Source organism: Nomascus leucogenys, chromosome 6 (assembly GCF_006542625.1).
Source record: "Nomascus leucogenys isolate Asia chromosome 6, Asia_NLE_v1, whole genome shotgun sequence".
NCBI lineage: Eukaryota > Metazoa > Chordata > Mammalia > Primates > Hylobatidae > Nomascus > Nomascus leucogenys.
In genome coordinates, this window is record NC_044386.1 from 94,161,948 (window position 1) to 94,218,886 (window position 56,939).

The following is a 56,939-nucleotide window of genomic DNA, read 5'->3' on the forward strand; positions in this document are numbered from 1 at the left end:
TTCCCACCTTGCCTGTTCCTCCTAACCCCAAAAAAGTCGGGCTCGTGATCTGTGGGGAGAAGAACAGCCCCCGCCCCACACCCATCTGCTGCCCAATTCTTCCCGATCCATCGGCCCCCAGCCCTGTCCTCAGGCCAGGATCCACCCCCTTCCTCAGGCCAGGATCTGCCCCCGTCTCTCTCCCCAGCCAAGAACTGGAGCCGAAAATGCAGTGTAGGCTGCCCCCTCGTGGGCAGTTAGAGAAACACATGTTTCTCACAGCTGCTAGCCTTTACCCACTGTCTTGGGGACCCGACCCCAAATAAAAAGGCAACCTAAGGAATAAGCGACTTTGTTTTGCAAATACAACTTCAAGACAAGTCTCAAGTCTGTCCTATGCAGAAATTCTAGAGAAGCCACGAAGAGTGGCCAGAGGACAGCCCCCCACTTCCTCTCCCTCATTCCCCAGCCTGGTCCTCATAGACCCACCTGGAGTAGAAATTCCTCATGCAGGCCAGGCGTGGTGGCTCACACTTGTAATCCCAGCACTTTGGGAGGCTGAGGCGAGCTGATCACCTGAGGTCAGGAGTTCGAGACCAGCCTGGTCAACAGAGTAAAACCCCGTCTCTACTAAAAATACAAAAAAAAAAGCCAGGCATGGTGGCAGGCACCTGTAATCCCAGCTACTCGGTAGGCTGAGGCAGGAGAATCGCTTGAACCCAGGAGGCAGAGGTTGCAGTGAGCCAAGATCACGCCACTACACTCCAGGCAGGGCGACAGAGCAAGACTCCATCTCAAAAGAAAAAAAACACCAATTCCTCATCTAACTCCCTGCCAGGAGTTCAATTTCTGTTCTCATACTTTCAAGAACAGAGAGCTCACTACCCTCAAGGCTGATTCATTATATTTTCTGTGCTGGGGCACTGGGAACACTGATGGTGCCGAGCCATTTGTAACCTCCTGGGACTCTCACATTGCTCACTTAGCTGGAGCAACAGGTAAGAAAACTAGGGTTGCAGGTGTGCCAAAGGCACAGGGATGAGAGCGGCCAGTTTTTCACGGACCTACACCTCCACCTGCCTCTTCTCAGGGATCTTATATTCAAAGGGATTCAATTCCAGGATCTTGGAGATGGCTGCAGTCCAGCTGTCCCCTTCCTTCTGCTTTCACTTGAGAATCAGCCAAAGTTCCCCGAGCACCTGCTCCATGCCAGGTCCCTCCTGGCACTTTGCCCCACTTAGTCGTTACAGCTCACCATGATAGCGACATGCTAATGCACACTGGGCAGATGGGGACAGAGGCGCGGGAGGTCACTTGCCCAGGATGACACCTCTAGTCATTTGCAGAGTTGGATCTGGCCTCAAGCTTGCTGGTGGCTCTTGGAGCCCATGCAGAAGCGACTGGGGCAACACATGACACTCCAACTTGGCATCAATACCTGTGCTTCCCCTCAAAGGGCCTGGGCCAAGCCGAAAGCTGCGGAGAAGGCTCAGGGCAGACTGTGAAGTCAGGAGTTTGACCCCAGCCTGCTATGTCATGCTCCTCCTTCCTGGCCCTGCCTCCACCTGTGCCCTATCTCTGCCTCCCACCTCGAGATCTAGGACTGTTGCAACCAGATCCTCCTACCCCAACCATGTCCAGCAGGAGATGGTCCCTGCACCAGAAGCTTCTGAAGGTCTAGATGGAGGGCTGGCAGGCAGAAGGCAAACATCTCCCCCAGCTTGCAGCCCTTCACTGCCAAGCAAACCTAGGACCTGGGGCCTGGGGTCTCTGTGGCTGCCATCTGGTGACCTCCTCATGGGGCAGGAAAAAGAGTTCAGGCTCTGGGGTGGTTCTGTAAATCACCCTCTGTGGGTCTCCCTTGCCCTACAGTTAAGATCTAGATGCTACTGTTTTCCTTGAAGGAAGATGATCAAATGAGAGCAAATGTGCAAACACCCAGCACACAGTAGGTGTTCAACAGTGTGCCTTCTTACCTGTCCTCACTTTGTTCTTATTACTCAGGAAAATATGAGGATGTCAGCAACACTGAGGCCAATCCAGGATCCCCAGGTGCCAGCGTGGTGGTGGCGGCCTTCAAATCAGGGAGCAGCCCACGGTAGGGGGCCCGGTGGAGTCCCAGCAGCCATGTGCTGATCTGGCTCACCCGCCCCCCAGCACCTCATCTAGAAAATAGCCAAATGGGGCCTCTTCCAGCTCCCTGCCCTCATCCACCCAGGACCTGCCCTGTGATGCTCCCAATCGGGAACAGTCAGCTCTGGCTCCAGCCCTAGGTAAGCCTGGGACATGGTCCTCCCAGGAGCCAAACGGCTCATCTTTCCCAGAGCAGACATGCACCTGCTCTCCAGGCGTGCCTCTGAGCCTGCCCAACAGGGCGGTGTGACCTTGCCTGCCTCTCTGTCACTCTCTCATCCCTTCCCCTTGGGCTCTGTGCTGTGGCCACCAGGAGGTGCTGTTCCCCCTCAGACCCGAGTAGACCAACAGGCCAGTGCCACCAGAGACCAGACTGGATTCTAGATTTTCTCTTTTTTTTTTTTGAGATAGAGTCTCGCTCTGTCGCCCAGGCTGAAGTGCAGTGGCATAATCTCCACTCACTGCAACCTCCACCTCCTGGGTTCAAGCGATTCTCCTGCCTCAGACTCTGAGTAGCTGGGACTACAGACATGGGCCATCACGCCTGGCTAATTTTTTGTATTTTTAGTAGAGATGGGGTTTCACCACGTTGGCCAGGCTGGTCTTGAACTCCTGAGCTCAAGTGATCCGCCTACCTTGGCCTCCCAAAGTGCTGGGATTACAGGCGTGAGCCACCAAGCCAGGCCTGGATTCTAGATTCTGAAAGAGGCAGGAGGCGACTAATCACCCAGAGTGCAAGGGAAAACAATGGCCTTTGTCTAATCACTGTGAATCTGGCACTTCCCACGCAAGACCTGACCTCATCCTCCCACCCGCCATGATGGGGGTGGGGTCGGGGGCACCAGTCAGGCTTCTAAGTCACAAACAACAGAGACTGACCTCCAGCTAACATTAGCAGAAAATAAATGCCCTGCTCACAAAGACAGAGAACCAAGCTGGGGATAGGGCAGTCACCCAGGGAAAGTGAGGGCTCCAGTGCGGCTGGAACAGGGCACTGCCACCAAACATCATCTCCCTGGGCCCCAGTCACACACCCTGGCCCTAGCCAGCCTGACTCATCCCAAGCTTTGGTCCTGTCACCCCAACATCTATCCTCACTCATTCAGCAAAGTGGGGGTGGAGGTGGATGTCAGCACCCACACCAGGCCCCACACAAGGGGCTGGCTCCCAGCAGCCCACCTGGTGGGCCTCCTCAGTGAGCTGCCAAGCACACTGCTGGCTGGTCACTTGGTGGAGACAGGAGAGCTGGCTACACCACCAGCTGCAGAGGACTTGGAGTCGCTGAGGGCTGCAGGCTGCAGGAGCCAAGCCTGGTTGCAGGGTGAGGGTGGGAATCTTTAGGGGATAAGAACTGGCCCCAGGCCGGGCGCAGTGGCTCACTCCTGTAATCCCAACACTTTGGGAGGCCGACACAGACAGATCATGAGGTCAAGAGATCGAGACCATCCTGGCCAACAGGATGAAACTCCGTCTCTACTAAAAATACAAAAATTAGCTGGGTGTGGTGGCATGCACCTGTAGTGCCAGCTACTCAGGAGGATGAGGTAGGAGGACTGCTTGAGCCCAGGAGGCAGAGGTTGCAGTGAGCTGATATTGCACCACTGTACTCCAGCCTGGGTGACAGAGAAGATCCTGTCTCAGAAAGAAACAAAAAAAGGATTGGCCCTGGGTTCAGTGGTTCACACCATAATCCCAGCACTTTGGGAGGGCGAGGCAGGTGGATCACCTGAGGTCAGGATTTCTCGAGACCAGCCAGGCCAACATGGTGAAACCCCATCTCTACTGAATATACAAAAATTAGCCAGGCGTAGTGGCACACGCCTGTAGTCCCAGCTACTCAGGAGGCTAAGGCAGGAGAATCACTTGAACCTGGGAAATGAAGCTTGCAGGGAGCCAAGATCGCTCTACTACACTTCAGCCTAGGCAACAAAGTAAGACTCCGTCTCAAAAAAAAGAAAAAAAAAGAAAAGAAAAGAAAAGAAGGAACTGGCCCTGGCTGGAGGGAGAGGTGACTGGGACCTCCCGGGGCTACCTCAATGTCAGGAGAGCACTCCTGGAGACCCAAAGCTTCCAGTTAGGGATTCGAGAAGATAGACTGGGGCACGGGCAATAGGGACGCAGGCAAGGAGCTTCTCCTTGGCAGGGGAGCCCTGAGACCCCCAGGAAAAATTCGGTCACTCACGTATTCATTCAGCACACATTTATGGCTACAGGCTGTGTGCCTTCCCTTGGAGAGACAGAGGAAAGGGAGCCTGTTCCTGTCCTCACGGAGCTCACCTCACCCAAACACACACTCTCTAGAAGGAAATTCTGGGGGTCTTACGGGCCAAAAAGAAGGGGCATTTCCTTCCAGGTCCTCTGGAGTCCCCTGAAGAAGGGCCCTCCAGGCCTCATCCCTGACTCACAGGGGCTTCCAAAGTCTCCTCCGGCTCAGGGAGGATCTACCCCTGGCCCCAGCCCCCAGCCCAGTTCTACCCCACCCCCAATCAGGCAAGGAGGTCTTTCAAAAGCTCCCCTGATCTCTGACAGGGACAATGTTGGCACACAGGTTTCTTCACAGGTGTAACACCTGGGCGGGGGCATTTGCATGGGTTTTGCAAAAGCTGGGCCTGAGGCTCACCAGTGCCCAGTTGCCCTCTCTTCCCAGCCCTCGCAGAGCAGACCTCCTGCTCCTTCTCCTCACCTGCCCCACCCTGGGCCAGGTCTCTAATCTTTGCACTGCAGAGGACCCCAGGGCCTCTTTTCTTGCTTTCACCCAAAGAGTTCCCAGGAGGAAGCCAGAACAGTGCCAACTGCAGCTTCCAGTCAGCAAGACAGAGCCTGGGGACTATTGGGTCCAGCACAAAAATGACCCCCGACAGCACTGAGGGAGATGTGTCAGCCTGCTGTGAGCCCAGGACTCCAGGTGGGTCTGGCTGTGCCCAATTCCAGCTGCTCCAGTGCCTGGAAGGTAGTAAACATGCCCTCAATATTTAGTGAATGGATGAATGAGGGTTTTCAGTTCATCAGCCATTGTGAAACTGTAGGCCTAGGAACAGACAAAAGGCCTGGCCCTACCCTTGGAAAGCCCAGCTGAACCCAGCAGGGGAGAGCCAGAACTACAAAGCCTGTTTCAGGAGTGAGAGAAAAAATATTCATCTAACTGCCGTGGTGTGAAAGTCTACCTTGTGTCAAAGAACCCTGCTAAGCAAGCAACTTTACATCATCTTAGTTTAGCGTAAGTCCTCTGTGACATGCGTCCTGTCAGTCCCACTTTAGAGATGAGGAAACTGAGGCCCAGAAAGGTTCAGTGACTTTTGCTTAAGGTCACAAGGCTACAGGCTGGGAAGGGGTGCAGCCAGGACTCTAACCTGGAAGCCTTTGTAATAAATTGAGCAAGAATGATGTGGCGGCATCCCAGTCCCTTTTCCCCCAGCTGGGATCTGGTGACTGTTTCCTCCTTAAATCCCTCTTTAGTTTTCTCATCTGCAAATGGAGGTAATATTAATATCTACATTGTAAAGAGATTGGGAGGATCAAATGACACTCAAGACATGTAGAATAGCCAGGCAGGCCCCTGTAGTCCCAGCTACTCTGAGAGGCTGAGGTGGAAGGATTGCTTGAGCCTAGAAAGTAAACAGCAGGGTGCGGTGGCTCACACCTGTAATCCCAGCACTTTGGGAGGCCAAGGCAGGTGGATCACTTGAGCTCAGACTAGCCTGGCCAAGATGGTGAAACCCCGTCTCTACTAAAAATACAAAAATTAGCTGGGTGTGATGGCACGTACGTGCCTGTGGTCCCAGCTACTTGCTGGGAGGCTAAGGTGGGAGAATCACTTGAACCCAGGGCGGGGGGAGAGGGGTGGCAGTGGAGGTTGCAAGAGATGAGATCGCACCACTGCACTACAGCCTGGGCAACGGAGCAAGACTCCGTCTCAAAAACAAACAAAAAGACATGTAAAATGCTTAGAATGATGCTAGCACATGTAACACCTACATTAGCATTGCCTATTATTATTATTATTTATTGAAATTCATATCACTCATTCATTCAACAAACGTGGGCCAGTGAAGGACAATAGCAGAGGGGAGGCTTCCAGCCTTGGGATATGGGAAGAGGTCATCAAAGCTTCCCGAGGACAGCCAGTCAATTCTCCAACCAGAAGCAGAAGTAATATTTTTAACATGCAAATCTGATCAGCTGAGCCTGTGGTGAACCCTCAAATAGCATGGGGGCGGGGCCCCAATGCCCTAAGGATGAAGTCCAAAGACTGCCCTATTCCACAGGGGACCCTATAGGCTCTGGCCATTTGCGCCTCTGCTTCCAAGACTCTGACCCCATCCCATCCTGGCCTGTTTTCTTTTTGCCTAAAGCTCAATCCCTTCCAGCTCCAGGGCCTCTGCTCCTGTTGCCCCCTCTGCCAGGACCCCAGGCACCCCCTCTCCTCCTGCAGGGTCTGAGTGCTCAGGCAAGGAGAGGTCTCTGCTCTGCACTTGCACAACCCTCTGAGAACTTGCCTCGCCTTGTTGAACTCCTCTGCCCCCACAAGACAGAACATTCCAAGAAGATAGGGACCCAGGAGGAGAGAATCATGTGCGTCGGGGAGGCGCTGGGACAGCCTGCAGGGATCCCAGGCACCTCGGCCAACTCTTATCGTAGACTTGGCTCTGGATCTGCCCTCTCCAGGGAGAGATCAAATCAGGAAGCCCAGGACTCATGACCTTTGCGATCAGGGGTCTGCCAGTTAACCCCTGAGTGCTGGCTGCCTCAGGCCCCGAGGGTGGGGTCCTCCAGCTCCCAATGGCCTCTCAGTTGGGTCACCACCACACCACTCAAGCCACCAAGCCACCAAATCAAGACTTCTACCATCATCATGACCGGAAACAAAAACTAACTTCCCAGGAAATCCCCTTGGAGCAAACTGGTGCAGTGGAGAGAGCTGACCTTGGTCTGACATGAAAAGTGGTTGTGCATAGTAAATGCTCAATAAATATTAGCTGGTATTATCAATGATAATAATAAAGTACCTGGCACATAGTAGGTGTTCAGTAAATGATACTTCTCTGGTCCCAGGGGGACAGAAATTAGAGGCAGTCAGCAGCCCCTCACCCACCTTACTCCCAAGGCCCTCCACTTGTACACAGGGATTCAGACCTATGGATCACCAAATCCAAACCCTTCAGTTCCTAGCTAGGGAAACAGGCCTAGAGGAGAAGGACTGGCCCAAAGTAAGAAGCAGTGTCGGCCAGACGTGGTGGCTCACACCTGAATCCCAATACTTTGGGAGGCCAAGGTGGGCGGATCACAAGTTCAGGAGTTCAAGACCAGCCTGGCCAATATGGTAAAACCCCATCTCTGCTAAAATTACAAAAATTAGCTGGGCGTGGTGGTGGCACCTGTAATCCCAGCTACTCGGGAGGCTGAGGCAGGAGAATTGCTTGAACCTGGGAGGCGGAGGTTGCAGTGAGCCGAGATCACGCCATGGACTCAAGACTGGGGGACAGAGCGAGACTCCGTCTCAAAAAAAAAAAAAAAAAAAAGAAAAAAAGAAGCAGTGTCTGTCCCTAGAACCTGGGTCTCCTGGGCCAATACCTCATCCTCATAATAAACTTGTCCAGCCTTGGGAGGGAGGTTTTCAGTGCCTAGATGCAGGCAGACATGTTTCCTCCAAAGGACAACTTTGGAAGGATGGGAGCTCAGGCCTTCTAAGGAGGGCGAGAGGGGTTATTGGGAAGGCCAAGGTTTATCTCCGCATGAGGAAGTCTCAGCTGCTTGACTTCCCCAAGAGCCTGCTCTCCCGCGGGTCAGGCAGGAAGGGGCAGAGGTCACAGGGGAGGCCTGTCCTGGCCCCTGGTTCCCTGAGTCTTTGATATCTGTGGGCCTCAGCTTGGCACTCAGCCTGGCACTCAGCCAACAGGACCCTGGCATTAAGATGACAAGGGCTACTGTGGCCTCTTGGCTTCTCCCTGTTTCTCCCTAGAGACTCTCAGCCCCAGCACTGGACCGATCTCCCTGGCCACCTTCCCTGAAGGCCACTTTTCCCCTACTTTCACCTCTCAACCCACCCCCACAGCTCAGTGAGACCCTGCACCCTGCACCCTGGATTCATGCCAGGCCTGAGTGACCACAGCCTGTGCCCTTTCTGTTTGGTCCCATTGCCTCCCGGGTGCCCCCAAGTTCTGCTTCCTGTCTGTGCCACCGTTAAGCCTCTTTCCTAGTGATGACTGCCGCCACAGCCTCTTTCCGGAGGAGGCGCATTCCTTAAGGGCCTGGTGGGGATGGTGATGACAGGGCCAAAGGACAGCTCCCAAAGCTGGAAAGCCGGCCACTGTGGGGGGCCTGGAGGTGCTGTCAGCAAGGGAAGCTGCCCGGCCCCTCTTGCTAGCAGCCAACTCAGCCTGAGCACCTGCTCTGCAGGAAATAGAAGGGGACTTTGCTGGAAATCTGCCTTTAATCTTGGCTTCCTGTTTTCTGCCCTGGGGGACTGCCCAGACCGTCTGAGTTTCAAGCTATTTCACACCAGCTTCTCTAAACTGTCATCTCCGTGCAAAGAGGCTGGGGGAGGGGAGGAGGCTGGGTGGAGGGAGGAGTGGCCCTTCCCTTCCCAGGGGACCCCATAAGGGTATAAATGCACATACATGTGCATAAGCTCTGGACTGCTGGAGGCCAACCCAACTTTGCATGGAGCTAGCCCATTTGGCGCTTGTATCATCAAAACGCAGCCAGAAGCTTCCCTCTGGTTCCCCACATCCAGGGGTGGGTCTCCAACCTCTCCTCTCTTCTCCATTCCCCTGGGGGAGGCCCCACAGCCAGGCAAGAGTGGCCCAGCCTCAGAGCTAGTGCTCAGTTCCCAACACTGCCTTGACTCCACGTTTCACAGGCATCCAAAGCTCAGTTTGTCCAAAACCGAACTCCTGAGTGTTCCCCCAGCCTGGCACTCTCCCCAGGTTCTCCCATCTCACACCATCTCCTCAGCTGCTCCAGCCACACCTGAGGACTGCGGAGTCATGCCTGATTTCTCCTGTGGCCTCACTCCCCACAAACAACCCCTCACGGAGAGCTGTCCTGCGACTTGCCTTTGTCCATTCACTTCTCTATCCCGCTGCTTCCACCAGGGCTAGACCCATCAGCCCTGGTCCAGGCCATGCAACAGCCTCCTCGCTAGGGCTTTGACCTTTAACCTTAACTCTTTTTTTTTTTGCAGTCAGGGTCTTGCTCTGTTGCACAGGCTGAAGTTCATGGCTCACTGCAGCCTCCATCTCCCTACCCTAAGTGATCCTCCCACCTCAGCCTCCTGGAGGGAGGATTGCTAGCTACCAGCATGCACCACCATGCCTGGCTAATTAGAAATTTTTTTTTTTGTAGAGACAGGGTCTTGCTCTGTTGCCCAGGCTGGTCTCAAACTCCTGGCCTCAAGTGATCCTCTTGCCTCAGCTTCCCAAAGTGCTGGGATCACAGGTGAGAGCCACAGGGCCCAGCCGACCTTCACTCTTTATCATATCACTACCCTGCTTATAAACATCTTTCAATGGCTCCCCATTGCTCATATGATAAAACCCAAACTCCTCCCGTAATAAAAATCTCTGGCCCACAACACCCTATAGAATCTGTCTCTTCCTTGAACACTACTCTCCCCTGCTTGCCGGTCTCATCACCTTGGCCTTCTGGCTGTCCCTTGAGCCACTGAGGCTTTCTGTGCCTCAGGGTCTTTCACTATCTTCCTCTCCACCTGGAATACCCTCCCCCACTCCTCCAACACTGGCCTGGGGCGTGGTGGCTACCGCCTGTAATCCCAGCACTTTGGGAGGCCAAGGTGGGTGGATTATTTGAGGTCAGGAGTTTGAGACCAGCCTAGCCAACATGGTGAAAACCATCTCTACTAAAAATACAAAAATTAGCTGAACATGGTGGCACACACCTATAGTACCAGCTACGTGGTAGGCTGAGACAGAAGAATGGTTGAATGCCAGAGGAGGAGGTTGTGGTGAGCCGAGATCATGCCACTGCACTCCAGCCTGGGCAACAGAACAAGACTCCGTCTCAAAACAAATAAACAAAAAACAAAACAAAACAAAAAACTTTCTAAGACAGTTGTAGATAAAGGCAGATTTATTAGAAAAAGTAGGAAAATACATTGCAAGAAGGCAGAAGAGAAGCTGACTGCCAGGAAACAAAAGGTTGTTGGAGATTGTATAGAATAGTGTTATGCTATCTGTTGAGGAGGTTTTTGTGCAGTATCAAATGCCAAGGGTACAGTGAGCTAACTTGCAGGAGTCTGGTGCTAGTTGGGCACAGGAAGATTGTGAATTATTTGCACAGGAGAGCTATGTGTCCTGGACATGAAGAAAGGCAGACTCATAGCTTATCTAAATTCTCTTTTTGCTTTCCCTTGCTCCCACTGACCTGACTCCCTTTCCCTAATTAGCACTTCACACCTAGCACTAAGTAGGTGCTCAATAAGCATTTGTTGAGTGAATGAATGAGTGAATGAATGAATGATGATGTTAGAAGTTAATAGGCTCTTCCACCAGAGGACAGGTCTGTGGGAGTGGGGCCCTTTATCGATTTGTTTATGGTTTTATCCCCAGTGCCTGGAGTACAGGAAGATTAAAAAATTTATTTCACTTTGCTGAGAAGAGGTGGAGCCGGGATTCAAATGCTGGTCTATTTGACTCCAAAGTTCACAGCTGGGCCACAGCACACCCAGGGGAAAAAGTCAAGTGTATTTGGGGATAAAGAAAGGTTGGTGACAAAACTGGAACAGGGATTAGAGTATTTTCCCCAAATCCCCAGTCCTTTCTTTCCCATTCTGCTAGCTGATTCAGCCAGGGGAGGGGAGATGTCAATTTCTCCCTCCCAGAAGCCTTTGCAGAGCTGCTGAAGTGCTTTCTTTTAGGCTGAGAGGCGGCCCCCATCCGGTCCCATATTATCATTCCATCTTGACCTCAGAGGAAAGAAAGGGAAACCAGCTCTGCTGAGCACCCTTTCCACTCCCTCACCCCTAGGCCGTTATCTTGCTGAATCTGCATTATCTATCATAAGAGAAGTGTATTTTGAGCCTAATCTTACAAAAGAGGAAACAGCTCAGAGACCTTAGGTAACTAGCCCTAAGTCACACAGCTAGTAAGTGGACGGGTTGAAATTTAACTTGGAGACTTGAACCCCAAATTCATTTTTTTTCTATCACACCACACCTATCTTTTTTTTTTTTTTTTTTTTTTTTTTTTTTTTTTTTTTTTTTTGAGACGGAGTCTCGCTCTGCCGCCCAGGCTGGAGTGCAGTGGCGCAATCTCGGCTCACTGCAAGCTCCGCCTCCCGGGTTCACGCCATTCTCCTGCCTCAGCCTCTCCGAGTAGCTGGGACTACAGGCGCCCGCCACCACGCCCGGCTAATTTTTTTGTATTTTTAGTAGAGACGGGGTTTCACCATGGTCTCGATCTCCTGACCTCGTGATCCGCCCGCCTCAGCCTCCCAAAGTGCTGGGATTACAAGCGTGAGCCACCGCGCCCGGCTTACACCACACCTATCTCTGAAGCTTACTGGCTGTCTCCTCAGAGAACATCCCTCTCCAAAGGGCTGGCTCCAGCTGGGAAACCGGCCTAAGGGTGCCCTGGGTCAGAGGGCCAACCTGTGGTTTTGGGGGCAACTCCTTCTCCTGGCATCTGAGGCTCTTTAAAACAATCTGCAGCCACACTGTCTCCCAGCTCCGTCTCCCACAGAGCTCTTTGCCTTCTTCTCGCTCCCTCGGGCCTCTTTATGCTTATTTTGTGTTCCAAGACTTTGTCAGCATGCCTCACTTCCTCCCCCCCAACCCCAAGAGTGCCTCTTCCCTCTGTCCACCTAAGCCTGACCCTTGCTTCAGGGTCTAGTCCCTAGAAAGTCCCCCACCTTTACCTCCTCCCTACGCTGGAGTCTCTGGTCTCGCCCTCATCACTGTATCCCCATTTTGTTCCCCGGTCTCACCCTCATCATTGTACCCCCATTCTGTTCCTCCACCACCCTGCACTCTCTCCCACCCCCGTCATGCCTGAGCACGCTGTCCTCTCCTGTAGCTCAGAGCAGGTCATCTTCCTGCTTCTTGTTAACAATGATATAACAGCCCTTGCTTAACAGAGGGCTCCTCACGTGCCAGCTACTGCACACTAAGCACTTTAAACCTATTAACTCATTTCCTCCCCTCCCCACAAAAACGTAAGAAGTCGGTGCCATTATATATCAACTATTTTACCAAATGGGGAAACTAAAGCACAGAGAGGTTAAGTAACTTGCCCAAGGTCACAGAGCTGCTGACAACTTCTTTATTGCCTCTAGGCTGAACATAAACTCCAAGAAAGTCCCATGAGGCTCTTTGGATCTCTTTTGCCCCTGTTGTTTGCAGGAACCCATCTCCCACCACTCTCCCCCACCCACACTGCAAGCGGCAGCCGCCTGAGCTATATTTAGATCCCAGAAGCCACCAAGCTCCCTCCGCACTCCCCGCCCTTGTGCATGCTGTTCCCTCTGCCTGGTCCCGGCTCTGTGAGGTGTGAGGTCTCCCCGTTAGCCCTCGCTTTCTTTCTGCCTCCTGGGAACCGTGTCCGCCACCTCTCCACTTTGATCAATTATTTCCTTGCCATTGTCTGTTGGCCTGTCAGCCTACCCCCACCCGACCGAGAATGCCTTGACGGTAGTGAAATGGTCTTGCCAATAGACTCCACAGCAGGCTCCGCCACGATGTCAGCGCCAGGAAATGTTGGTGAATGAATGAAGGCTTTCTGCTGCGAGTCAGGCCCACTCTCCACAAACAGACCTGAGGAGAGGGGCCCAGGCCCGGCCCCCAGCGCTTCTGCAGCGGGAGAGCTGCATCCAGAGAAGGCTGGGAGGTTGCTCCCAGGCCGGCTGGTGCGCGCTCTGGGGGAGACCCTCGGAGCCTTCAACGCAGCCAGGCAGGCAAGTGGGGGCAGGGCGTGGGCGCGGACACACCCCCAGCAGTGCCCCCGGCGCCCGGCAGGGGGCGCCGCCCCGCCGGCCCACGCCCCGCCGCGCGCCAGGCAGGCCCCCTCGCGCAGGCGCGCTGCCGCGGGCGGAGGATCCGGGCCGCGCTTCCTCTCGCCAGGCCTGCGAGCTTCCTCCCAGCGGAGCCCCGGGCGAGCCGAGGTTGGCCGCCGCCGCCGAGCCCGCTGCCGCCCTCCCGCTCCTGCCCCACCCGCGCCTTGCCCGGGGGTTTCTGCCCGGGTGGGGTCCGAGCCGGGCGGCCGCCCGGCTGCGCCGCCGTCGGGGCCGTCCCCCGGCCCGCCGTCCCTCCCGCCTCAGCCAGCCTCTGGCCGCCGGAGCCTGCGGGGCGTGGAGTGCGAGGAGCTCCGCGGCCCCGATCGAGCGTCCGGGGCGGCCCCCGGCAGCCAGCGCGACGTTCCAAAATCGAACCTCAGTGGCGGCGCTCGGAAGCGGAACTCTGCCGGGGCCGCGCCGGCTACATTGTTTCCTCCCCCCTACTCCCTCCCGCCCCCTTCCCCCGCCTTTCTTCCCTCCGCGACCCGGGCCGTGCGGCCGTCCCCCTGCCTCTGCCTGGCGGTCCCTCCTCCCCTCTCCTCGCACCCGTACCTGTTTGTACCGCACCCCCTGGGGACCCCTGCGCCCCTCCCCTCTCCCCTGACCGCATGGACCGTCCCGCAGGCCGCTGATGCCGCCCGTGGCGAGGTGGCCCGGACCGCAGTGCCCCAAGAGAGGTGAGTGCCTGGCCGTCCCGGAGTGTCCCCTGGAGGGAAGAGGGTGGAGGTCGCGCGTCTAGTCTCTGTTGCTGCCACTGTCGCGTCCACTCCCATTTCCCCCTTCTCCCCCTTCTCCCTTCTCTCCTTTACTCCCTTGCACGGGTTCGAATTCTCCCAGGAGCCACTGTCAGAACCCAAATTAGAAGGGAATGCACGAGGGAGGTACTGCCCTGCAGCTCCACGGACTCGTCTTCTCGGGTCGTCCCGAGTCCCCCCCTTTGTGGAGCTCAGAGTAGGAGGTGGCTAGAGTCTGGAGGAAGAGGATCCGTATGAGCCAGGTCCCTAGAGAGAGTGCTGGACTCCCCTGCCCTTCCCTGTCCAGGGCCTCCCCGCAGGTGCCCTGGCTTGCTTGGTTCTGACCCCTCCCTCATTACCCCACCGTGACCCTGCGGGCTGCAAGCAAGCCCAGGGCCCAGCCACCTCGGGTGAGCAGTTAGAAGCCCAGGTCCTGGGACTGAGCCTGTCACCCTTGGCCTCTCAGAAGACCAGGCCTAAGCCAAGGGACCTCTGACCTTTAGGTGGGAAACCGGGCAGGCCTTCCGCCCGGGTAGAGGTGACTGAGCATTAGCACCATGCCCCCACCTTCTGGCACCCTGGGCAGCCCATTCTCCTAGGCTCTTTGTGGCCCAGACCAGGTGTCAGGAAGGGGTGTGTCCAGCCAGCAGATTTTTGGAGCTTAACTACTAGTTCACTTCCCCGCCCATTTTGTACACCCAGGAACCGAGGCTCAAAGGGAGAAGTTGCTACCCCAGGCCTCTAGTGGAGTTAGGCTGGCTATCCTTTCATCCCCAGCTCTGCAGGGCTGGATGGCTGTGGGTGGAAGGAAACCAGGCAGGCACCTTCACCCACTGAGGACACAGGCCCCCAGCCCGGCCCCAGAGGGACCTTGCTGGTTGAGCACGTGCTTCCCTGCGGAGGGCTGGAGGGAGTGAAAGGGCTTCCGGCTTCAGCTGTGGCTGGGTCGGCTAGCAGGAGATGTGGGGAATGTGTGGTGTGAGGCCATCTGTGTGGTGTGGCAGGAAGGCCCAGTCCTGGCTCCGGCTCTGAGTTGAAACAACCTGGTGGTCAGTCCTGACCCAGCACTCCCCACACCTATGGCCCAGCTGGCAAAGGAGCAGCCAAGTTCAGAATATAAATGGGGTCAGATGGGAACCGTGGAAGCCCTGTCTCCACTGGCAGCAGGCTACAGAGTGGGGACATGGGAGCATTGTGAGAGTGGGGACACCCAGGGGGCCTATTTCAAGCTCCTAGTACCCTGGCGGTTCCAGTGTCTTTCTTGGTTGTGGCCACAGCAGGAACAGGGCAAGGACAGCAGGGGTGAGGTTGGGGCCTGGCAGGATCCTCTGGCCCAGGAGAGCAGGCAGTGCCCTGGAGGGTGCTGAGCAGTGTCTGGGCTCCCTTGGAGCTGCTGGCAGTTTTGTCTTGCTGGGTCCCTGCTCACGATTTAGGATTTTTTGTTTTTTCAGTTTTTTTTCTGGCCGTCCTGACATGCACAGTGGAGGGGACCCAGATGTCCTGGGCTTGTGAGACTCCCCTCACATGGCCCCACACCCAGCCCTAACTTCCTTTCCAGCCTGAGGGACTGGGGCTGGAGCCTGACATGGTTAGCTCCCTCCCACCCCAGCCAGCCTTTTTAATTTTAATTTTTTTTTTTTTTTTTTACCAACTGTGAGCTGTGAGGGTGCGACCCAGGGTCCCAGGGCCTTTGAAGAAAGGAGTCTGGCTTCTGGCTGGCACATGTGCAGGGATGTGCTTTTCATTGGTGAGCTTGGTGCCCTCCTCCCTCTCAGAAGCAGCTGCTCTTCTCTCTGCATTGGGTCAGGGGCAAGGAAAAAGCAGAAAATGTTCCCATTCACCACCGCGGGGGGGCCAGACCCCAAAAGGCTGAGCCACACAGAGTGGCCCACGGCAAGGGCTGGAAATTTCGGGGACAGAATGCAGCTTCCTCCAAACAAGTATAGGTAGGGGTTGAGGCCCAGTATCCACAGTGTGACATGGCTGCCCCCCAAAGGGGGCAGACCCGCCCAGGTGCAGTTCTGGGCTCCATCTTTTGAAGGATTTTAAAACCTTGACAGGTCATCTTCAAAGAACCAGGGATGTTGATTGAGTCTGGGAAAGAGAAAGTAGGGACAGATTCTCATGTCTGAGGGACTGTCCCAAATGAGAAAGGCATCCCATGGCAGAAATTGTCCCAGACACGTGGGCCAGAGCTAGGGAGCAGGTGGGTCCCAGGGAAGTGAATCTGAGCTCATTATAGGGAAACTATGAATGTACTCATTTTCTTGATTTAGAAAATAACAAAACAGTGCTACAGGAAATTTAGAAAATGAAACAAAAATCACCCACTATTTCTTCAGCAGGCAGTGACTCTGTTAGCATTTTGGAGTTCCTTGCCGGTCTTTTCCCCATCTTTTTCCTTCATCGCCGTTGTCACTGGAGTGTGTGTGCCATGACACCTTTTTTCATTTAATACTGCGTCTGTGGGCATTTTCTCATGGTGATACGCGGTCTAAGTAACGTTGCTTCTAAAAAGCTACAGAATATTCTAGGCTGGCCTGCTGCAGCGCCATCACCCATACACTGGAGCGTGTGCATTTTTCCCCTCTGTTGCTGTTGTGGTTGTCGTTACTATGAGTCCCAAAAGCAGCCGGGGTGTTGGAGGGCACAAGCAACTTGGCACCCAACTGAATATGGGTTCCAGGCCCAGACGTGGCACTTAGGCCCAGGGTGGAGGGACCTTAGAGAAGTCACTGACCTGCTGAGCCTCCTTTATATAAATAACAGGATGGTGACACCTACTTCAGAGGAAGGTGTAAGGACAGTGTCAACTAACTAACCAAGGGACTCTAAAGTGCCTGGCGCAGCCGTTTCTCCACTCCCTCTGTGAATAGGATTGGCATTGTTGAAGGAGTGCCCACTGCTGGCTGCCTCAACCTGTGGGGAAGGTGCCTGAGCCACGGGCCAACATTGACTGACCACTCACCTGGCAAAGAGGTGGTCTCTGCCTGAGGAGCCCCTCTGAAACCCCCTGGCCCTGAGGTTCTAGAATACTATGGCCAGTGCCCTTCCCTGCCTTCCCTTCTCCCCATTACCATATGATTGGCTGGCCTAGGACATGGGGCTGGCCCTGGGAAGATGGGCTGCTGGTTAGGGTCCGGGGCCTGACTCCACCCATTCCCCTTCCGGTCTCCCAGCATCAGAGCTAAATAGACAAGGCCTCTTCTCTCTCTCTCTTTTGTGTGTGTGTGTGTGTGTGTGTGTGTGTGTGTGTGTGTGTGTGTGTGTGTGATGGAGTTTTGCTCTTGTTGCCCAGTCTGGAGTGCAATGGTGCGATCTTGGCTCACCACAACCTCTGGCTCCAGGTTTAAGCGATTCTCCTGCCTCAGCCTTCCAAGTTGGGATTACAGGCATGTGCCATCATGCCTGGCTAATTTTGTATCTTTAGTAGAGATGAGCTTTCTCCGTGTTGGTCAGGCTGGTCTCGAACTCCCGACCTCAGGCGATCCGCCCACCTCGGCCTCCCAAAGTGCTGGGATTATAGGCGTGAGCCACCGCGCCTCTTCTCTAAGAGCCTGTCTGCCTCCTGCCTCCCAACTCTGGCTAGGTCAGCCCAGCTCGGCATTTTCCCAGAGGAAATAGAGGCCTGCTTAGCCTGAGACTTAGACAAGGAACCCAGGCATCCTGAGCCCCAGCCCAAGAACAGCCATGCCAGCCTCATCTTCCCACCCTGTTCCAGTAGCCAAGGAAGGGAAGGAAGCTGGGAGATTGAAGGTAGGGGGATTCTGGAGCCTCCCAGAGCTTCCCTGGAGGGAGTTGGACACACCAGGAAACTCGTGTTAGCCTCCCCCTCCTCAGCAGGTGTTCCCCAGGTCTAACCTGAGTGTGTATCACTGTGACACACCTGCTTCCTCTTGTTCTACTTTTATGGAGACCACAGTAACTGGGAGTGCCCTCCTACAGCCACCCCGTGGGCAGTAGCAGGACACCAGTCTCTGCCTGGCAACTCTAGGCCTAAGAGACCGTAGCCCCAGATGACCCTAGGGTGGCCCAGGACTAACCTAAGGAAGGGGTCCTCCCCCAGGTGGCCCATTCAGTGCAGAGGTCCCTTGGGCACACGACCTCAGACTCCAGCTGCCAAACTTTGGCCTGTGGAGTATCTCCTCCTCCCTGGTCTTAGTGTAAGGAAAGTAGGCATGACAACTGCCCTCCTGTCCCACAGCTTGGGATGGGATGAGGTCACAGGGTGGGGTCCGCCCCAAGATGCTGGCCTGGCCTGGCTCGGATGAGAGCCCTTTGGGTGTTTCTCAGTTTCCCCCACCCTTGGTTGGGGACAGGATGGGTGGAGGAGCAGGCCACCCCCAACGCCCGGCAGGGAGCACTGCTTCCCTTCCCCCTCCCCTCTGGGTCCCTTCATCCAAGGGCTGGAAATAGAATCCGCTAAGTAATGATTAAAGTCAAATTCAGACCTAAAAATAAAGAGCTGGTGAAGGAAGAGCTGGTGCTCCCTGCATGGCTGAGGGGAGAAGTGAGCAGGGAGAGGCTGGCTTTGGGTGGCTGAGCCCCTGCTCCTCGGGATCAGGAGTACTCCACCAGTTGGGGGGGGGGTGCTATTTTATCTGCCATGATGTGGCCCATTAAGTGTAGATGGCACCAATCAGGGCAGACTGACAGGACCCATTAGAAAAAAAAAAAATCCCATTTTTCCCATGGGGAAACTGAGGCCCAGAAAGGAGAAGTGGTTTGTCCAGCGACTATTTGAGAGCTCCCCTCAGCAGGCCCCAAGGGACTAGAGGGCCCTGTGCAGCCCAGCCTGCCCTTTCTGCCTGCTCAGTTTCTCTTCCTGGTTTTGAGGTGCTAAGATGAAGGCAGCTTCTCATCACACACTAGCTGTGCACACACCCTCCAACCGCAGCTTCCCTCCACCCCTCCTTCTGTGGTCTGGGCCCAGAGTCTAAGAACAAGTAGAAAAGAGGCTGCTTGGTGCCCCCCTGGCTGTCCTGATCATGGCATGGTTTAAGCCTCGTGGGCAGGCGAAAACCTGGGCATCATCTGCCCCCCTGGGACCCTGGCTGCTGCTTCTCAGCCCAGCCTGACACCTGGTCCTCATGCAGACTGGCGCATCTATCTATCTGCAGCTTATGCTGTCCGTGCTGCAGGGAGACAGGAGGGAAGGAAGAAGAACAAACCCTGAGAGCACCTCTGCTGGCGGGTAGAGGAGACGAGGAGTCAGTGAGGGGAGGCCTGTGGTTCTCACTTCCTGGCAGGGCTGGTAGGAGCTCTGAAGCTGGGGCTCTGCGTGGGCTGGGGCAGCCTGGAGGGCCTCCTGGAGAGGAAGGTCCTGTGAAAGTTGAGAATCGTTTGAAGAAGAAGCATGGTAGGGAGAGGGGCCCTTGTTTGGAGCTTCTGCCCTCTCTAGGGCTGCTGGTTATTTTCTGTGTGTCCCTTGACAGGCTGTTGGCCTCTCTGAGAGGCTGGGGTATGCAGACAAGCAAGAAGTGGGCACAGAAGTACCTCTGCTTCCCAGAGCAGAACAGCCAAGCCCTGGGCAGACCTCCCCTCGGTATCCCCCACCTGTCCATTTTCAGGGTGTCATCTGTCCTGCACAAGGAAAGGTGGGAAGAAAGGTCCCCTAATCAAGGTTCAGACAACTCTGAGCTCAAGTCCCCACACAGCTTGTTCCTCCTCTGTCAGAGATCACCAGTCCTTGCCCTATGGGGTGTTTGAAGGATTAAGTAACTAATGCAGTGCCCCAAACCCGGTTGGGTCAGTAGGCTGTAACTCCTTTGTTCTCATTCTGCAGCCCATCCTGCTGGAGGAGTGTGTTGGTAATGCCCCCATCTCCCTTAAGTAGTAGCAAGTCTGTCCTTTGTTTTGGTCCCCACAGCTTTACCTTCTGAGCTGTGTGTTCTGCAGGTCCTGGTTCTGAAGTGGGGAGACCAGAAATCTGGGGACCAAAGTTTTAGACAGCTCATGGGCCTCCAGCCATCAGTCTCCCCACCTAAAATGTGGCCAGGAGACTTCGGGGTGAGGGACAAGAACATGACTTTGAAGGGTCCATTGAAGGCTAGTGCTGAGAGGCTATATGTAAATGCAGGCAAATGAAGATGCAAAGACCACATCCTGTGCTAAGGGGGTTGGGGGAGCAGAGGCCTGGGTTAGGGCCCTGGGGAGGCCCAGAGTCCCCATTGCCCGGCGCACGTAGGTAATTAGGCTCCTGAGCGGTAATTAGAAACCTTTCTGGGCCAGGAATGGCAGCCTCAAGCCGCAGCGGTGCCTGGGGAGTACGCTCCCCGTTAGCCTGCTCTAACCCCAGCCCCCACCTCTCCCAAACTGCTAGACGGGATTTCCGGTCCCACTGAACCATTGGGGGCAGGGGGAAAAAAGCCAGTGAGTTGCTGTAATTTGGTATTTATCCATTAAATCCGCCCCTCTCCTTAGGTCAGGGTGCTGACGGGAGCCCCGGGATGGCGGTAGGGCAGCGTGCACTGGAGCCAGAGCAGGCATTCTTCTGTTCCTTCATGACCCCCCGGGAGGTGTAGGCATCTCCAAGGCCCTGGTGCCCAATTCTGCTGCTGCTCACCCTGAGACACCTATGCAGTGGGGGTGCTGAGGGACCACCAGCGCAGGCTGCGGGGGTCAGTGGAAGCCCTCCAGCACCCTTCCTTGCCTGATGTGTGGTGGGGAATGTCACAGTGCCTCAGCCTGGTGTCCTCTGCAGAACCAGAGGTGGGGCTGATTTTATTGCTGCCAAACTTGCCCAACTGCTGGTGGGTGCCCCGCCCTCCTCAGGTGCACTGCCCTTTGGAGGGGCGGGCCTAAATCTGAAACTTAATTCTGCCTGTATCTGTACTATGACCTGTAGGCCCTGCTCGGAGCTCCCTGGGCCCCCATCCTGAACCTTCTTCAGTCTTCATTAACTCGCTCTGTACCAGTTTGCAGTCTTAATCCTGGTCTACTTTAAGGCACCCCTCTCTCAGTCACTTTCCCCTAAAATCCTTCTAGCTCCTGCTCCCCTCACCCTTCTTCCTGGAAGCCTTCCCAGGTGGCCCCTGTCTCACAGTCTATTGAGGCACTGAGCATACCAGGCCATGGTTGACCATCCAGTAACCAGGAGAACAGGAGCCAGGTCTGCATTTTATGGTGGTTCCCAGCACCCAGTCCTGGCTTGTGCACAGAGGAGAGGCGGGTGAGTGGTGACCTTGGGTCCCCAAAGGCAGGACCTCCTGAGTCCTTTCCTTCTCCACTCGGATATCCTGGCCCACCAAGCATGGCTCGGGGCACACAGGAAGGCTTCCAAAACACTGGCTCAAAGAATGAGAAGGCAAGGTGGACCTTGCTCTTGCCTGTTTTGCCTCCAGTGGCTGTCCCCATCCCCCAGAGCATCCAGCTGGGTCCTGTGGCAGCACCAGAATCTCCGGGGGCTATGGCTCTGAGTTCCCCCAGGTCTTTTGTGCACTTCCCTTTTCAGTGGGTATTTTTAGCTGGGCGTAAACAGTTACTGAAGGCTCCCATGCCCCATTAGGCAGCAGAGTTTTGGCAAGGGGGGAAGGGCAAGGGAGCCCCTTGACCTCCCCTGGCCCTCAGCACGTGCCTGGCCTTGGGGGTCTACAGGTGCTTCCAGGGTAGGAAAAGGGCAGCCTGGGAGTTTCTGGGCTCCCAATTCTCCTTTCTCCCCACTCCTTGTCAGCTTGGGCTCGCAAGAAAGGCTGCCTGAGGCTGCAGCCACTGACCTCAGCGCTTGGGCACAATGCCAGCCTGTTCCCGGGACCCCAGCACAAGGGCTGCTGGGAGCTGGGTTTGGGGCAGGAAGTCACAGTGAAGCACTGGTCCTGCCACATCCTAAGCCCCTTGTCCCCTAGCCTTGCGGGAATGGGGTGATAGCTGCTGTCCCTTTGGGGTTAACTATAGTCCTATTGGTTATGAGACCTCGGTGTGGTACAGCCAGCCTGGTGTCCCCTTTTTTTCAGTTGTTCATTCATTCATTCAGCACTCATTTACTGAGCAGCCACTTTGGGCCCAGCCCATGCAGATGTGAGTCAGACCCTCACTTTCCCCCTGCAGAGCTCCCAGTCCACCGTAAACCACAGGCCACAACCAGTGAGGTTCTCACTGGAGCACGGGGATGTGTGAGAGGCCTTGGAGGCCTCGGCAGCCAACACAGCTGGGGACCCAAGGAATTCTCCAGAGAGAGGTGGTTTACAAAACGTTTCTTGTTTCCAGTTTTAAGGGGGAAGGTAATAGATGCATGTGGCTTTAAAAAAAAAGAACAATTTTTTTAAAAGCCCAAAAGGACAAAATAGCAAATGAACAGTAAAAAGTAAGTTTCCCTTGAACTTGATCTCACTTTCCCTTCTCATCCTAGAGGCAACCTCTGTTACCAGTTTCCTCTGTCTTTCCAAAGATAATCAAGGCATATTTGAGTTTAGGGAGGTATTGTATTAATACCTCTTTAAAAACACAACTTGTAGTATTCCATAGAGAACCTGCACCTGGCTTTTTTTCACAGCCTTTTATTTTGAGTATTTGAAACATACCAAAAAGTTGAAGTAATAGTATAATGAATATTCATATATCCTTCATGCAGATTTGCCAGTTCTTAACATTTTGCCACATTTACTCTATCTCTTCTTTTATCTACATAGACGTATGTATGTGTTTTTTGCTGATTTGAGTGTTAGTTGTAGGCATTGTATCTTTTACCCTAAGAACTTTAGCGTGTATCTCCTATATAATCACAATGTCATGATCACACTTAAGAAAATTGACATTAATTCCATATTATCTACTATGTCCAATTCCCCTCTCCCCAAGTGATTTTTATAGCTGTCCCCCCGACCACCCCTTGATACAGAATCCAATTCAAGATCATTTATTGAATCTTGTCATGTTTCTTTAGTGTCCTGTTCAATCTAGAACATTCTCCAGCCCTTTTTTTGTTTTGCTCTTTTATGACATTGACGTGAAGAGTCCGGGCCAGTTGTGGATTTGTCTGATTGCTTCTCCCTGGTTGGAGTCAGGTGGAACAGCTCTGGCAGGAACGCCCCCCGGGCGATGCAGAGTCCTCCTCCAGGAGGCACTTAGTGTCCACGCGTCGCCTTGCTGGTGATGCTTCACTGGATCACTTGGTTCCGGGGGTGTCCGCACGTCTCCCTGTAGTGCAGGTGCTCCCTCCTCTTTCCAGTTAGCCTGTGGGATGGGACTTGGAAGCTGTGTCTGTTCTGCTCCCCTGGCAACTTTTTCTTCAATGACTTGAGCTGGTCTTTTGCCATTTTCCATACTCTATCATGGGGAGTGTTCAGTATCAGCATCTAGAGATCTCCCCTGGCCCCATCACAGCTAGAGCTATGCTGTCCCCTTTCAGGGATGTCTTGTAATTTATCCACCCAGCTCCCCACTGATGGACATAAAGGCTGTCTCCCCATCATCTCCTGTTACTACAGACAGCACTGCAGGGACTGTCCTGCTGTGTTTTTTTAAGGCATGGGTGCTCCAGAAGCAGTTGCTCAGCTGCACCCCCAAGGTTGAGTGGAAGTCCCTCGGTAAAGGAGGAGGAGAGAGTGGGAAGGGAATGGCAAGGCAGGGAGGGAGACAGGGCACAGGTGTCCTGGCAACAGCAGATGGGAAACAGGTCTGGCTAAGGTACCAGAAGCCAGCAAGTCCCAGAAAGGTCAAGTGACTTTCCCAAGGTCACACAGCAAGTCGATGGCAGAGCTGGGTACAGGACTCAGAGCATCTGACACCCAGGATGATGTTCCTGCACTGTTCCATAGAGTAGCCCGACTCTTAAGTTTAAATAACCCCAGGAAGGACCCCCTCTCTGTGCCTGACCCCCGCTGGGTTGTGGCGGCCTAAGTTTGCAGTAGCTCCTCCCAGCCACTCTGGCTCTCAGCCTCTGACCTACAATGGGAGGGTCTCACCTTCTGGAGATGTTTTAAGGAGGGGACCCCAGCCTAGGCACTAGCTGGGAAGCCACTGAGCCATCTTGTCTGCGGCCACTGACGTCAGTGCTTGGGCACAATGCCAGCCTGTTCCCGGGACCCCAGCACAAGGGCTACTGGGAGCGGGGTTTGGGGCAGGAAGTCAGCGTGAAGCACTGGTCCTGCCACATCCCAATCCCCTTGTCCCCTAGCTCTGTGGGGGTGGGGTGACAGCTGCTATTGCTTTGGGGTTAACTGTAGTCCCTTTGGGGTTAACTATAGTCCCATTGGTTATGGGACCTCAGTGTGATGTAGCCAAGCTGGATTCCCCCTTTTGTTTGTTCATTTATTCATTCATTCAGGGGTCTCATGACCCCACCAGGGAGGAGCCGTCCAAGAGTTAGCAGCTCCCATTTGCAGGATGTCTGTGGCAAGGCAGGTGCTGTTCTGGTGCTAAGAGCTCAACTCCAGTCCTCACAGCAGCCCCCAGAGCCAAGGGGTATCACCAATCCATTGCACAGATGGGGAAGCTGAGTCCTAGAGTCACAGCCAGCAGAGTAAAGGTGATGAGTTTAGCCCTCTTCCCTGTTTCCAGACCCTCTGAGGCCTTCAGAGCCCAGATCCTTGAGGCAGCCCACCCCGACCACTCCTACGCTTACCCTTCCCTGAGCGCCGCCCCTGTTCCCCTCATAGCTGCTTCTGCCTCCTCCCTCCTCTCCCTTCCCCCTAGGCTAGTGTGGTCCCCATGGCAACTCCTGGGGCCTGTCTGGCACAGAGGCACGGGGCTGTGGGGAGGGCTGGCTCAGCAGCTCAGGAATTTGACACCTGAGTGGGACAGGATGCTCACTCAAGGTGTGGCCCTAGGGACACCCGCCTTGCCCCTGTGGGCCTCACTTGGGGTTCTCATCTGCAAAATGGGGATAATAATAGCTTCTCTGTCTCAGCGTTGTTAGAGGATGTGATGAGCCATAACGTGCCAAGGACAGGGCCTGGCACAGAATAAGTGCTCAGAAAACAGGGCCTGTTATTATTTTTATTATTATAATCAAGGCAGTGGGGAGGCGGTGGTGGCAGTAGCTGTAGGCCAGGAAGGGAGTGTTTGCAAACTGACAGCTGGAAGGGTGACTAACAGCGCAGCAGCCTCCGCGCCCCCCTGTGGTGGCAGGGAGTTTGGGGAGGAAGGGGGAGGCATGGGGATGTGGAATGCTAGCAGCGCCCCTATTCAGAAGGACCTAAAGGTTGGGGGCCCAGCCAGCCCTAGTGGGACCCTAATTCAAGCTCTGTCACCCCTAACTAGCTATGTGACTTCAGGCAAATTGTTCAACCAGTTGAGCCTCAGTTTCCGCTTCTGTAAAATGGAGGTAAGAGGGTTAGAAGAGCTCACAATCCTCCTTCCCTCCCCGCCACCCCCACCCCCACAGCTTACAGTCCACGGGAGGCAGGGGCAAGGGATGGTTCCTGTACTCAGTGGTGACTGAGTCATGTGGATGGAGGCAGGTTTCAGGCTCATCCTCCTTGGGCCTCAGTGTCCCTGCCTAAAGAGCAGGGGTTGATGGCCTGGCCTCTGGGGATAGGAAGGGCCCTGTGTTCTGGGAGGAACGGAAGCTTTTTTGTCCAGGGGATGGGGCAGGGGCGCCCCAGACACTTCGAAGTTCAGGGTTTCATTCCAGCCCCTCCTCAGCCAGCTTGCAGGAGATACCTGTCCTCCCCTTCAGGGTAAGCAAGACTTAGAAGGGTTGAGTCACTCATCCCAAGTCGCACAGTTAACAGAGCCAGGTATTAAGCCCAGGCCTGACTATAGAGCCAGGTGTGCAGCCTGCGTGTTGGTTCTCCCTGGCTGTCTCCTCCCCAGCTCCTTCTGCTCTCCACGATCACATGCTCCCCTGCTGAGGCCCCATCGCCCTCAGAGTCAAACCCTGGTTCCTCACATTGGCAGTAGAAGTCCCCCTGCTGCCTGGCAGAGTTTATGCCAGGCCTACTTGAAACCATCCCCTACAGTGTCCCCTAAGCAGTGGTGCTCAGGGTGGACTCTGGAAGCCTGTGGGGTCCTAGAGCCCCAGATGGGCAGGGTCTGCCTTCCCCCTTCCCTCACCATCGGCTTCCACCCAGGCCAGTTTCTCATACTGTGCCGGTCCCCTGCCTGACACCTTTGCTCAGACTGCTACACCAACCTGGGGTGCCTTCCCTGGCCCGCCCTCTGCCTGTCTATGCCCTGCAATCTTCAGGGGTCAGCCCCAGAGCTCCCTCCTCCAGGGAGCCTGTCTGAGCTCTGCAGTCCGTGCCTACTTCACATCCCCAGCCCTTTGCACTAAAATGTTTTCTCCCGTGCCACTGCACTCCAGCCTGGGCAGCAGAGCAAGACTCCGTCACAATAATAACGATAATAATAAAATAAAATGTCTTCTTCCACTAGGGTTGGTAGCAATATTTGTGACTGTCAGCCTAGCCCCCAGACCTGATCCACTGTATCAAAGAGCCCAGCAAAGAGGCTCATGGAGGAGTTTCTCTTCTAACACTGTGACCACGAAGATGCCACTGGCCCTTTCTCAGCCTCAGTTTCCTCACCTGTAGAAAGGAAACAGTAGTTCTAGCCCCTCTGCTTCCTGAGACAGGTCCAAGGGGGCTGTGGGCTGGGATTACAAAGTATGTATGTGCAGACGGGTGGGTTGCTGCTCTTAGGGAATGGGGTTGGCTAGGGTAGCTTTTTTGGGGAGTCAACTTTATTGAAGTAAATATATGGTTGACCCTTGAGCAACACAGGGGTTGAGGGCATCAACCTCCTCCCTGCAGTCAAAAAATCATATATTAACTTTTGACTCCTCAAAAACATAACTACTAATAGCCTGTTGTTGTCAGAAAGCCTTGTAGATAAAGTTGACACTCATTTTGTTTGTTATATGTATTATATACTGTATTCTTAACAATAAAGTAAGCTAGTGAAAATAAAATAAGAAAATCATATGGCCGGGTGCAGTGGCTTACATCTGTAATCTCAGCACATTGGGAGGCTGGGGCAGGCGGATCACTTGAGGCCAGGAGTTCGAGACCAGCATGGCCAATATGGTGAAACCCTGTATCTACTAAAAATACAAAAATTGATCTGCTGTGTTGGTGCACGCCTATGATCCCAGCTACTCAGGTGGTCGAGGCATGAGAATCACTTGAACCTGGGAGGCGGAGGTAGTTGCAGTGAGCCGTGAATCACCCCACCACTGCGCTCCAGCCTGGGCGACAGTCTCGCTGTCTCAAAAAAAAAAAAAATTATAAGGAAGAGGAAATATATCTACTATTCTTTAAGTTGAAGGGGATCATTACGAAGGTCTTCCTCCTTCACATTGAGTAGGCTGAGGAGGAAGAGGAAGAGTTGGTCTTGCCATCACAGAGGTGGCAGAGGTGGAGGAGGTGGAAAGGAAGGCAGAAAAGGCAGGCACACTCAGTGTAACTTACTGAAAAACATCCAGCCACGTGTGGTGGCACATGCCTGTAGTAATAGCTACTCAGGAGGCTGAGGCAGGAGGATTGGCTGAACCCAGGGGTTTAAGGCTGCTGTGAGCTATGATCACATCACTGCACTCCTGCCTGGGCAACAGAGTGAGACCCTTTCTCAAAAAAGAAAAAGAAAAAGAGAAAAAATCCATGTGTAACTGGACCTGTGCAGTTCAGACCCGAGTTGTTCAAGGGTCCACTATACACCAAAAAGTGTGCCGATCGCAAGGGTACAGCTCAGTGAATTGTCACAGAGTGGACCCACTTCATGATTGGGCTCAGACAGTCCAAAAACCAACCCCAGAGGTCCCCTTGCAGTCCTTCCAGTCTCCCTGTCCCAAGAGCAGCTATCCTGACAGCATGGATTAGTTTGGCCAGATTTTGAACTTTATTCAAATGGAATTACATTAAATGTACTTTCCTGTGTCTGGCTTCTTGGTTAACATTTTATTTATTTATTCATTTAGAGGCAGGATCTCGCTTTGTCGCCCAGGCTGGAGTACAGTAGTGTGACCTTGGCTCGCAGTAGCCTTGACCTCCCCAGGCTCAAGCGATCCTCCCACCTCAGCCTCCTGAGTAACTGGGACTACAAGCATGCAGCACCACCCCCGGCTAATTTTTGTATCTTTAGTAGAGACCAGGTTTTGCCATGTTGCCCAGACTGGTCTTGAACTCCTCCTGGGTTTAAGCCATCTGTCTGCCTCAGCTTCCCAAAGTGCTGAGATTACAGGTGTGAGCCACTGTGCCTGGCCATCATTATGTTTTGAAATTTATTGGGATTGGCCAGGCACGGTGACTGGAACCTGTAATCCCAGCATTTTGGGAGGCCAGGCGGGTGGATCACCTGAGGTCAGGAGTTCGAGACCAGCCTGGCCAACATGGTGAAACCCCATCTCTACTGAAAATACAATAATTAGTTGGGTGTGGTGGTGCACGCCTGTAATCCCAGCTACTCAGGAGGCTGAAGCAGGAGAATCACTTGAACTCAGGAGGTGGAGGTTGCAGTGAGCCGAGATTGTGCTACTGCACTCCTGCCTGGGCGACAGAGCCAGACTCCATCTCAAAAAAAGAAAAGAAAAGAAAAGAAATTCATCAGTGTTATTTAATGGTTGGAGTTTGTGTTGGAGTTTATTTAATGGTTGGCGTTTGCTGCCATATGTAGTCCCTTTTGTGAATATGCCACTGTTTATCCATTTTCCTCTGGATCGGCATCTGGGCAGCTCCCAGTTTGAGGTTTATTACAAAGCATGCTACTTGTAGCCCTTCTATGCCTGTCTAGGCAGACACATGCCCTGTGTCCTCTCGGTGTGTACCTAGAAGTGGGGTTGGTATACGTTTAGAGATGCTGCCCAGGCAGGATTCTGCAGGTGAAAGACCCAAGGACCCACAGGGCGTAAGGGACTTTCCCAGATCACACAGCCCCTTCTCAGAGCTGCCCCGGGGCCCCTTTCCCCACAGAACAGTAGCTGGAACCAGGCCTGGGGCTGATGGGCAGGTGTCCATAGTCCTGCTAGCCCTCCAAGCCCCCTTTTCTCCTTTCTGTCAGTCCTGGAAGGCCCCCTGTGGCCTTAGGGTTGGTGGCTCCCTCTGCCCCTGGGGGTCCTCAGCCCTCATGCTCCTCTACCCAGTACCATCAGCCTGCCAGGACTGGAGAGAACGGCCCGTGTGTCAAATCCCAGCGCAGGACGCTCTTGGCACCTGTTCACGCCCAGTGAGGAGCCAGATCTCAGCAGTTGGGGGGCATTTCTTCACACCCCTCCTCAGTCTTCGTGCTCTTCCCCACAGCTCTAATGGTGCCAAGTGACAGGTTGGCTTTACTGTGACTCGGGGACGCCAGAGCTCCTGAGAAGATGTCAGCAATACAGGTACCACAGGGGTGAGGGTCTGGGACATGCAAGCATTCCCACTGGCCCCAGCGGGGTGCTTAGTGGAGGAGAGAGGATGCAGCTTAGATAACCCACTCCCCTTTTTCCCAGCACTCAGTCAGATACAGGCCTGGGGAAGTGGGGGAGTCTCAACAGGAAGGGACCCAGGGCTCGTTCTCCGGGCATAGCACCTCATCGAGGCTCACAGAGGCCAGCTCAGAGACTGTGACCACGAGGGTGCACGGGCGGGTGGCTGGAGGGGGCCCAGGCTGCACCCGCCCATGTGTCACCTGTCTTGCAGGCCGCCTGGCCATCCGGTACAGAATGTATTGCCAAGTACAACTTCCACGGCACTGCCGAGCAGGACCTGCCCTTCTGCAAAGGAGATGTGCTCACCATTGTGGCCGTCACCAAGGTAATCAGGTGACGCCCACCCCACCATCCCACTGCTGGGCCTTCCCTCTGCAGGGGGAGGTGGGCCTGAGAGCCTGTCTGGGCTGCCCTCTCCCCAGGACCCCAACTGGTACAAAGCCAAAAACAAGGTGGGCCGTGAGGGCATCATCCCAGCCAACTACGTCCAGAAGCGGGAGGGCGTGAAGGCGGGTACCAAACTCAGCCTCATGCCGTGAGTACCACGAGGAGGGGTTGGGGAGGGAAGGGGCCTTGGTCCTCCTGAAGGAGCATCAGGAACAAGCAGGGAGGCCAGAGTGAGGGGCTGGGGTGTTGGGGAGGGCCTCAGGAGGAGATGCAGGGCGCTGGTGCGGGACCTCACAGAGCAGGGCTGGGGGCAGAGGCAGGAGGGTGGTGAAGAAGGGATGGAGCAGAAGAGGAGGGCCTCAAATGCCTGACTGAGCGAGTGCGAGCCACGGGTGCCAAGCAGAGGGAACCCCTTCAGAAAGGGGAGCCAGGGTCAGTACCTTTGGGCCACCATGACCTCCAGCCCTGCTGCTCCCCAGTTGGTTCCACGGCAAGATCACACGGGAGCAGGCTGAGCGGCTTCTGTACCCGCCGGAGACAGGCCTGTTCCTGGTGCGGGAGAGCACCAACTACCCCGGAGACTACACGCTATGCGTGAGCTGCGACGGCAAAGTGGAGCACTACCGCATCATGTACCATGCCAGCAAGCTCAGCATCGACGAGGAGGTGTACTTTGAGAACCTCATGCAGCTGGTGGAGGTGAGCTGGGGGGTACCCACGGGGCCTTGCTCCCACCCTCACACACCCTAAACCCATCTGGAGCCTTTGCACACAGCCCTGGCTGGCTTCTAGCTCCAGCCCCTTCTCCAGCTCTAGCTTCTGCGTGGTGACCAGCCATATGGGGCAACTTCTGTGAGCCCTCATTTCCTCACACCTTGGTGGAGCAGCTGCTACGTGCCAGGACTCACCTCTGACCCCACAGTGCCACCATGAGGAGGGGAGCCTTATCCTCATTTTATAGACCAGGAGTTGAAGGTTCAGAGCAGTTAGGGGACCCACCTGAGGTCCCACAGATATAATTTGGTGCCAGGACTGGAATCTGAGTCTGTCTGATCCCAGAGCTAACTTTCCTCCAGCCACTCACAGACCTGCATGCCCAGAAGCGTGTGCAGAAACATGAGCCATGCGCCTTGATCGCCAGGGCCCCTGAGGCTCTCGCACCTGCACGGACATGTCCACGGGTCCCTGCAGCTTCCCAGGCCAGCTCTAACAGCCCTGGCCAGGCCACACCTGGCATCCGGTAGCCACAGGCAGCCTCCCGTGTCCCTCTGTATTCACTCTCATCTCCTTCCCCTGCTGGCCTGGCTTGGCCTGTGGCAGGTGAGGGTGGGGTCCTGGGCACTCCTGGCTAGAGGCTGGTTTCAGGACTGAGCCATGGGTTGCCCTCTGCATCGGATACCCATGGGGCCCAGAGTGGTAGCAACAGCTGAGTGTCTGTCCAGCAACCGCGTGTAGGGTGGCATGGGAAATGGGCCATACGTCATAATCCGGGACTTCCCTAACCCCTGCCCTACCAGAAATGGGGGGCCCTCCCCGCTCAGTGACTCCAGGCTGGGCGGGGCTGGCCTCTGCCGCCCTCTGGTGGTCAGGCCTGGACGGTGCATATGGGGCACCTTGGGCTGTCTCTGAGCACCCTGCCCCCCACACCCTGCAGCACTACACCTCAGACGCAGATGGACTCTGTACGCGCCTCATTAAACCAAAGGTCATGGAGGGCACGGTGGCGGCCCAGGATGAGTTCTACCGCAGTGAGTGCACCCCACCCCAGACCTCTTGCCCACCCACCTCCTCCCACGCAGGCTTCCTGGCACTGCCCCCATCCAGGAATCTCCAGAGAACCCCACGTGCCTGATAGTCCAGTCAGCCTCTGTCATCCTAGCCATGTCCCTAGTGGCCTTCAGGCCCTCACTGGCCCCTCCCCACAGGCGGCTGGGCCCTGAACATGAAGGAGCTGAAGCTGCTGCAGACCATCGGGAAGGGGGAGTTCGGAGGTGAGCTGGGCCGGGCTGCCTGGGGGGGTGCCGAGGGACTCGGAAGTTGGGATCAAGCCCACCTCTCTGCCCCCAGACGTGATGCTGGGTGATTACCGAGGGAACAAAGTCGCTGTCAAGTGCATTAAGAACGACGCCACTGCCCAGGCCTTCCTGGCTGAAGCCTCAGTCATGACGTGAGTGGGGGCAGGGTAGGGGGGAGGTTGACGTAGGCTAGGAGTGAGGCACCGGCTTCCCCTTTCTGACCACTCTCGTCCTGCCCCAGGCAACTGCGGCATAGCAACCTGGTGCAGCTCCTGGGCGTGATTGTGGAGGAGAAGGGCGGGCTCTACATCGTCACTGAGTACATGGCCAAGGTGGGCACCTGCCGAGACCCGGCACTCAGGCTTTCCAACTACCCCAAAACCCCCACTGTGCTCTGGGGCCCCTGCTCCCTCAGTCCCCTGACCCCAAGTGAGCTTTTAGGTCACCAGGGCTGAGCTTTTGTCCTGGTTTACCATTTATTGACTGTAACATTGGACAAATCATGTCACCCCCAAGCCTCAGCATCACATCTGGGAAATGGAGATAATAACAACTTATCTCAGAGATTTGTGAGAGTCAAGGGATAAGGCATGAATAACACAGAGCAGTGTCCAGCATGGATGTCTGGGCCCCTCCCCACTCCTTCCCTGTCTCACACCTCCGTGGAGTGTCAACACCCACCTGGCCCCAGCGTGCTGTGTGAGAAGGCTGCAGGGCATGTCTGACCTCTGGACCTGGTCTGTCCTTCCTGCCCCCAGGGAAGCCTCGTGGACTACCTGCGGTCTCGGGGTCGATCAGTGCTGGGCGGAGACTGTCTCCTCAAGTTCTCGCTGTGAGTGAAGCAGCCTCTTGGATGGGTAGGGTTCAAGGGGTACCCTGCCCTGCTATGGGAGCCCCAGTCTGAGGGGACATGTGGCTGGCCTACCCCCAGAGATGTCTGCGAGGCCATGGAATACCTGGAGGGCAACAACTTCGTGCATCGAGACCTGGCTGCCCGCAATGTGCTGGTGTCTGAGGACAACGTGGCCAAGGTCAGCGACTTTGGTCTTACCAAGGAGGCGTCCAGCACCCAGGACACGGGCAAGCTGCCAGTCAAGTGGACAGCCCCTGAGGCCCTGAGAGAGAAGGTGGGGCTGGCCTCCCCTGGGTCCTACAGAGGTGGGCAGGAGTCCTGGGTCACTCCCCACCCCTGGAGTACCAGGATCTGACGCTGCTTCTTCCATCTACATGGCAGAAATTCTCCACTAAGTCTGACGTGTGGAGTTTCGGAATCCTTCTCTGGGAAATCTACTCCTTTGGGCGAGTGCCTTATCCAAGAATTGTGAGTATGGGTACTGGGATCAGGGTGGCTCTTGGAGCACCGGAGGGGTTGGCAGGGGCATGAGCCTCCTTGGGCCCTGCCTCCTCAATCAAGGCCTGGAAGCCTCAGGCCTGCCCTGGGGAGCTCACAGGCCACTCTCCGGGCCTGGGTCTGCGGCAGGGCTGATGGGCATCCCTGAGAGGCTGCTGGGTAGATGTACTCTCTAGGGCCAGGTCCTGGACTGACTCCTGCCTCCCCCTGGCCACAGCCCCTGAAGGACGTCGTCCCTCGGGTGGAGAAGGGCTACAAGATGGATGCCCCCGACGGCTGCCCGCCCGCAGTCTATGAGGTCATGAAGAACTGCTGGCACCTGGACACCGCCATGCGGCCCTCCTTCCTACAGCTCCGAGAGCAGCTTGAGCACATCAAAACCCACGAGCTGCACCTGTGACGGCTGGCCTCCGCCTGGGTCATGGGCCTGTGGGGACTGAACCTGGAAGATCATGGACCTGGTGCCCCTGCTCACTGGGCCCGAGCCTGAACTGAGCCCCAGCGGGCTGGCGGGCCTTTTTCCTGCGTCCCAGCCTGCACCCCTCCGGCCCCGTCTCTCTTGGACCCACCTGTGGGGCCTGGGGAGCCCACTGAGGGGCCAGGGAGGAAGGAGGCCACGGAGCGGGAGGCAGCGCCCCACCACGTTGGGCTTCCCTGGCCTCCCGCCGCTCGCCTTCTTAGAGTTTTATTCCTTTCCTTTTCTGAGATTTTTTTTCCGTGTGTTTATTTTTTATTATTTTTCAAGATAAGGAGAAAGAAAGTACCCAGCAAATGGGCATTTTACAAGAAGTACGAATCTTATTTTTCCTGTCCTGCCCATGAGGGTGGGGTGGGACCGGGCCCCTCTCTAGGGACCCCTCGCCCCAGCCTCATTTCCCATTCCGTGTCCCATGTCCCGTGTCTCCTCGGTCGCCCCGTGTTTGCGCTTGACCATGTTGCACTGTTTGCATGCGCCCGAGGCAGACGTCTGTCAGGGGCTTGGATTTCGTGTGCCGCTGCCACTCGCCCACCCGCCTTGTGAGATGGAATCGTAATAAACCACGCCATGAGGACACCGCCGCCTGCCTCGGCGCTTCCTCCACCGATCCTGCCTGTCCTGCCCGGTCGTCCCTCCCATGCCATCTTGTCCATCCCCCTGTGTCTGTGAGTGGGGCTGGGTGGGGAGCATGGCCGGGAGATGTAGCCACTGCTTTGTGTCAGCTGCACGAGTGAGTGTCCTGTGTCTACCCTCGGGGAAGTGCTCCCCACCCGCCCTGCTGTCCAGCTGCCACCGGACCCAGCTCCGGGGCCCCATCCACAGGATGCTGCCTGGGGGTTCCAACTGCCTCCCCTGCTGTTTTCAAGCCTGTAGCACAAGGAGGGCTAGAGCCAGGGACGGGAGGGAGCCCAGGCCTGCACAGATGGGAACGGGGTTCTAGTCAAGCCCCCCGTGCAAGAGAGAGAAAAAGCAATGGTGGGCCCGGTGGGCTTCCTCTGGTAGGAAGAGAAGTGTCTCATGCCTGAGAAGATGCTGACCCGGAGGAGGATGGGAAAGCTCCTGGTTGGTCTCCAGTTTCACCCACGATGTCACAGCTTTGCCCTGTCCCCACCCCTGCCATGTGCCAGGCCTTAGGTCATACCAGACTTGGCAGGGGCTGAGGATGCAGGGCAGAGGGGAGATCCTGGCACCTTCCAGTCAGGGGGACTCCCTCCCCACCCCACCTTGTCGGGGAACATATAGAGAATGTGGACCAGCCATGAGATTTTCTCCCCTCATTCAGGTTGTCCAGTCCAGGGCAGTGGTCAGTACAGAACCTCTGAAGGTGTGAGGAGGCTTCATGGCTTCATGTATTCCCTGAGGCAGGCAGGTGGGGTGTTCCCCTTGTCCTGTTGTGGCCCTGACCCTTCCGCTACCAGCCAACAGGACCTGAAATCCAGGGAGATCTGACTTTGAAGTTTACCTTGTGTCTGTTCCTCAGCCCCGCTGTAGTTCCATCCGCCATGATCTCTCCTGGCCCAGTGCAACAGCCTCCTCTCCGCCTCCACTCCATCTTCTCTGCACACTGCCAGACTAATTTTTCTAAAACTACACCATTCATTCAACAACAAGTATTTGAATACCTGCTGTTTGCTAGGACTGAGGTTCATCAGTAAGCAAAACACACCCCGTGGAGTCCACAGTTGGGAAGACAATCAAATAGTCACATATAGACGGTGACAAACTTAAGTGCTACATGAGGAACACAAAACATGGGAATCTTTGTAGATCAGGGAGGGCTTCTGGAAAGAAGCGGCTTTTAAGCTGAGATCAGAAGCAGAATGAACAGGTTGTACGGCAGGAGTTAGCAGCATTCCAGGAAGAGATGCTGAGACTGCAGGGAGGGCAGCTTTGTCTCAGATCTCCAAGAAAGTGGGTGAGGATGGACGAACCGCCAGGCCTGAGAGGTGAGGCTGTGGCTGTGGCAAAGACTTGGCTTTTATCAAACAGAGAATAATGGGAAGCCAATGACAAGTTTGATCAGGAGGGTGACATGTCAGGTAATTGTTTTTTGTTTGTTTGTTTTTGAGATGAAGTCTTACTCTGTCACCCAGGCTGGAGTGCAGTGGTGCCATCTCAGCTCACTGCAACCTCCATCTCCTGGGTTCAAGCGATTGTCCTGCCTCAGCCTCCCAAGTAACTGGGATTACAACAGGCATGCGCCACCACGCCTGGCTAATTTTTGTATTTTTAGTGGAAACGGGGTTTCACCGCGTTGCCCAGGCTGGTCTCAAACTCCTGACCTCAAGTGATCCACCACCTCAGCCTCCCAAAGTGCTGGGATTACAGGCGTGAGCCACTGCACGCGGCCCAGATATGTGTTTTTGAAATCACCCTAGCTACTGGTAGAGGAGTTTCAGAGAGTACAGTGAGGACTGGTCCAGATGAGAGATGGTCTCCAGAGAGATTTAGCTCCAGAGCTAAAATTGACTGAACTTGGCTGTGGATTCAGTGTGAGAGTGGAGGAGAGGGAGGGGCCATAGCAAGGCCTGATTGAGCAGAACGGATGCAGGGAGGGCAGCAGGGGGCATCCGCTGAGCGAGGACGGGAGACTCATGCTTAGGAGGGAGTATCATGAGCTCTGTTAAGGACATGTTAAGGTTTTTGTTCTTTTGAGACAGGGTCTCGTTCTGTCGCCCAGGCTGGAGTCCAGTGGTGCAAGCAAAGCCCACTACAGCCTTGACCTCCCAGGCTGAAGCAGTCCTCCCGCCTCGGCCTCTCAAATAGCTGGGACTACAAGTGCATGCCACCATGACTGGCTAATTTTTAAATTTTTTGTAGAGATGAGGTCTCCCTATGTTGCCTAGGCTAGCCTTGAACGCCTGGGCTCAAGCAGTCCTCCCGCCTCGGCCTCCCAAAGTGTTGAGATTACAGGCGTGAGCCACCACACCCAGCCACACATTGAGTTTTAAGTGAGGCTTTGAAACTGCCAAGAAGCTGGGCGCGGTGGCTCACGCCTGTAATCCCAACACTTCGGGAGGCCAAGGCCAGCGGATCACTTGAGGTCAGGAGTTAGAGACCCGCCTGACCAACATGGTGAAACCTCATCTCTACGAAAAATATAAAATTAGCTGGGCGTGGTGGTGCACACCTGTAATCCCACCTACTCCAGAGGCAGGAGAATTGCTTGAACCCGGGAGGCAGAAGTTGTAGTGAGCCGAGATCACGCCACTGCACTCCAGCCTGGGCAACAAGAGCGAAACTGCATCTCCCAGAAAAAAAAAAAAAAAAAAAAGTCAAAAAGAGGAGGTTGACCACGTCAGTGCCATGTTGTAAAAGCCGAGGGAAAAGAACTTCAAGAGGGGAAAGCTACCAGGGTCCCCGCCTCCCGGAAGGCACAGAGATAGAGGCTGAGTCTGCCCCTTGGTTTTATTTATTTATTTATTTATTTATTTTTATTTTTTGAGACTGAGTCTCACTCTGTTGCCCAGGCTGGCGTGCAGTGGCGCAATCTCGGCTCACTGCAAGCTCTGCCTCTCAGGTTCACACCATTCTCCTGCCTCAGCCTCCCTAGTAGCTGGGACTACAGGCGCCTGCCACCACTCCCGGCTAATTTTTTGTAGTTTTAGTAGAGACGGGGTTTCACTGTGTTAGCCAGGATGGTCTTGATCTCCTGACCTCGTGATCCACCCGCCTCAGCCTCCCAAAGTCCTGGGATTATGGGTGTGAGCCACCACGCCTGGCTATTTATTTTGAAACGGAGTCTCTGTCGCCAAAGCTGGAGAGCACTGGCACAATCTCGGCTCACTGCAACCTCCACCTCCCGAATTCAAGCAATTCTCCTGCCTCAGCCTCCCGAGTAGCTGGGATTACCGGTGCCCACCATGATGCCTGGCTAATTTTTGTATTTTTAGTAGAGACAGGGTTTCGCCATGTTGGCCATACTGGTCTTGAACTCCTGACCTCAGTGATTCATCCACCTCGGTCTCCCAAAGTGCTGGGATTACAGGCATGAGCCACTGCACCCGGCCAAACTGCCCCTTGGTTTTAGCCACAATGCCTGTGTTGATAAGGGCTGATTACAGATCACAGTGACTAGAGAAGGGTGTGAGCAACGCAAGAGGTGGACAGTCTGAGACATGAAGTTGTAATGGAGAGATGAGAGAGGAAGAGTGACAGGAGGATGTGGTAGATTTAGGGTTTTTTTTTTTTTTTTTTTTTTTTTTTTTTTTTTTTTGAGATGGAGTCTCAATCTGTCACCTAGGCTGGAGTGCAGTAGTGCAATCTCAGCTCACTGCAACCTCTGCCTCCCGGGTTCAAGTGATTCTCCTGCCTCAGCCTCCTGAGTAGCTGGGACTACAGGTGCCCACCACCACACCCAGCTAATTTTTGTATTTTTAGTAGAGACAGGGTTTCACCATGTTGGCCAGGCTGATCTCGATCTCTTGACCTCCCAAAGTGCTGGGATTACAGGCATAAGCCACCGCACCCGGCTGACAGATTTAAGACAGCAGAGTCTTGAGCAAATTTGGCTGCCAAAGGGAAGGACATTGACCTTCAAATCGTACTGAGTACTGAGAGTGAGGCAAGAGATATAGACAGGAGGGGTGGTATGTAGATGGTAGAGCCTTCCTTAGAGCAGGGGGTGGGTGGCGGGAACCCAGAACATGGTGGAACTGGCCTGAGATGGGAGAGGGATAGTCCCTCCGAAAGTGCAGAGAAGGAGGGAGACTCAGGCAGTGGTGCACTGATGAATGTTTAATATCCAAATCTAGGACACAGGCTGGATGGGGTAGCTCTGATTTATAGCATTTGCTGATATCCACGGAGTTAATTCTCTCACTGTGGTCAATTTCAAGCACCAGTCTGACTTCACTGAATACAGCGGTGGATGGGGATTCCAGCAATCAGCTCTCACAGCTGGTCCAAGCCAGCTAGGATTCAGAAACCCACAGTGAAGCCCGTGGCTATAGGGTCACAACAGGGGCCAGCCAAGCAACCCAACGGAGATGGGCCAGGCAAACAACAGGAGAGAAGGGACAGGGCTCAGCCAATGGGACCCTGAGGGTTGCAGGCTCAGGTGGCTGGATGTTCCCATTCATCTTTCTTTTTTTTTTTTTTTTGAGAGGGAGTCTAGCTCTGTCACATAGGCTGGAGTGCAGTGGCATGATCTCGGCTCAGTACAACCTCTGCCTCCTGGGTTCAAGCGATTCTCGTGTCTCAGCCTCCCCAGTAGCTGGGATTACAAGCGCCTGCCACCACACCTGGCTAATTTTTGTATTTTTAGTAGAGAGGGGGTTTTGCCATATTGGCCAGGCTGGTCTCGAACTCCTGACCTCAAGTGATCCACCCACCTCAGCCTCCCAAAGTACTGGGATTACAGGTGTGAGCCACTGCACCCAGCCTCTCTCTCTGTTTCTACTTGTTTTTTCCTCTTTCTTTTCTCTCATCTCTCCCTTCTCTGCCCTGGCAACTGGCTCATCACAGATGAGCAAGACATAGATCCTGCCCTTAAGGAGCTTGTGAACTGATGGGGAACCTTCTCAGGACTGTCTGCTGTCTGGAAAAGTGGGGAAATACCTGCCACCAGCACCCCACCAGTGGGGCAGAGGCGGTGGGAAGTTCAGGGCGGCTCCTCAGACACTCAAAGAACAGGCAGGGACAGCAAGGGCATTCCTGGCAAAGGAAGGGCACTGCCCAGCCAAAGGTGGTGAGGTGCGACAGCGAGCTGACTAGCTTGCTGGGGCTCAGACACCAAGGGGTGTGGCTTGGAAGCCAGTGAAGCTGAAGCGAAAGCAGGGGCCTGGACCTCACTGCCTCTGTAGGCCCAATGAGGAGCTCAACATTATGGGAAGATAGCCAGGAGCAATTGAAGGGCTTAGGACAGAGGTGTGGCATGGCCAGATCTGTATTTTATTTTATTGTATTTATTTATTTATTTGAGACAGAGTTTCACTCTTGTTGTCCAGGCTGGAGTGCAATGACGCAATCTCGAGTCACTGCAACCTCTGCCTCCCAGGTTCAAGCTATTCTCCTACCTCAGCCTCCCGAGTAGCTAGAATTACAGGCATGCACCATCAAGCATATTTGGTATTTTTAGTAGAGACGGGGTTTCATCATTTTAGTCAGACTGGTCTGGAACTCCTGACCTCAGGTGATCCACCCGCCTTGGCCTCCCAAAGTGCTGGGATTACAGACGTGCGACACCGCACCCGGCCCATACCTGCATTTTAGAAAGACCTTTCTCACTGCAGTCTGGGAGACGGTGAGGAGGCTGCAGTCAGCAGGTAGCGGGGAAGAGGAAGACAAAGGGGCTGCTGTCCTACTGAGCTGAGCACTGCCTGCCAGGCCCTGTTCTAAATACGTTCCACGTAACTTTTCAAACAACTCTCGGAGGTATATACCATTAATGCTCCCATTTTACAGATAAGAAAACTAAGGCTTGGCAAGATTAAGGAACCAGGTAACACGGTATGAATGGCAAGAACAAATGTAAGAGCCTGCCTATGGCTAGATGTGGGGATGAGGCAGAGGGAAGGATATGGGAGCAGTTCCACTCTCTGGTGTAAGGGGGCGGTGCCACCTGGGAGACCTGAGGCCTGGAGGAGGATGAAGGGGCTGGAGAAGAGGAATTCAGTTTGGAATTCCTGGGGGCCTTAGTGACATCCAAGCAGAGAGACACATTCATTCAAGTCTTCCAGGAGAGGCTGGCTAGAAGTAGATTTGAGAGTGTGCACAGGGATGTGCTTGAAGTCATGGGCATGGAGGAGCTTGGTCAGGGAGTGTGGGGTTGAGAAGCAAGCCCTGAGGCTTATGGGGGTAGGGAGGGAGAGCAGCTGGCAAGGGATTGGTGAAGGGAGCAGCCAGGGGCAGGGGGAGAAGCAGGTGGGCCTTGGGCGGACTCAGGGTACAGGAGGGGTCGGGGAGAGCAGGTGGATGTCAGCAGCATTTCAAGTGGCAGAGACTGGGTTGAGAAGAGTCTCCTAGGACCAAAGAACAGTCATCGCTGCACAGGCCTTTGCGAGGGCGTTTTCTATGGAGTGGTGGGGACAGGAGCGGGAAGCCAAGGGCTTGAGGATCCAGTGAGGAGGCGGGGACAGAATGGACCACCTGTCCACCAGTGTGGCTGTGAAGGTAGGAGGAGCAGATGGAGGCAGGTGAGGGCTTGGTGTTGCAAAATGATTTCTTTTTTTTTTTTTTTTTTTTGAGACAGAGTTTCACCCTTGTCGCCCAGGCTAGAGTGCAACGGCGTGATCTCGGCTCACCGCAACCTCTGCCTCCTGGGTTCAAGCAATTCTCCTGCCTCAGCCTCCTGAGTAACTTGGATTACAGGCATGCACCACCACGCCTGGCTAATTTTGTATTTTTAGTAGAGACAGGGTTTCACCATGTTGGTCAGGCTGGTCTTGAACTCCCAACCTCAGGTGATCCACCTACCTCGGCCTCCCAAAGTGCTGGGATTGCAGGTGTAAGCCACTGCACCCAGCCTGCAAAATGATTTCTTATAGCACGTCCTAACATTTCACATGTACAACTTTGATTTTAATCCATTTGTAAAGCTTCAGTCACTGACTCCTATTGGGAACCTCCAAAGCACAGTAAAATTTCAGCTATCCAGAATTCTTGGCAAATGAGTCGTTCTGGAAAACCAACTTTTATTTGGATGAAAATATTTGAAATATAGGATTTCTTTCCTTCTAAAAAACTTTTTTAATGAAAATTTTCAAAAATATAAAAATAGGCCAGTGTTGTGGCTCACACCTGTAATCCCAGCACTTTGGGAAGCCAAGGCAGAAGGATCACTTGAAGCCAGGAGTTCAAGACCAGCCTGGGCAACAAAACAAGACCCCCGTCTCTACAAAAATAAAAATTAAAAAATTAGCTGGGGCCTGGGCGCTGTGGCTCACGCCTGTAATCCCAGCACTTTGAGAGGCTGAGGTGGGCGGATCACCTGAGGTGAAGAGTTCGAGACCAGTCTAATCCATAATGGTGAAACCCTGTCTCTACTAAAAATACAAAAATTGGCTGGGTACGGTGGCTCACACCTGTAATCCCAGCACTTTGGGAGGCCGAGGCAGGTGGATCATGAGGTCAGGAGATCAAGACCAACCTGGCAAACACTGTGAAACGCTGTCTCTAGGCCGGGCGCGGTGGCTCACGCTTGTAATCCCAGCACTTTGGGAGGCCGAGGCGGGCGGATCACGAGGTCAGGAGATCGAGACCACGGTGAAACCCCGTCTCTACTAAAAATACAAAAAATTAGCCGGGCGTGGTGGCGGGCGCCTGTAGTCCCAGCTACTCGGAGAGGCTGAGGCAGGAGAATGGCGCGAACCCGGGAGGCGGAGCTTGCAGTGAGCCGAGATCGCGCCACTGCACTCCAGCCTGGGTGACAGAGCAAGACTCCGTCTCAAAAAAAAAAAAAAAAAAAAAACGCTGTCTCTACTACAAATACAAAAAAATTAGCCAGGCGTGGTGGCAGGCACCTGTAGTCCCAGCTACTCTGGAGGCTGAGGCCGGAGAATGGCATGAACCTGGGGGGACGGAGCTTGCAGTGAGCAGAGATTGTGCCACCTCCAGCCTGGGCAACAGAGGGAGACTCCGTCTCAAAAAAAAAAAAAACAAAAAAAAAAAAAAAAATTAGCCGGGCATGGTGGTGGGTGCCTGTAATCCCAGCTACTCAGGAGGCTGAGGCAGGAGAATCGCTTGAACCTGAGAGGAGGAGGTTGCAGTCAACCAAGATCACGCCACTGCACTCCAGCCTGGGTGACAGTGAGACTTCGTCTCAAAAAAAAAAAAAAAAAAAAAAAAAAAAAAAAAAAATTTAGCTAGCTAGGCATGGTAGTGTGTGCCTGCAGTCCTAGCTCCTCTACGATCCTGCCATTGCACTCCAGTCTGGGTGACAATGAGACCCTGTTTCAAAAAATAATAAAATAAAAGTAGAAGATATAAGGAACCCCTGCATCCCACCATCCAGCTTCAGCACTTACCAACTCAAGGTCAATTCTGTCTCATCTCTACCCCACCTGTTCCCCAACAAGCCCTGGAATATTTTGAAGCAAATCCCCGACATTACAGCAATTCATCTGTAAAGCTTTTGTATGTTTCTCCAAAAGACACTTTAAAAACATAACCACAAGCCAGGCGTGGTGGCTCATGCCTTTATTTCCAGCTATTCAGGAGGCAGGAGGATCCTTTGAACCCAGAAGTTTGAGTTGAGTCCATCCTCAGTAACATAGGAAGACACTACCTCTCAAAAAAAAAAAAAAACAAAAGGCCAGGCGCGGTGGCTCACACCTGTAATCCCAGCACTTTGGGAGGCTGAGTCAGGCAGATCACGAGGTCAAGAGATCGAGATCATTCTGGTTAACACGGTGAAATCCCATCTCTACTAAAAAATACAAAAAATTAGCCAGGCATGGTGGCGGGCACCTATAGTCCCAGCTACTTGGGAGGCTGAGGCAGAAGAATGGTGTGAACCCGGGAGGCAGAGCTTGCAGTGAGCCAAGATCGCGCCACTGCACTCCAGCCCGGGCGACAGAGCGAGACTCTGTCTCAAAAGATAAATAAATAAAATAAAAAATAAAAAACATAACCACAATATCATATTAGTCCTTAATTTTTTTCTTTTTGAGATGGATTTTCACTCTTGTCACCCAGGCTGGAGGGCAATGGTGCAATCTCTGCTCACTGCAACCTCTGCCTCCCAGGTTCAAGTGATTCTCTTGCCTCAGCCTCCCAAGTAGCTGGGATTACAGGCATGCACCACCACGCCTGGCTAATTTTTTGTATTTTTTTTTAGTAGAGACGGGGTTTCACCATGTTGGCCAGGCTGGTCTCGAACTCCTGACCTCAGGTGATCCACCCACCTTGGGCTCCCAAAGTGCTAGGATTACAGGCGTGAGCCATGGTGCCCAGCCCTAAAATTTTTAACAATTCCTCAATATAGTAAAATATCCATTGTTCAAAAATATCCATTGTTCAAATTTCCCCAATATCTTTTTTTTTCCCAGTTGGGTTAAAATTTGGCTCCAAACAAGGTCTGCACGTTGCGTTTTTGTGCTGTCTCTAAAGACTCCCTTTCTTTTTTTCATGTAATGCTTTTGTTGAGGAAACCAGGCAGCTTGGAAGGATGAGCCTGGGGGAATGAGGGAGAGGGAGAGAGGGAGCAGGGAGGAGAGAAGGATGGGTGTCCAGATAGACATGCCATCCATGCTGGGGCACACAGGCAGAATGTGGAGGCCTGTCTCCCTAACTGGGAGGGGAGGCCAGGGCTGCTGAAGGGTGGGGCCCAACCCTGGGCACCCCCACTTCCCCCCTGCCGCATCCAACTGCTGGAAGTGATGGAAGACAGAAAGATGGCCTGAGTCAGGAGCAGGGGCAGAGCTCAGGTTGTTGAGGGGTCCCGCTGCCCACGTCAGACTGGAGGTGAGGGACGGGCGGGGCCTGACAGCAGGCCTGGAAGGAACAGGATGTCTATGCTAGAGAGGGAGGGAGAGGACAGTGCCAAAACCCAGCTCCTGGCCAGTCCCCAGCTCCTCCCTGCCTGGCCCTATCTATCCCAGGATCCCCTCTCTGGCCTCCCAGCTATGATCTACCCCGGGGCTCAGACATCAGGCGCCTTCACAATGCCGGTGGTCAGTGGTCCAGGTCCCTTGTTCTGCCTTCTCCTCCTGCTCCTGGACCTCCACAGCCCTGAGACGGGGCGTCCTCAGGTTTGAGTACAAGCTCAGCTTCAAAGGCCCAAGGCTGGCATTGCCTGGGATTGGAATACCCTTCTGGAGCCATCATGGAGGTGAGGGGCAAGGGTGGGGACCAGCCATGCCCAGGTCCCTCAAAGTGCTGGAGGGGCTGTGACTTGGTGGGGAGTGGGTCTGTCACAGCCATCCTCTGTCCAGGGTGGGGCAAGGCCTGGGACAGTGCCAGGCACCTCAGGACCCCTTCCAGGCTTGTTTCCTGCTCCACCCCCTCAACACCCCCCACCTCTGCCCAGGCTGTTTCTCCTCTGCCTCTCTGCTTCCCTGCCCCAGGACTTCTCTCTTCTCCTCTGCCTCTCCTTGGACCCCTGCCCTTCCTCTGCCTCATGCTCACACACTAAGTCCCAGGCACACAGAAGGCAATGTGGACCAGCACAAACCTCCACTCTCCCGGCTCCATCCCGGTGGGCCTGTGGCTGGCCATGAGAACTGGGGGCTACCTGGAGGGAAGCATCCTCATCCCAGGCGAGTGGGCACCAGCCCTTCCCTGTATGTGTGTTGTGGGTGGAAGCAGGCAAGAGAGCATCTTAGCCCATAGGTTTGTGTTCAGGGACTTCCAAACCCAGACCTACAAAGAGTGTGTCTTCTACCAGATCTTGTTCCAAAAAGGATTTGTGATGATGGAACTACACGATAGAGGGGAACTTACTTACATTAGGAATGAGCAAGAACAATGAGGATTAGAGTGGAGCATGAAATAGTCTAGGAGCATGGCTTCCAAAACATATGCTGTGAGGTCTGTTCACCTCAGAGTTGGGCCATGGATTTAATTCTGAGCCTCTTAGCAGGCAAAGCAAAGATAGAAAGCAGATCGGCTGTGGATTTCTGTCTATAAAATGTGAGTTCTTGGTCAGGCACAGTGGCTCACACCTGTAATCCCAACACTTTGGGAGGCCAAGGCGGGTGAATCACGAGGTCAAGAGATCGAAACCATCCTGGCCAAAATGGTGAAACCCCGTCTCTACTAAAAATACAAAAATTAGCTGGGTGTGGTGGCACACGCCTGTAGTCCCAGCTCCTCAGGAGGCTGAGTCAGGAGAATTGCTTGAACCTGGGAGGCCAAGGTTGCAGTGAGCTGAGATCCTGCCATTGCACTCCAGCCTGGGCACAGAGCCAGACTCTGTCTAAAAAAAAAAAAAAAAAAAAAAAAAAAAAAGATGTGAGTTCTGAGAAATGGCACAATTCCTAACTAAAGCCAGGACAAAATATCCCCTTTTTTTTTTTTTTTTTTTTTTTTTTTTTTTTTTTTTTTTTTTCAGATGGAGTTTCACTCTTGTTGTTGCCCAGGCTGGAGTGCAGTGGCGTGATCTTGGCTCACTGCAACCTCCACCTCCCAGATTCAAGCGATTCTCCTGCCTCAGCCTCCTGAGTAGCTGGGATTACAGGTGCGTGCCACCACACGCAGCTAATTTTTGTATTTTTGTTGGTTTTTTTTTTTTTTTTTTGAGACGGAGTCTCGCTCTGTTGCCCAGGCTGGAGTGCAGTGGTGTGATCTTGGCTCACTGAAAGCTCCATCTCCCAGGTTCATGCCATTCTACTGCCTCAGCCTCCCAAGTAGCTGGGACTACAGGTGCCTGCCACCACGCCCAGTTAATTTTTTGTACTTTTAGTAGAGATAGGGTTTCACCTTGTTAGCCAGGATGGTTTCGATCTCCTGATCTCGTGATCCGCCCGCCTGGGCCTCCCAAAGTGCTGGGATTACAGGCAAGCCACCGCGCCCAGCATAATTTTTGTATTTTTTAAGTAGAGACGGGGTTTCACCATGTTGGCCAGGCTGGTCTCGAACTCCTGACCTCAGATGATCCACCCGCCTCGGCTTCCCAAAGTGCTGGGATTATAGGTGTGAGCCACCACGCCCGGCCCAAAATATCCCTTTAAGATGATAGGCCCTGTCAGTAGGGTTTCTTCCAGTCCTCCTTCATAGAGACACAGGAGGTAACGAAAAAGTGGGCTGTTTCTCACAGCACCAAGCTGGGCCCTGCCTCAGGACCAGGATGGCAAAGCTTATACAACACTCGCTGCTGTGTGCCTTGCCAAGTCTGGGTGTCACAGATCATGTGAGGGAGCAGAGGCACCCTCTCCAAGATCACCCAGTGATGTGTGCATTGTCTATTCATTCATTCGTTCACCCTGATGCTCCTCTGTGCCCAGCCCAGAGATACCGGGCAGAGTCAGGCTGAAGGAGCCCATGGTCTGGGGCAAGGCCTCACCCACAGGCCTCGTAAGGCTGAAAGCCTTCTGCAAGGATTTCAGAGGCAGTGACAGCTTCCAGAGGCCTTGGGACTTGTGGCCTTGCAGCTCTGAGCCTCCCTACCCCCATCCCTGGCCTTTATAGAGCAAACAGGCTGGATTAGCAGCCTCCAGAACATCCTGGCAGAGTCTGGGCCCTGGGCCAGGTTCCAGGCTGGCAGGTTGGAGGGTGGGGAGCGAGCTGGAGTAGGGCCTCTGAGTTCCCTGCCCCCAGTTCCTGCCAAGACTGCCTCAGTTTCTCTCCCATTCCTTCTTCCTACCATGCAGGGCTCCTTCCTCCCCACCCCACCACCACCAGTGACAATTCTCACACACACACTCCATCCTGCACTCTTTCATCACCGTCCTGTGGGCCGGTTCTCACCTCCGCACCTTTGCTTTCCTGCTTTCCTCACCTTGGAATGCCCCGTAGGTCCTGTCCACCAGGAAACTCTGGCCTCATTTGGCCACAGCCTAGAGTCTTGGGCCTTCTTGCAGTTACTCCCTCCTAAAGTGCTCTCCTGTGTTCTGTGGTCTCAGGCACTTCCTTTTTTGTCACAAGGCCTCAGTTTCCTCATCTGAGAAATGGGAAGAGTTAGACACAAATCTCTCTCATGGTGGAAAAAGCTTGCGCTTTGGAGTCATACGGAGCTGAATTCCATTCAATCCACTTAGTTCCTTAACTTTTCTGAGCCTCACTTTCCTCATCTGTTAGATGGGGTCTTATAAAAACAGACAATACACACTGCGGTGAGGCTTCACTGACGACGTGGATGGTGCTGGCATTCATTGCCCTCCCCAGCAAAGGCCCCTCCAGCTGTGCTGGGCTCTGACTCCTGCTTCCCTGGCTGGCCGGTTATTTAATGGCAGGCCTTGGCATTGTCTCCTCCTCTTCCGGGAGCCCAGCCCGGGCCAGTGAGAGAGAGTGAAGGGGGAGCTGGGGTATAGTGGGGCCTGGGGCTTGAGCTGCCCTGGTCCACAGACGCCATCCTGGGCCTGGAGGAAGTGCGGCGGACGCCATCCCTGAAGAACCGGAGTGGCGCCGTGTGGAGCAGGGCCTCAGTCCTCTTCTCTGCCTGGGAAGTAGAGGTGTAGATGAGGGTGACGGGACTGGGGCGCCGGGGAGCCCAGGGCATAGTGAGTGTCCTCTCCCAGAGCTGACAGAGTGGGGTGGGTCAGGGAGGCGGGTGTTGAGCCCCGGGGCCCCAGTATCCCACACGGTTCCCTGAGCTGAGGGGCTGGGGACCTGCAGGCCGTGTGGTACACCCGGGGCAGAGGCCATGTAGGCTCTGTCACTGGCGGGCTGGCCTCGTGGGACGGCATCGGGATCTTCTTTGACTCCTCGGCAGAGGATACCCAGGTGCCTAGTGGTCTCCTGCCTGCCAGCCCGCCTGCCCGCCCACGCCCTCCCCCTCCCGCCATGCCCGCGGCTCAGGCTGCTTCTCACCTCCCTGCAGAACAGTCCTGCCATCCGTTTGCTGGCCAGCGATGGGCACATCCCCTCTGAGCAGCCTGGGTAAGGGCCTGTCTGGACTGACCACTCACCTCCATTTTTGCATTGGAAGGGGCCCATCCCCCCTATCCAAGCCCCAGCCCCAGCCTCCACCAGCGGAGGGCCCACCCTCCCAGGGCCGCCATCCTTGCTGGACTCCCTCACTCAGCTGAAATCCACCCCGCTGAGGCTTGATTCCTTCGACCCAGCAGCCCCAGGTGAAATGACACAGGCTGGGGCCTGTGATGAGTATCAGCTCATAACAATTAGAGTAATTGCCTGCATTTATGGAGTGAGTTGACTATATGCCAGGCACAGCACCAAGCCCTTCTCATTTATTGTCTTAGTTAACCCTCATAACATTGTTACCAGGTCTTTCCAATTACCGTCCTCATTTTAGAGATGGGAACACTGGGGTTTGGAGAGATGAGATGGCTTGCCCAAGGTCACACAGCTCGGGGCACAAACCCAGGTGGCTGCTCTGGTGCTGGCTTCTCCCCTGCCCTGTGCTGCCTCCCTCTTGGCGGAAGGCGGCACTGTCAGACGCTCTGCTGTGAGTAGCCAGAGGTGTCCAGAGACACTCAGCATTTAACACTCTTCTCCTGACTCTCCAGAGCCTGCTGAGCCGACCCATCAGGGAGGCAGCCTGGTCACATTGTCCTTGGCTGCCGGGACATGTCCAGGTCATCCGTCCTGAGTCAGCTGCATTCTGAGCCCCAGCAGCTGGGAGAGGCAAGGGAAGCCAGAGGCACTGGGGACTTGGAGTTTAAAAGAAGGAGGAGGGAGAGGCCAGGCACAGTGGCTCATTCCTGTAATCCCAGCATTTTGGGAGACTGAGGCAGGCTAATCACCTGAGGTCAGGAGTTTCAGACCAGCCTGGCCAACATGGTGAAACCCTGTCTCTACTAAAAATTAATAAAATTAGCCGGGTATGGTGGCGAGCACCTGTAATCCCAGCTACTCAGGAGGCTGAGGCAGGAGAACCGCTCGAACCCAGGGGGCAAAGGTTGCAGTGAGCCAAGATCATGCCACTGCACTCCAGCCGGGGCAACAGAGCAAGACTCCGTCTCAGAAAAAAAAAAAAAAGAGAGAGAGAGAGAGAAGAAGGAGGGAGGTAAGGGTGATAGGACGAAGGTGATAGGTGGGTCTGGGGGATGGAGGGCAGAAACTGCATTGTTGGTCCAGGCCTTTGTCCCCTTAAGGAAGGGCCACAAGGAGGCCCCTGCCCCTTCTGTAAATCCAAGTCCCAACACTCCGTCAGGCAGGGCTTGCTTCCCCTGCCCCTCTCTCTTCTGCCAAGGGAGCAGGCTACAACAAGGGAGACTCAAGCTAGACAAGGTACATGTCCCATGCCAGCTCGCCCAGCGGAAAAGGAGGTTGCACAGCAAATCTGGGCAGAGTGGCTTCTGGGACTGCCCTCACTGTCCAGGCCTTGAGTCCTGTATATCATGGCTGGATTCCAACTGCCCACAAGGGCCAGGCATGGTGGCTCACCCTGTAATCCCAGCACTTTGGGAGCCAAGACAGGCAGATCACTTGAGGTCAGGAGTTTGAGACCAGCCTGACCAACAATGTGAAACCCCATCTGTACTAAAAATACAAAAATTAGCCGGGCATGGTAGTGCATGCCTGTAGTCTCAGCTACTTGGGAGGCTGAGGTGGGAGGATCACTTGAGCCCAGCAGGCAGAGGTTGCAATGAGCCACAACTGCACCATTGCACTCCAGTCTAGGCAGCGACTCTTTCTCAAAAACAAACAAATGAACAAACTGCCCACAGGGATGGAGCCAACCGAGTGCTTGGCTCCTGTCATCGGGACTTCCGAAACTGGCCACACCCCTTCAGAGCATGGATCACCTACTAGGGGCAGAGGCTGCGCGTGAGTCACCCTTCCTGCTTCTGACAGGGCTCTGAGTTACAGAGCTGCTATGTATGCGTGCCCACGGCCCCAACACACTAGTGCCTGTGACACCACGTGAGGTCCCTGGCACACACGGGCCAACATCCATGGGATCCTCCATCCCTACACAGAATCCTAACAGTCACCCAGAGCACATACATGTAAGGGCTCACGTGAGACCAGGAGTGCGGGTCACCTCCATGCCATTCTGATACCAAGCCCTAGGGCCACCTGCCCTCCCATGTCCAGGGGAGCCAGGGAGTCAGAGGTAGGGACACCCCCCACTGCTCACTCCCTCTGTGTCCCTCAGGTGTCCTTGAACAGTGGCCTCACTCCCAGTGGTCCAGATGAGTTCCACGTGGATGTGGGGCCCCTGCTTTTGGTCCCTGGAGGTTTCTTTGGGGTCTCAGCAGCCACCGGCACCCTGGCAGGTGAGGATCCCACTGGACAGGTAAGAGCAGAAGGGCAGTGACAAATGAATCACCCTCAGCACACCTTCTAAAGAGCACTGGGGTGGCGTCAGCCACTTCACCACGTGACCTGGGCCTCCATGACCCTTGGGAGAAGTCATGTCTGCCTTGAGACTTGCAAGTCTCAAATGGGATAAAACAAGAGAAGCTTTGATTTCAGTGCTGGCCACATAAGTGCCCCTAGCTGGGAGCTTCGGAACAAGTGGAAGACAGACAGCAAGGAGGGACATTTAGGAAAATGGAGCAAAAAGATGTGACGCCATGGAGAGTCCATGGAGGGTCCCACAGTGGGAAAGCCGAGGGCAACCAGAGCATGGGAGTCCTTGAATGCCAGGACCTTGGTCTTGTTTCTGAGGAGGAGAGTGACATGGTCAGAGCTATGCTGGAAAGGTGGCCACTGTGCAGTTGCTACTACCAGTAGCAGCTGTGCTCTGGGGGCCTGAGAGTGTCAGTTGGTCTGCTGCCATGGCTCTAGCCCAGGATGTTTTGGGATCGTCCAGTTCTGCCACAGGGGCCTGCCTCTGACTGAATGTGAGGTTCAACCCTCACCACCCACCCATCTACCTGTCAACCCTCACACCTTTCCTATGAAGTGAGCAAGACAAGCATCAGACGGTGGCCCAAAGTCACCCCTCTTGCTTCGGCGGGATATCATGGCAGTGAGGGTGAAGGCTGAGCGAGGGGGCTGCTGGGTGGAGGGGTCTTACTTCTCCTTCATCTGTCCCTTTCCAGATGATCATGACGTCCTGTCCTTCTTGACCTTCAGCCTGAGTGAGCCCAGCCCAGAGGTGATGCCAGCCCTGGCCTACCTGGGAATGGCAGCCCAGGGACCCTGCCCTCACCCATGTCATGGTGCCCTCAGACCTGCCATTCCAGCCCTTACTTCCACCTGGCCTCTGAGCTCGGCTCAGGCCAGACCTTGTGCAGGGCAGTGCTGCGGGCCAGGCCCGGTCTGCAAGGCCTTGCAGGCTGGCTGGCTCAGGCTGTGACATTACAGTTCAGAGCGATCAGTGTCAGGTCTCAAAAGGCACAGGTGGCTGTGGGAGCACAGAGGAGGGGTCCCAACCAGCCAGGGGGTCAAGGAAGGCTGCCTGGAGGAGATGAGCTTAAAAGAGCAGCGGATCAGCACATACAGGCTTGAGGCCACAGCAGGGAGGGAAGATGGTGGGGATCTGAGTGAAGGCAGAACTCAGAGGGCTGGAAACTGCAGGGCCAGATGGCCAGGGAGGAAGGCTGGGCTCGTGGGGAAGCCTGTGGGAAGGCTCCCCTCGCCTCTGGATCTCCCATGGGTTTGGGGCCCGACTTTCTGTCTTCCTCGCCTAGGTTCCCCCTCAGCCCTTCCTGGAGATGCAGCAGCTCCACCTGGCAAGGCAGCTGGAAGGGCTGCGGGCAAGGCTGGGCTTGGGCACCAGGGAGGATGTAAGTCCAAAGTCAGACTCTGAAGCTTAAGGAGAAGGTAGGGACCGAGAGAGCGGGCAGGTGGCGCCCATCTGAGTGTCACAGCGTCCTCCATCCTTATGACCAGGAGTCCTTTAATCAGTAGGGAAACTGAGACCTGAGGAGGCCACATCTAAGCAGGCCTTGGGCCCAAGTGTTCTGTCCTTATCCCCACCTTACCACTCAGACTCATTTTCCAGGAGAGGGTCTTGGAGGCAGCAGCCACACCTTCTGGCACCCCTCTCCAAGAAGCCCCCCCAAAGATAAGATAGGCTGTGTTACCCCACCATGGCTGGCTGCCCATCCCAGCTCTGCCCTAATCCCCAGGGGAAAGGCTCTTTGACCTGGAGGAGACGCTGGGCAGACACAGCCGGATCCTGCTGGCTCTGCGGGGTCTCTCCCAGCAGCTGGCCCAGGCTGAGAGACAATGGAAGAAGCAGCTGGGGCCGCCAGGCCAAGCCAGGCCTGACGGAGGCTGGGTGAGAAGCCCCACAAGCATCCAAGGCTCCACCTGCGGGCCTGAAAGAGGAGCAAGCACTGTAGTCAGCAACTAGTCTCTCCTAAGGCCTGGAGGGAAAGGAGGGCAGAGATGAAATGCTGCAGGTCACAGGATGGGGCAGGGCAGCATGCAGGATGGCATCTCTGCACAAGCAAATGCGCACGGGGCTGGGGCTGAGGCTGGGGCTGGGGAGAGGAGATGCCAGATATTTGGACTCGACTCTGTAGATGAATGACAGAAATAGACTAGGTGCTAATTTGCATGTAGCTTCACATGCGATTTGCATAGGGCTTGCTTAATGCTCAGTTGCACCAGAAGCCTCATTTCATCTCCATTGCCATCTGGCTCCTCCCCCAGGGAGTCATGCCTTGGGTCATGCCCAGCCTGGGGGCCTGAGAGTTAAACTCAGCCAAGGTGTTAGATACTGGGCAGAGGAGGCCAGCAGCTCTTGTGGGCTTTGCTGGGCTCTGACAGCTCGAGGTTTTAATCTTGTGTCAGAGCAGCTTAGGCTGGGCTGCTAGTGTGGGGAAGAGGGGAGGGGACTTATACTCTAGGGCCAGGCCTCTCTGATCCTACCCCCAGGCCCTGGACGCTTCCTGCCAGATTCCATCCACCCCAGGGAGGGGTGGCCACCTCTCCATGTCACTCAATAAGGCAGGGACCCAAACACTGAGTGTTGACCAGCACTGGCTCCAGCTTGGCTGGTGCCCTGGGCGAACCGGGACAGGGAGGACTGGGCTGGGCCTCTGCCTCCTTCAGGGGACAGAACCACTTTTAGAAGGGAGAGGTATTTTGGCTTGGTGTGGTGGCTCACACCTGTAATCTTAGCACTTTGGGAGTCCAAGGCAGGCAGATCACGAGGTCAAAAGATCAAGACCATCGGGCAGATCACAAGGTCAAAAGATCGAGACCATCCTGGCCAACATGGTAAAACCCCGTCTCTACTAAAAATACAAAAATTAGCTGGGCATGGTGGCATGCGTCTGTAGTCCCAGCTACTCGGGAGGCTGAGGCAGAAGAATCGCTTGAACCCGGGAGGCAGAGGTAGCGGTGAGCTGAGATTACGCCACTGCACTCCAGCCTGGCCGCAGAGCAAGACTCCATCTCAAATAAATAAATAAGAAGGGAGAGGTATTTTGAGAAAACCCTGAAGTGGCCACTGTTGGGAGGAAACAACCACCCCTGGGGAGAGGGGTGTGAGTGGAGGGGGAATGGGGAAGCCCTTATGGATGAGGTCAGAGAAACACAGTGCGTCCAAATAAGGAGGCCCTGGTAATCTGGGAAGGCCTCTGGAAGGAAGAGGCTGCAGTGCCACTGGGAAGGTGGGCTCTGAGAAGAGAGGGGCTATGTCCTGGGCCCTAGACAAGAGGCTGCCCCTCCTGCAGGACTCTGCCAAGGTCGGTGCCCTGCTCCACGGACAGTGGACTCTGCTCCAGGCCCTGCAAGAGATGAGGTAAGGGACTGGGTGAGGACCCCTCCACCACCTTGTTTCTCTGCCTGAAGTTCCTCCATTAGCCCTTCATTCCTTCCATCATTTCCTGAGCACCCAGCACACAGCCTGTCAATTGGAAGGGCTGGGGGTGGAGTTAGGTTTGTTGAGTTGACTTGAATTTAATTGAATCAAGTTTAATGTTTTGCAAGTCCTAGTTGAAAAGCAATTCTCTCCCAGAGAAGCCCATTATGAAGGCCCCCTCAGACACTCCCACCCTCAGGAAGGTTAAGAAATCTGAGCATTCCTTCAATGGCAGCTTCTGGGATGAGGGGCATTTTGATGGGGGCTCTTGGAGAGGGAGCACAGCCAAGATCAGACCAGTTGGAGGAGGCAGTCCCTGACTTGTTTTTGTGCCCCCATTAACTTCCTGGTATCCCACTCTAGGCCGGGCCGCTGGAGCCCTGGGGGCTGGGGGAGTCCTGGGGATGTTGTGGAGGAGGCATGCATCCCAGCCTGAAGCCTAAAGCCCCACTGTACACACACAGCTAGATGCCTAGGGTTGAGGGTGGAGAGGCACCTAGATGAGAAGAAGGAAAGGAGTTAAATCCCCAGGGGCTGGGGATGGAAGGCAGAGCAGGGGAGCCTGGGGTTGACACAGATAGTTTTAGGGAGATCTTTATCTGAGCTAAAGTCTCAGGATCTAGAAGAAGGTTGGAGGTGAAAAGACCAGCCCCCAAGAAGGGGCCCCATGGATGGTACCTGTTCTCCATCCATGTGCTGCCCCTGGGGAGATGGGAAATGATTAGGCCATTTGGGTGGAAGCAGAAGAGGTAATGAGTCATCTTACTTGGTTTCCACCCCCGATTAGGGATGCAGCTGTCCGCATGGCTGCAGAAGCCCAGGTCTCCCACCTGCCTATGGGCACTGAGCATCGTTTCTTAGAGCTGGGCCACATCCTGGGCCTCCTGCAGAAGGAGCTTCGGGGCCCGGCGGTGAGGGGGAAGCAGTGGGGAGCATGGGGTCCCCAACCTTGACATCTGGGCTCAGCCACCCTTCTTCCAGCACTTCAGCAGCCCCAAGCCCTCCTGCCTTTGCCCTCCCCTCCCAGGACTGCTGGCAAGCACATCTGTGCCTGCGTCAGTGTCTGTGTGTGCGTGCATACGTGCCAGCACACATCTCATCTTTTCTCTGTCCTCTTTCCTCTCTGGAGAGTCCCACAGACTCAGCACCAGCAGGGCCCTGGATACACCTCGATCCAATATCCAACGACCAGAGGGGAAATGGGGTGGGCTGTGTCCAAGATCATTCAGAGTCCAGTGGTGGAGTCAGCGCTTCCCCATGCCCTGTCCCATCCTCGTTCCCTCGCCCTCACCCTGCTCACCCTGTCTTTGGCTCTCTACTTCTCTCTTTCTCTTCTCTTGAAACCTGGGCCCCTTGATGATCCCAGGCCCCAGGCCTTCCCAGCTGTTCCCACAGATGCAGCCATGGGAGCTGGGGTGGGGGAGGCAGCTTTGTACACTGCCCCCTCTCCAAGTTCCCTGGATGAGAGCCAGGACGCCCCAAGCCTGGGGAAAGGAAACGGAGCATGCACATGGCCTAGATTCCAGGTCCCCCGCTCCTTCTGGGTAAGAAGCTAAGCTAGGACCTTAGACTTTCCCCTTTCAGAAGGCAGCGGCCAAGGCCCCCCGCCCACCTGGCCAGCCCCCAAGGGCCTCCTCGTGCCTCCAGCCTGGCATCTTCCTGTTCTTCCTCCTCATTCAGACTGTAGGCTTCTTCGGCTACGTGCCCTTCAGGTGGGCCACCCTGTGAGCAGGACTTCCCACAGCACTGGCATCTCTTGGTTCTCAGCTATAGCCATTGGATTTAGGAGAGGGGACACTTCAGCCCAGAGGGGACTTGCCCAGTCCCCAAATCACAAAGAGCACAGTGCAGGATAGGGCCCATTCTCTCACCAAGCACTACTGCCCACCTGCTTGGCCCCCAGCCCCATCTGGGTCCTGCTGTCACGGAGCTCACTCGCACAGGTCTAACTGACCCTGTGTAGTCAATGCTTTGATGTTAGGAAGCTGAGGGGCTACGAGAGTACAGGAGAACACACTTGACCCCCCTTGGTTAGGGAATCAACCTGGAAGGGACATTTAATATGGTCATTAAGGTGACTAGGAGTTTTCCACCCTGACAAGATAGGTAAAGGCATAGAGGCAGAGGGAACAGCATGAGAAAAGTTAGGGAGGCATGAGAAAAACATAATATTTTAGAGAAAAAGTGGCAAGTTCAGTAGTGTTGGAGCAAGGGCAGGACCATTTTGTGAAATTGGGCAAAGAGATCTGAAAAAGTGAGAGGAGGTCACTAGTTTTGCTTGGCGTGTGTTTGAATGAACGTGCACCATTTAGAGATGTGGGGTGTGCTAAAGGCCTCAGCAATGAGACTGACAATCTTTGTTGGTGGAATTTCAAGACAAGAAGAGTCCGTGTGGGCTGGACTGGTCCTGGAGGAGGAGTAAAATGAGCTAAGCTTTAAAAAGCACAAGGTGGAAATGCTCACAGGCTTCAGCACATGCACAGGAGTGCAGTGGTGGCAATCAGCCTGGAGCCACTGGGACAGACCTTACATGCCGGGGGCGGGAAGCGTGGACCATATGCGGCAGGCCAAAGGAGCCACAGAAAGTCCAAGAAACGGGAGATTGTGGTGCAGTGAGTGTAGCAAGGTAAGTATGAGAGTCTTGGTTTTTCAAAAGCCCATAAAGGAGAGACGTAAGTAACCTGTAACCTTCTCTCTGGCAGCAGGCAGGAGCTGAACAAGAGCCTTCAGGAGTGTCTGTCCACAGGCAGCCTTCCTCTGGGTCCTGCACCACACACCCCCAGGGCCCCGGGGATTCTGAGGAGGCAGCCTCTCCCGGCCAGCATGCCTGCCTGACCCACCTCAGAGCCTGCTTTGCATCACTGGGAAGCAGGCAGTGTCTTGGGCGGGGGCTTGGTCAGTATCCTCTCCGTCTGGGTGCCCAGCTCCCACCCACACCTGAGCTTTTGGCATGCTCCCACCTTATTAAAGGTTATTTCCCTCTCCCCATGCTGTGATATGCTGGTCTTCTTTCCAGCCTCACCCTAATCTCTGTGAAGTAGCTACTCAGCTACTTCTGAGTAGCTGGCTGGGAGTGTACTCCAAGCAGGCAAGGAGGCCAAGGCCTGGCTTATCCTCCAAAAGACCGGATACCCCACAGGCTTTGAACCCTCGGCTATGGAGGGAAAGACAGCCATGACTGTATATAATTCTGTCCTCAAATTCACCCATAACAGAGAGCAGTGTCTCCCAATGTCCCTC

At 54.7% G+C, this 56,939-nt stretch overlaps 2 protein-coding genes across 2 annotated transcripts; both read left to right on the forward strand.

Annotated features, from left to right (window-relative positions):
* The first annotated feature begins 13,135 nt into the window (after positions 1–13,135).
* Positions 13,136–34,034, forward strand: CSK (C-terminal Src kinase). Its single transcript, XM_030814768.1, has 14 exons — positions 13,136–13,227; positions 13,744–13,796; positions 29,027–29,106; positions 29,408–29,521; positions 29,619–29,731; positions 30,063–30,282; positions 31,238–31,331; positions 31,509–31,574; positions 31,651–31,750; positions 31,840–31,930; positions 32,357–32,430; positions 32,530–32,725; positions 32,833–32,919; positions 33,167–34,034. The coding sequence occupies exons 3-14, from the start codon at positions 29,092–29,094 to the stop codon at positions 33,347–33,349; spliced, it is 1,353 nt and encodes a 450-aa protein (XP_030670628.1). The 5' UTR covers positions 13,136–13,227; positions 13,744–13,796; positions 29,027–29,091; the 3' UTR covers positions 33,350–34,034.
* Positions 34,035–44,031: 9,997 nt separating this feature from the next.
* LMAN1L (lectin, mannose binding 1 like) lies at positions 44,032–56,673 on the forward strand. Its single transcript, XM_003267220.2, is given in 15 exon segments — positions 44,032–44,114; positions 44,116–44,198; positions 47,372–47,526; positions 47,642–47,749; positions 47,847–47,905; positions 49,660–49,759; positions 50,091–50,211; positions 50,983–51,038; positions 51,574–51,706; positions 52,015–52,166; positions 52,769–52,840; positions 53,572–53,639; positions 54,487–54,610; positions 55,284–55,411; positions 56,405–56,673. Coding segments are annotated over 15 exon segments (1,572 nt in total). The 3' UTR covers positions 56,535–56,673.
* Positions 56,674–56,939: the final 266 nt, after the last annotated feature.

Bases quoted from the DNA above. Each gene is read 5' to 3' on its own strand.
- CSK (XM_030814768.1), top strand. The intron at 29,732-30,062 runs GTGAGTACCACG...GCTGCTCCCCAG, and splicing joins ACCAAACTCAGCCTCATGCC to TTGGTTCCACGGCAAGATCA. The intron at 32,920-33,166 runs GTGAGTATGGGT...CCCTGGCCACAG, and splicing joins GAGTGCCTTATCCAAGAATT to CCCCTGAAGGACGTCGTCCC.